We start from the raw sequence: 72,089 nt of genomic DNA, 5'->3' as shown, positions 1-72,089 counted from the left end.
TCATTAATTCGACTTTCATATTTGAGTCATGAGCATTAATTATTATTGATAGTTATTGTAATTTTAAAGCTATGATTGTTTATCTATTTTTATTATACATGACAAAGGTTAATAACAAACGAATTGACTTGGATGGTGGCATTATGTAGTGATTAAGGCAATTAAATTGTACACTTAACATATCATACCTGGAGTGCCGAAAAAGTCCGAACATATACTTTACCTGCACTGCCGGAAGAGCCCGAAAAGATCTTACTTGCACTGCCGGAATCACCCGAACATATCATACCTGCAGTGCCGGAATAGCTCGAAATATTGAGTTCATAATTTGATTCCTCATTGCCGACGTAAAAATTTGAATATTCAGCATAAGCTTGGTCACCAGAAACATCTACTAGGACAAATCTTACTTTAAATTTCCTCTTTTCTGATAAAATGGCATATAAATTGTCATTTCCTATAAACAAAAAGGAGATAACAACTTATCATTTTTTCAGGAAGAGAGAGCTATATGATATCAAATTCAACATCGATACCAGAAAATGTTTCTCGTTACTATCTAATTGCAGTATATTACAATAAGTCAAGAGAGAAAATTGCTTTCATCAATTACTACTATATTTGAAAAAAAGAAAATAATGCTAAGGCCGTACGGTGACCTATAGTTGTTAATTTATGTGTGATCTTGGTCTCCAATGGAGAGTTGTCTCATTGGCAGTCATACCACATCTTCTTTTTTATAACACAGCAAAAAGTAAGAAAAGTCATATTGTTTTTTTAACATATGAACAGTTTATGAAATAGTCATGTATATCGACTAATTAAAAGGAATGTTATAGAGGGAAAAAGAATTGAAAAAGTTTTGGACAATGAAATAAAAGAATCTTTTTGATAATGAATGACTTTGTTCAGTGGCAATTATTTTCTGTATATTTAACATAAGGACATATCATGTATACAGTACATACATTAAAGATAGATTCTGAAATTAAAGCGGACCATGATTATATTTTCAGAAAAGTATCTACCTTTTGCAAACGAGCAGAATATAGATAATAGTAATACAAGTATCTAAATGGGTTATTCATTGTTTGATAAGGTCAAGATACAGTTAATGGAATATGTCACAAATTGTTTTGTATATGTCTGTGGTATGTTAAACTGCCAATCGAAAAAAAAGGATTGGTATTTTTTTTTATTTTTTATTTTTGAAAGATTACTGAAAAACTCTTTTACAATTGATACTCTTGTTTATTAAGACCACACAAGATCTTTTAACTGTCTGAAAATTGTCAAATCTTTAAAAATCAAAGCATAGAAGTTTCTTAATTTGTTGATAATTTGGTTGATATAAATGACAGTATGGTCATTTTTGGATGCATTTTCTAAATAAATATCCGAATGAAGGTGAAAATCGTCGAAGAATAATGTTTTACGATTTTTCAACACAACAATATTATATTTATTTCGACGTTTGTAGTCTTAAATCACAAAGGACACCACTTTGACTTATGTAGACAAAAAAAAGAAAGTTGAAGATTTTGTTCATTTAAACGGAAATTCGTCAAAAACAACATATCGATTCATAAAAAAACAAATGTCTTTGATCTAAAGGAGGGAAATTTCAAGAATGACTCTACCTGATAGATACCTGATACGTGAATTGAATATGAACGTCAAACATGTCTAGGGATTTGCATTCTAAAATGTTATTTTTTAACTTATGAATAGAAAATATTTGGAGACTCTATCAAAAAAGGGGCAGAATTCAGATTATTAAGAAGGGAAATGTAACTGGTGCTATACATATTTTATTCTACTAAACCTCAGTCCTACTTTCATAATCGTAAATTTTCTGGTGTATTTTCCTATTCGCTAAACCAGCTTTCATTTCTGATTGTAAAACATTTTTGTTTGCAACCAAGACCACTTAGCATATAATACATTTGTTTACATAACTGCATAGTTTATATCACGACTATTGCCTTATAGAAAGCATGATATGCTTATCCGTTTAAAGCATATGCTATCGTCTTGGGTGTGGTTGGCTCATGTTGGTTTTTTTTTTTAATTTTTCTACATCGTGTTTTGTAAACTGTTTGTCTTTTAATGGTTTTACTTTTTTTAACATTGCATTTTCAGTTTGTTTTCAGCTTAGTATATTATTCAATGTTGACAACGTGCCAATCAAATGTTCACCAGAAGGTTTACCAAATCCTCTTTTGTATGTATTCCAATCGCTGTCAAATGTTTCCCTGCCATCAAATCTTCTTTGGACTATCTTAACAATTAAAATAACATTATCCTAAATTTAGGGTAACTCAAACATTTATTAAAATACTACCTCATTCGTTTGTCTTCTTTATAAATATTCGTGGCATTGCCACTGCATCTCAAATATCCTAGTTAACTTGGCATTAAGAATGCTCCCAGAACAAGACGGTCTGGGTCATATCTTAATAAACTAACTACGTTAACAGGGAAGAGTTTCAAACCCTAAACAAGATCATGAGGAAAACAAATATAATCTGCACTACATGCGCATACGGTCACCATATCTACCAGATTGAGCAGTGAGTTGGGGTTTTTTTTGTGTAAAAATTTAAAAAAATCATTTTTTGCGGTCTTATTGATTTAACTGGAGTCAAGATTTGTATGGCAGTTGATCCATGCAGAGCAGAAGTCGCTAGTAATAACAAGTCTCGCTTTATTTAAAATTCGTATTTAGTTCCTTCAATTTGTTTTTCTTGGAATATATATTCAAATGGATTAACGAGATTTTATCATGGGTAAATTACTGTTACCTCTTTTAGATCATATAAACAATGAAATTTGCACGTTAATCATGTCATTTGTCATAGCTACAACCCTACCCTCGAACTGCTTAAAACCCACCTTATTCGATATAATTTCTAGTACTATTACTTGTCTTCTTCCATTTGCTATTGTGTTGTCTACGACATATGTGTTTGATTGTAGCCCTCAGTATCGGTTTCCATTTTGAACATCGAATTATACCCAATAAAAACCGTTAGATTCAAAGGAAGACTTCGTGTTTCTTTTGCAACCGGCAAATACATCAGAATCGAAGGAATTGTTATCAACCTTTGGTCGATACGTCTGCTGGTGGACTGTCAGTTCCTGAGGGTATCATCAGCTCTTTAAATATTAACTTTTTAAACTTGATATTTCACATGGGTTTATTCGAACTTGTATGTCTTGGTTATGAGGTGTCATGGTAATCGCAGACTAGCTGATGAAGCAATATATATGAAAACAAACCTTTTTAGAATTGTCCATTTATGAATTTTGATATTATAAAGAAACTAAGGGTTCAACTCCCTCAGCCAAAGTTGACCTTAGATGAATTTGGCTATTGTTAAGTTTTTTGTTTGTCAGATAGCATTTCAACTGCTTCAATTTATATGCATCCGCGTCCTATAAATATTCTGCTTTGAGCGTTCCTGTGGAAATTAAATCTAAAAAAGTGCTTTCCAAACATTAAATTATTTAACGTGTTGTTTTCATTTTTGGGGAAAAAGTTCTCACCGTCCATCTTCCCTCTTGATAGTCCATGTCACAGAAAACTATTAAACTATTGTTTAGTTTTGGGAAAATAGTATAGACACCACTCTTCTTCCCAACTTGATCGCTGCAATCCTTCGGTATCGGCCCATCTACATACCAAGTAAAATGCTATTATGAATTTGTGGTGCATATTGGTATATTTGCCGACGAATCCAAATTGAAAGTAAACATTTTCAATATTATTGAAAATAAAATCTGTTTTTTTTATATTTTACATTGGTGTATTCCAATTGTATGTCTTGATTCTAATTAGTCGTAGTAATCTCAGTTTGGCAGATAAAGCAATATGATTGTCCATAGTAAACCGCATTTAAAAACCACGTGAAACGTCTTATCATGTTAATAACGAATAGTCACGCTAAGGTGGTATCTACTGGGATGCAATTACACAATCTTTTACAATTTTGTCTCGGTCAGCATTTGAACTCTTAATGTGTTTTATGAAAGTATAAGATGGTTCTGGAAATTTTAAAGAAGAAATCATATTAATGTTATGACGGTGTTCATTTTTATTTTAAGGTTGACATTTTGTGTATTTGCTTTTGGCTCTTTTTGACAAAAGTATATTCCCTTGCCATTCAATCATTATTACTTGTATGCTGTTCCACATTTCTGCATTTCTCCGTCATACACACATTTCTCGCCGTCGTTACATGGGTGGTCTTTACATCTGCCGGCAATACTCTGCAATAATTCTACATGTTCATCAAATTTAATAGTATCGCAGCCTCACATTTTTAGGTGGAATAAATTTGTATGTATTGTTACTTGTTTTATAGCTTAATTTTAATTAATTGGCTCAATATTCAATGTAAAATATTTTTGGCTACTGCTTTTATGTAGTGTTCGTGTGCATTTCATTAACGGCCTTATAAAGGAATGTAAAGTGCTTGTTGCCTTATATATTTATCCGTCTTTTTCGCTAAATAGACTTCGGAACAAATGTTACGTTCATTACTGCTTAGTTCAACGGTTGCATTTGTTTACTTTTTCTATTTATATCCATTCGTAGTTTCATGTTATGAATTATAATCGAAATAAAGTCGTACTCCGTTGCGTTAAATTCTCAGTTTTGTTTTAAGCATTGCAGCTAATAAAATCGTTACAAATATCAGTATAGCAGCTTCACATGCGTCATTTTAGGTGAATTAATTTTGTAGGTAGTGTAACTGGTTCTATATAGCTTATTATAATTGACTCAAAATTCAATGTAAAAGATATTGGCTACTTCTTTTACATGGTATTTATGTGCTTTTTTGTCGCTGTGTTGAATAACCATTGCTGGCCTTTAATTGTAGTATAATTGAAAACGCGCAGAACATAATAGAAAAGAGTATGTGCATATATGTTCAATTGAAATTTAAGCTAGGGGTTTCTTTTCAGCTATACTGTGAGTAATTTTGGGTGTGAATTAAATGGGATCTGATGTGAACATTCGCTCTTTCCAAAACGATAACCAAGTGTTGGTGTTCCAGACCATATACGTATATTTGTACGGTCGGACCGTATGAGTATACGCGTATGGTCCAGTACGAGCTAACCATACATGTAATGGGATCATATGCCATTGGGTTGAATTTAAAAAAACATTTATCACAATCTTTATTTTTAGTTTTACAAATTGTTATTATTACAATTATTAGAAGATGAAAAAAATGAACAAACGAACAATTGAAATTAAATATTTGTTTAATTGTACATCTGAATCCTATTTTGGTACTCTCGCCCAAGGTCACACTTGCTACCACAAGTAACGTAATATTTTGCTACGTTTACATGTTTGCAGTTCATGCATGTTCCTTTGCATTTGCCTTTTTTTGTAAAGTTGCTAAATATTCTAAAACAATTGTCCTCCCACATTATCTTTAATTACGTTATCTTCGATTTCAGTGATCATAATTCAATTAAGGTATTACTGATCGGCATGCTAGATACAAGAGATTAACATATTTAATTAGCGTAAATTTTTGAAATAGTTAAGATATAAAGTTTTTATTTCAATTACCATTAAACTTTTTTCATATTAATTGGAGAGTTAAGTTATGTTTATCTGTTATATACATTTGTATCTAATAAACTTAACCAACTTCCTAATATTAGTGCGACCGAATGAGTATTTTGAAAAAAGTACGCATACGGTCCAGACCGTACACGTACGATCCAAAAACTCATACGGTCTGAAACATCTATACAATATGACAAGCTCATAACTGTCCCTGTTCTAACTAAAATTGTGGCCAATAAAGAAAACCGATATGATCATCTATTTTATCAGGTCCAATGCTTAGAACAAAACTGTGACAATGTCGACGCAAAACATTACCACTACATTTCAGTTATAATTTATTATATAAATAACGAATGCACGTTAATAGAAAATATATACATATGGAACGGTTGAACTAAGCAGCTGTGAGTTTACCATTTCTCCAAAAGTCTATTAAACCAAAACGACGGATAGATATATAGGCAGCAAGTACTTCAAATACCTCTAGACATAATGTATTGTCAAAAGGAAAAAGGTTAGGCACCATTTGAATTTTATATTATTTTTATGTCCAATCTCAAAAATCATTCATAAGGAAGTCATTATAACATAGCTTCGTTTTGAAACATTTAAAAGGCAGGGATGTCAAAACTCATAGTCATGTTAAGAGTTATATGATCAAACAGAAAACTGAACGAAATACTAGTTACCAAATTCACTAAAAATATATCTTGCCAAGGTATAAGAACCTTATTTTATAAATAACGTCATCAACAAGAATTTTTGAAAAGTGTGTAATAAATCATGTCAAAGTCTATCGATTATTGCACTTTTGAGAAAGCGTCCGAAGATTTCGAATATCTTCTCTAGTTTGCATCTCAACTTGATGTTCATCTGTTTAACATTGAACAAAATACAAGTAAACATACTATGAATTTAATTTATAAAAATAGACTCACTAATTGATGTAAAACAACGAATTTAATTTTCATTTCACGTACATGTAGCAAGTCTAACAACATTCTTAGTTATTTTGTTATATTCCTATAGGTTACGTTCACTTCTGAAGACAAAATAAGTGAACCAAAGAAAGGGCAAGTTGTCCAACTCTTTTGATTAATTCATTTCTGTATATTGATTCATACCGTTACATTTGTTCATACCTTTAAATTAATTCATACCTTTGACCATTTAGAGACATCAGTATATACACAGTCAGTCTCTGGTGTAAAATCTTCAGACAACCCAACGATATCACACAAAGGCCAGTGATTTCTATAGTTGACACCCTTACATATAGATATCACACAAAGGCCAGTGACTTCTATAGTTGATACCCATACATAGTGACGTCACCATGCATACTTTGAGGCAATCTAAAAAACTGATGCCGTATTTTTTGTGGAAAATATTTGTCGTTCGGCAACGTCCAAACTGAAGATGTCCATGCTGATTTAGATTTGGATGTTGACATTCAAAGTCATCTTTGTGACATACGTCCATCATACTGAAAGCCATTGAGAAAGGAAGCAGTACGAGTATTGCAAAAATTCCCATGGCTTCAAATACAAACATTGCAAAAATACTTGATCCACAGAAAGAAAAGCATGCGGACAGTTCTAATGATTGGTGTATATAAACAATATTGATATTTTCTTTTGTCAGCTTCCTCTGATTAAAACTTAGTAATCCAACCGTGTACGTATTTAAAATAATTTAAACAATATGTCAATAAAAAATTGAAAAAAAAGAAAACAACGAGTCAGTAGAAATCAAAAACATTGTAATGTATCGATATATAGTTTTCAAATATTATTAGGAATTGGCGGAAACGCAACAATACGAAAATTGTATCATTAGCAATCATACCACATCTTTTTTTATGTCTATAAACCAATAAATGATATGGGGGATTGTTATATACCCTTCTAAGTGTTTTTGTTTGATTTCCAATGAGAGAACTTTATAAGTGATTTGTTTCCCTCAGTTTTGATGACCCAGGTTTGTTTCAGTTTAATCGATATATGACTATTGAATACAGCCATACTACTATTGTTTTAATTTATGGTGTGCTTTAACACCGATCTTAGTTTAGGGGAGGATTGAGCGCTTGCAAGCATGTTTCATCCTGCAACGTCATATACGTGTCTTTACCACGTCAGGAGCACGTATCAATAAGGTTGTTGTCTTTTGTTGCTGATTACTTAATTAAATCAATAAGACTAACATCTGATTTGTTTTACAAAAGCTACACGGCGGGTGCCGAGTTTGGGGCCGAATCTGCGTAAACTTCCGAAGTATCTGAGAACACCCCCAGTTTTGAAACGGTTCATATTGCCTAGTATTTAGTTTCTCTGTTGTATGTTGTTCGACTTTTAGTCATTTTATTATTTTGACATGTCGTTGTCAGTTTATTTTGGACCTGAGTATGAGTGTTCGGTTGGTATCTTTTGCCTCATCTTTGTTGTACGTTGAAATATCTTCGATTGGTTTTATTCTTTTTTCCATATCAAATTTTATAATTTTAAGATAAAGAACGATAACTCTGCCTTTCTGGACTATACATTTGTAATTTCATGTTATGTGTACAATTTACAATGTTGACTAGCTAAATTGCAAAAATGACTTAAAAAGAACATATAAAAAGTGTATTAGGGTCGATTTGTAGATAAATAGCTGAACACTAAATAATGTATCTTTTGCATCTTCTATGAATAGTTTCCAAATGATAACAATGTTGATAAGAATGTTTCGTAATCAAGACCAATCCTGACATATACTCTCATGACGTATTTTATAGATCTCTATTGTCAGATTTATTTTTCATTCCAAGCTACTGATTCATATAACCTCTGAAAATATGAATTATATTCGTTGTTTATTAATACAATACTGTTTGCCCAGGTGTATCATACTTTCTTGACAATTTGATTTAGTAATATGCAACAACGTCTGAAATAGGCACTACATAATTTTACAGTTTATCGAATGGGTTGACCCGATACGATGTTTCCACGCCCCTATCCTCTAGAAATATGTTTCGTAGTCACATTTTGAGCTAGTGTGGATTCGCATGTAGTTTTCCCTGCATAGCCGGTGGCGCTTACCCTATCGACATACCATGTCTTGGAACTTTTCATGCAATTTTGTATGTCCTTAAACTTTTTTTTGGATTTGAATACAGATCATTTACATTTACTGCTTGCAATATTTATTTATGTGTTGTTTTTGTGCTTTATGTTGAATATGTTTTTTCAGTCTTTTTGTAACCGAAACATTAATAATATAACTTGAACAGCTCATTTTAAAGATTTAAGGCGTCTTTTGCAGTTCTTGAATACGGATAAACGAAATTTGGGGTAAACTCCAATTAGACTGCAACCAAGACACATCTAAAACTCATACAGTAACATACAGGGATCAAGAGAGAGCCATATCTCTTGCACGTTAAAGACACCCTTGTAGATTTCAAAAAAGAGCAGGCTAATGCCGCTACAAGGCAGCACTCGCACCCGCAAAGTGGAAAGGGATTAATATAAGTTGCAAAACTTGTTTCCCAATCCACTATAAATAAATATGTTTAAACTAACAATAGACAATTGGCTATACAATATGCCAGGTTGCAAACTGTCACAAATTTATATGTTGTGGTTGAATTAAACCAAAAATATAAATTGTTACAATCAACTTATCAAACATTTATCGCTATCTTCTATTAATAATTGTTTTTGTTAAAACATTTAAAGATAATTGGTCTTGTCTCTTTTTGATTTATTGTCAGGGATCATATCATGGTATGAGTGTTATGATTGTGGTTTGTTTATGTTTAACTTATCTGAATAGGTTTACATTTTTTTAGATGAAATATTCTTGCAAACCACACAAAAAATAAATTTATCCTTGAATCTGTCTATATGACAAAAACAAAACAAACTAATGAATTTAAATACTAACCATATTATTTATGGTATTTTGTGTTATGCAAGCTACTTCTCGTCTTTCTTAAAATTAGAAATACACATATTATTAAATTGAGCTTTGAATTTTGGACATTTGTGTACACTGTTGACATTATTGTTATAATTGAAATATAAAATTGTATGAATAGGTTAATCGTTTTGCAGATTTGTTTAAGATGTAATTTGGAATGCATTGCAAGACAATAATCAAATCTATAATATATTGAACTGTTAATGGCATAATAAGTTACATGAAAACATGATCTATTCAATTAGTTTCTGTTATATTATGTTCTTTGTACTTATTATCATTTTCAGGGAGCCGATGTTTGACTCTTCGTAAATGGTATAACTTTATCAACTATTTGAAAATCATACATACTCTTCTTTACGAACAATACATTCAGAATGTTGTCAACAATGCGGTACTCTGTTATCTTAAGAAATCAACAGTTTAAAGTCAAAATATTTCATATAATGCATGCCAACAGTAAAATCAAAACAATAAGTTACATGCCTGTGCATCAAAATTATTCCCATTAAATTAATTTAAAAAAAACGTAAAAAAAGTAAATACATTTTTTATGAAATAAATCATATTATAATTGATATTTATCTTTCTAATTTTTTTAACTTCACAGAACAAACAAAACTAAATTGCCGACATCAAAATATCTATAACAGACAGCAAAAAGATGAAGCACTGCTATGAAACAAGCACTATGATTTTATGAACTATATAAAACCATGCTGTTATAAGCTGAATATATTTATAAAGCTGTATATAAAGCTCTAAATTATTGAATATGCACACAGTATATACAAATATCTATTAAATACATATAATATATATATAAACTTTACAAATATCGAACATGATTATCTACTTCATGCATCTTGAAAATTTGAGATAGATCATTTTAATTGATTTGTATAGCATTGAATTATATTGAAAAGTACGAATTCAGTATAATAACAGGAACGTATTGACCAAGTAAGGAATTAAACATTATTACAATAAATAGTTTAATAGTAAATAACAATTAGTTCAATCTTTAACATTAACTTATGCACAAAAATCTGAAAATCATTTTAAACGATGTGAAACATATATAATGAACTATACATAGATAATATAACAAACTTAATCTTTTTTGTATATTTTAAACTGCATTAAAAAAATGTCAAAGTTTTAAAAATATATTAAAACCAATTTTATCTACAATGATTAAATAACATTAGTAAAGAATCTTACCACATTCCGACTTTTGTTGTCTCAAAATATCAATGACAAGTTTCACTGCCTGTGTCCATTTTAACTGCATTCTATCTAAATTCGTGTGCTGCAGGATACCCATTAACACCATTGTAACATTTTGTTCTGCAAAAGTGGACACTGTCGCGTTTTGTTCTCTTCCATATGCTTCTAAACCAAGTGCTAGTTCGTCTATGATTTCTGTTGTGATACTTTGGAAGGAGGAACTTTTCCACACATTCCCTGTCATCAGACGAAGAAATTTGAAAATATCGTTAGTCATTGAAACTGCTACTCCCATCGATCTGACGAACATTTGCACCATATTTTTGAACTTTAAGAAGGCGTTGTAGCCTAATTTAAAACTTTCCATCACAATGCTTTTCACAGTTTCGAAAGAAGGATCTCTATATATCTTAGGTACCACCTCAATTAGGTAGTTCAGGATGGCAATATATGCTATTGAATCATTTCTCAGAAAATATTCGATCACTGGTTCGCCAATTTCAATAATGCTTTGTAAAAGTTCCAAGGAATCAATATTTTTTAAAACATTAAAGACGGCATCGTTTGTTAACTTCCCATTCTCGTTTACATAGGCTGTAAAATTTGAACCTACGTTGGACTTAAAGAAGGCTACTGACAACTCGTCAAAAACAGCTTGTGTCAGATTTTGGAACACTTCATTTGTAAACAATTCTGGTAAACTGTCCAGTAAATAGTTATAAATTATGTTTTTGGTCTGCTGATTCATATCACTAAAGGAGTTGTTAGTATCTACACTGCTTGTCAATGCCACGGCAGATTCTCCAATTTTCCACACCTGTCTTGTGAGATTTATATTATTCTCCAATAATTGAGCAATATAAAACGGCTTGTCTGTGTCTAGAACCTCTGAATTACCATGTACACTGGCAAACGTGAATGAACAATACAAGATGAAAAGTATGCACAGTAAATAGACTTTCAATTTTGCCATTTCTCTATTTTAGATTTTTGCTATTAAACTGTCGCTCGAATGGAAACAGATTTAAAGTATGTGTACATCTACAATACTTTATTCTCTAATTATAACTTCAAACAAAAATCGATATTTAAAAAGGCGCCTTCTTTCGATACACAGCAACACTTTCCTATCGGAGATATGTAAATAATATAAAGTAACAGTTTTAAATTGTGCATGCTAGAAACAATACAGTCAATTCCAACCTACTACTTTGAATGTATTTTTCTTTAAGCGTGTTCTGTGACAAACATTGTCGCATTATTAAAATGAATGCAAAATTGTTAATGATATAAATGTTTCCTTTCTTTAAATCAATGTTCTATATACCTTTTAGGGGACCACTTACAAAGAAGTCTAAATATTTTACGTTGACATGAAATACAGATTATTGATTAAATACGAAATAACTAGGTTTTTCCACAAAAAAACAGTTTGTTTTATCCGTACTCTGCTCAAATTTTCTGCATTTTGGGTATATAATGCTTTTCATCTGCGTATTTGATTTTGCAAATATTTGGATGCAAGCGGCACTGGTAAGTCTTATGTAGACGAGACGGGTGTATCAAATTATATCGAACATGAAAATGTGGATATTTACTATTATTATAGATATGTATGTTTGCCGATTTTCTGCAATATAGATATTACAGTTTAATACCATATTGCTGTAACAACCCATACATCATTTATTATTTCTATTTATACTGCAACTAGTTGTGTTTATTTCCGAAATATAGTAACACAGCTACATTTTGTACAATGTCAATTTCACCATAGACGACTTTTCCACAAACAGGAGTCGGTTTCACACAAAAACTTTTATTGTAAGTGTTCTGAATTGTTTATGACTTAAGATTAATCTTAATCGTAAGTTTTTTTGTGAAACTGACTCCACGAGTTCATTTAAGGATAAAAATAAGTTTGACATTTGTGTTACAATCTAAAAAGATATCAATATATCAATTAAGTTGCAGTATAAAAAGAAATTTAGGTCAATATCAGAAAAATATAAACTTTTTTTGTATGCCGCACAAATCTAGAAAAGGGCTCGGTAAAACCTCGCTCTTCTCCAGTTTCTCAGCCTCATACAAAAAAGTATATATTTTTTTCGGGCATTGACCTTATATTGTATATTTATAAGTTGAAATAGAGTGCACGAAATATTTGCAGTGGTATCAATTGGGTCTCGAATCAAAGAAACGAAAATCTAGAATCTGCTTAAATTTTGGTAAATGACCCTTAATGAACTATTAAGTCTTATATGCAAAAGATAAATTTGTGTTATGGCGCAAAATAGTTTTCCATGTATCGTAGGGATAACACTAAGGAGTTCGAACATCTGTCACGTAAAACCTCAACTTAGTAAATCCTTGAGTAAAACAAATTACACTGACAACTGCGACCGTTGGTATTTAAGCATTGTATGATTTCATGAATTTAACACATTACAATTAGACAATGTTCAGATTTAGAAAGACGATGAAAATAAAAAAAAGATATAAGATTTGTAGAGAAATAATATGGTATGATTGTAGAAATATGTCAACCTAACAATCCTCTAGTTCTAACAAATGGCACACATTGTGTTTACATTGTTGATTTTATACAGGCATGTTCCATAAGCATGGGTACATTAATTTAATTTAATATGGGCGTACTGTGTTTGAGGAAAACTTCACGTTTTGTACGTTTAACTTCTATACTCACTTGTGTCTTGATGAGGTAACTAATTTGTATTTATCCTCTTTTCGCGTGTATTTTTGTTCGATTTATTGAGCACAGACCAAATAGATATGGGGTCATTCTTTCTACTTTGTATGATGTATACTTATGCCTCGTTCACACGAACATTTAATTCGAATTATCCAATTCGCATTAGAAATACGCTTTTGTTAATACGAACTAAAAGTTAACGTCGTTTGGATAGTCAGCGAATTAAACGCTCATTGTAATTCGAATTAGAATTGACGTTAGGACGTACAACGTTTCGAATGCGAATTAAACTAATTCGAATTAGTTAATGCGAATCGAATTCGAATTACGTGTGAATGCAGCATTATAATGCTTCATCAAATTTGAATTTGGACTTTAATTCCGAAGCCGTTCGAGTGAACAGGCACTCCGAACATGTAGGAAGTCTTTCGAGGCCAGACATATTTTAACTCGTATCTAATATTAGCCTTCCAACTTTTCTATTTTGATTCGAACAATACCGATGAGTCTTATATAGACGAAAAATGCGTCTGGCGTACCAAATTATAATCTGGTATCTTAGATGAATTTATACTAGAATGAATTTCTTCCATTGACAATTTAAATTAAAAGCCCATAGCTCAGTTGGAATCTCTATTTGATTTATCGTTAATTCTTAACATAAAAGAAGTATTTGCTACTGAACATTAAGCAACCAACATTCATTCAACAATCTTTTTGAAATCCGTCAGTTTTCAGATATATGGATTTACTGATTAAACAATACGTTATTAGTTAGGTGTTTGAATTGGAATAAATACATCTTTGTAAATACAAATGTCAAGCATTATCATGTGATGTTATTATTAGTCCAGGTATATATTTATCAAACTTTTATTATTAGGAAATGCATGATTATTTGGTATTAGAAAACCTTCCCGAATAACACCTAATGAAATTAATACATCCTTAGTGTCAAATATCTATAGATACAGACAAAGCGTAGTGATAAGTACAGTAAGCATGTTAAAGATATATTGGACAAAATATATCATTTATTTATTGAATGATATAAAAAGGAGGATTAAGGCACTATTTGGCCTAGAATTTGAATTCCTTCGTTTTCATGGCACAAAGCATTTGAAGTTTGTGATTTTTTGTATCAATCTTTTTGTATTAAGCGTTAACATTAACACCAAAAATATGTAATGAATATTGATGTTTCGTAAAAGTTCTGGTTTTTTAATCACATTTAGAGTGAGGAGCAAAAAGTACAATGACATTTTCTTGTACTAATCAAATTCTATTTTCGTTTTTGATAAATGAACTCAAATGAATTAGTTAACGCATAGAGGTGAAGACATTTATTTTGAATTCCTAACGGAAAATGTAAAAGCTCTAATGAACTACATGTATCAGAAACAGTTGGACGATATATCATAGATGAGAATAAAGAGCAAAGACTGTACAGAATTTAATCATTAAATGTAAATAAAAAAACACATATATTAACATTGTTTCTTGTTTCTCTAACTTTTTTCAAATGCAATAGTTGAACAGCGGATATGGATTCAACAGTTGTGTTTGGCTATGTTTTATACTCTCTCCTAAGGAGATTGTATAAAATTAAATTGAGAATGGAAATCAGGGATGTGTAAAAGAGACAACAACTCGACCACAGAGCAGAAATAACCAAGGGCCACCAATGGGTCCCAAACAACGCGATAAAATCCCAGACCCCGACCAGAAGCATGCTTCAACGGGCCCCTAAACAAACACGTAATTAGTTCAGTGATAATAGAAGTCATACTAAACTCCGAAATATAAATGAAACAAAATTAAAAATACTAAAATACTAACAAAGGCCAGAAGCTCCTGACTTGGGACAGGCGCTAAAATGCAGCGGGGTTGAACATGTTTTGTAAGATCTCAACCTTCCCCATATACCTTTGGTTCTTTTTATTCGCCATTCCATATTGTCGTTGTTTGTAAACAGCCTAGTCTTGAATGTTAGCTAGCGAAAGCGAGTATTATGCTACCTTTAACATTTTGGTATCAGTAACAATTCACTGTTACGTGCATAAAAATGCATGTGAATATGACATATTCAAGCCTTTATAGCTCTCTTTGTTGCCCCTTAGGTAGACAAACGCGTCCGTTTTAAAATGCCCATGACACAAATTAGCTGTCTTGGTGTTTAAAACAAAGAATGGTGCAAATGAAACTGGCATGAGTTTATTTTTAACGACAGATTGGTTTTGTCTTTCCAAATTTCTGTTTGGAAATAGTTTTATCGTATTGGTTTGTATCCCACTAAATATCCGTATAAAAAAGGTTTAATTATAATAGCATTTGAATTACCTTTCTTTGTACACTATGACTCACAATACGAAACCATTAAGCAAAGAATTTTTCAGTTGATACCATATTCAAGAGCTTGCTTTTTCTATAATGATTTCCTTGATAGAGGGTTGATGCTGACAATAATGCGATTTAAACAAAGAGTTCCTAGTTGTTGCCTTAATTTATGTTCTAATTGTCTAACAACAACCCGTCCTCTTTTCCCTTAAATATGACCTACTGAATAAGAATTATCAGCGGGTTTGTACCAAAACTCCTGTCATTTGGTCTGTGATTGAAAATTATCATTGGTAATCACACTACATTGTCTTGTTTTATATTGTATGTATAAATAAAACAATTATAACTGTATTTGGTTTATTGAAACATATCACAGACATACAATGTTATATATACAAGTTGTAAATGTAAAATATGAAGAAATATTTGAACAGAATAACAGAAGCAGGATGTACATTGCTTCAAATACTAGACAAAAACGATTTATGTGTTTTCTGCATATGTTTGGAAACATAATACATGGATGAGAAAAGAGTCTATCATGCGAACGAACATTTTAAACGTTGTAACGCTCGTACTAAGGTCTAGGTCCGGTAAGGGCCGATTTTGGCCTCAAATTTCAGGTTCGTCTGATGAAAGATTTTTGACACTTTTTAAACACATAAGTGTCTACAACAGTTGATTCCATTAGTTTTTATGCAATAATTGAACCGATTTAGTCATTAAAACGCTCGAATTCAAGCTAAAATATGAAAAATCTATCAAATATGCCAATAATATGTCACTTTTTAGATGGTTTTTGTCAAAAATAAAAGTGTCCGCATCCGTTTTCACTCTCGACCTTTATATATAGCATGTATTACTATCAAATACAACTTACTTTTAAATAATAAGAATGAACACAAATGAGGCCACTTCCGTTTAAGACAATAACCGTCTAAAAGTTAATTCAAATGATAAAATTGTGAAGATTTCAGTACTACTTTCCAATAAATAGCTAAAAGTTGACATTTGAACAATTTTCTAAAACTGCCATATTTTGGGGCCAAAAAGAGGTGTAACTGTACCTACTCTTTTGACATAAGATTAGCTCGCGACCACAATTTTGAAAATTCATCACATGCTATGTCAAATCAAGACAATTAAGGCTGCGTACGATGAAAATGTACGTCTGAAAAAATATAAAAAGAGGTATAGTCATTGCCCCTTGAGAAGAAATATTAAAAAGTCAGGATGACGAACTCAAATGCTGATCATTAAAACTTTACTGAATTGTGTAACAAATCTAAACTAAGGATTTATTGTTGGAGCTTAGTTCTTCCTGCATGCATTGAAACATAAATGAGTTATAACTTGAAATAGCAATATCACAAATGATCCTTGGGGTTTTGCTTCATATCAGAAATGAACGTTCAGTGGTAAATACTGCAAAATATTCCTTAGATAATATACGTGTATCCAACACCACATCATGTCCTGGCGAGTACACATATAGCTTCTACTGTTAGTACAATGATTATTTTTCGTAATGAGACGACACTTTGTCACGTCAATCCGAAATAATATACCTCAAAACAATATATCAAAATATGTGTACACCTCGATAAATACGCTTACACCTCGATAACAAGATACGTCCATATGCGTGACTTGGTTTCTTGTTTAATTTAACAAGGCGTAATGATTGGTGAACAACATCTTTACAATGTAAGATCATGCAAGGGTAATACTATAATACATTTGTACATGTAGATCAGTATGTATGAGCATAGTTAAAATAATGTCGATAAACTGAAAAAAAATCATTCAGTTTTATGTGCATGTTAACTCCGTTTATCCGAACATAAAATAATGAATTCACAACAAAACTAAATAAATTATTATATGATTTTTGTCATAAATTTTGAGACAGTCATTTGCCTGTTTCATTTTTTATATATGAAAACTTCCTACAAAAATAGTTTTTATACGACGTAAATAACAATCTTTGGAAACTTTAAAACAAAATCATTTACAGTTACAAACCAATTCGTTTGATTGGACTTTAAAATTTAATACTAAAGACCTATTTACAAATTATTTTTTAGATGCGCCTTCCTTCTAATATACACCTCTGAGTAGCTTAAAAGTATGCAATATGTAAAAGCTTTCCGAATCAACTTTGTTTAAAGGAGAGAGGTGTTTAAAACAGTAAAACTGTTCAATAACTTGAAAACCTTCCAATTTCTGCAATTTGATCAAGAGTTTTTCAATAAAATTTAACAAACTAGTACCATGACATATTTAGCAGGTATATCAATTCAAGTTGGGTTTTTTCTACAACCACAGTAATTAGACTATTTAGCTATAAGGTTACAATAATGTCACAATTTATAATTTGAACATATGCCCATCAGTTGATATCGTTGATAACAATTCTGATCGAGGCAACGTTTTATATTTTGAAAAAAAATTGAACGAAGATATACGACAAAAGCAAAAGTATTAAATATATTCAAATATATAATTAACAATGTCGTACGTCGGAAAGATAAATGAATTGTGATTGTATAAAAGATGTTAATTGACCTAACTTTATGGTCTTATCATACATTTCCGTTGTGCTTTTTTCATGGTTCACAGTTTAGTTAAACTAGTGTGTTATAAACTTTATAAAGAACCTAAAAACAGTAACATGGAAATGCGAAAATGTACATTTTCAATAAATACATCTTTTACACACTCATATATCTCTCTTTCGTTATTTAGCATTCAGATGTATTCATATTCTCACACACAGACTACATGCTTTTTATAAACTCCTGTTTTTTCATAATCCGACCAATATCCCACTAAAGTCTGATGTGGTTTGAACAATAATATTCACTCTAGAGGCATTGTCTACATACACTGAAGCATATTGTCCAGCCTACAACAAAGAGGTTCTACGATCAATATTGTTAAAATAAAATATATAGCATAAAGTTGAAAAGTTTCATTTATATTTATATAATTACTGAGTGATTTTAATATTTAAAAAAATATTTTATGCATTTTCAGGAGGTAATTCTAACCATTGATTTGATATCTTCCAAACGTTTAAACAATATCATTTAATTAATGCATTATTATTATAATTATTCATTTTATTGGAAATTGCACATGGTATTTTTCTGTATTATCCAAGTTTTCATAAAAACAAGCATTAAAATCATTATGAAAACAATATTTTTAGAAGATGTTTACCGTCAGCTCCAAGAAGCCCATAAAACTGACTGTGAAAAATTTGCTGTTACTTTCTAAACCTGATATATGCTGCAATGATCTGAAATCATGATACATATTTAACATTATTCATGTGCATATACAAAAGATTTATTATTTTATATACATTAATGCAATGCTTTATTGGTCAATCGCATCTTTAAATTCGTTTTGCTTATCTCAATTCAATAACCTGTGTCAGTTGCTGTCATAGTGTCAGTTGCTGTCATAATATTTCTGCATTGCTCTTTGATTTTATGTTGTGGTCATCTTTTTATATGGGAAGGCGATAATCGTGTTCTTTTGACCTTATAACGTGGGGTTTTTCAGATGCAGTTAGGTGGTTTGGTTGGTGACGATATGGAATCCAATGGCTATTTTTTTGTATTTTATAGTGTAAATTATAGATTAAAACGGAAGACTAAAATGAATCGTTTCTTAATCAGAATACCGGAAAGATGATGAACGTATGTGTCTTAAAGACCCTTTAAGTCGCCACACTGTAGAACTTATATTTTATCAAGCAGTTGACCAGATATGAAGTCACTCGGTTCAGTAATACTTCAAATAAATGTGACAAAATATTTGTTCTACGAACTAGAGAACTGTGATACAGATCCCACTCTAAAGCGTATTACTATCATAATGATTATCATATCTATGTCGTTTTTATATTGTATTCAATTGTTCTTTGAATCCATACACCATTTGTTCAAAATCTCTTAAGGGGAAGTCTACTGTCATAAAATGTATATGGAGTCCAACTTTCAATAATGCAAACAAACTGTGCATGGATCATTAACTAAAATAATGTTTGCCCTTTTCTGTAATACTCACGCGTATTTTTGACACAATGAATCTATACAAATCTGTGCTCTAATATTATCTTGTTTCCTGAGTTTCAATCTTCTGCCATTACGTTTTATTCTCATGTGAAGATTTACTGAAAACTGATATATTCCGCTTTTCGGTGCACCAAAGCGTCCATTTTTAATATTAAAATTTTCACCTCTATTAAATGATCCTGCAGCAAAAGGCTGAAAAAAAGTGGTCAAAATCAAATGAATTGAACGGCATTAGTTTGTTAAATGATGGTATATGTTTTCCTTAAGACAGTTTTTGTCTACTTTAGATATTGTTCGTGAATGCGCCTTTTCATTTCTCCGCTGCATATTTCTTACAGATCTATTGGAGGAACACAAATCAAAAATCAAACGGATAAAATATTCTTTCGGGTCCTATATCCATTGACCATTGTCAAGGAAAGGCAATTACATAATTTTCACTATTTTGTGCATTTTTCCTTTGATCTTTTTTTGTGATAATTTTTCATATTATTCTACTCGCTTGAGATGGAAAATTATCGCTAGAAACTAAGCAGGCACGTGGTGTTGCTTACGAAATTGACATGAAATTGACAACGTCGTCATATATAAAATAGCGATAAACAGATTATCATTGATCATCTCATCTCAACTCGATTTCCTTTCTCGCTTTCGCCGTCCGGGCTCAAGCGAGAAAATCAATCTCGTTGAGGTGATCAACGATAATCTATAAATATAGCAGTATTTCAAATTGGATTATATCGATTAGTATACAGAACAGAACATATTTTATTTCCAATTAAGGGCCCACAAGGGGCATACAGAGCATACATGAATAAGGCAAAAGAATATTGATTTTCATAGATACATAGATATAAATATTTTGTTACATACAGTTACAATACAATTACTAACTCATATTCACTTTAATAAATTTACCAACAGTATTAAGGACTTGATTGTCTTCACAGTTTAATAAATAAATAAATTTATGCTGATTATCAAGTATAGAAAAATTTGGAATTTGGCAAACAAAGTCAAAGAGAGCATCTCTATCTGATTTAAAATTTTCACAGTTAGTTAAAAAATGGATTTCATCTTCAACACAGCCAGAGGAGCATTTTTTGCAAATTCTTTCATTTCGTGGAATATTTGAAAAACGACCAACTTCAATTTGAAGCTTATGAGCAGAAATAAGTAATTTGCATATAGATCTTCTAAAATCGAAGTTCTTAATTAAAGAAAGATAATTTTCATAACCAAAATTCTGCTTAAATTTCACATATTTAAACAGTTTTCCATCAGAAGCTTTATTTTGGCTAGCATACCAATTGCTAATATATTTAGTGTGGATTAATTTACTAGATATGTTCAAAAATTTATATCGTCCGAAATGTTTTACTTCTTGTTTAATTTCTTTAACTTCTAATACTTTTTTAACAAATGAGAACCAAGAAGTTATGTTAGATTTGTGAAGCTCTTGGCTGCATTTATAAGCATCTTTCAATAGACTGAATTCAGTTGTAAGATTTTCAAATCTATACCAGTATTTTACAATTGACTTTACAATATCATAATGTAAGGGGAAACGTCCCAGTTCTGATAATACAACAAAATTGACACTCCTTTTGTGTACACCAAGTATAAATTTAGAAAATTTAAGACGGAGATTCTCACACTTAATATTTTTAAAAATATTTTCAACATTAAATAAGGAAGACTGTATATTCATTTATATATGTATTATATATCTAACGTTATATACCTGATGGAATGCACCAAGCTCCATAAATGTTCTTCCTGAAATGGCTACATTTCTGCGCAATCGCATATTGAAGCCTACTGCTATTCTTGCTACAGAATCAAACACATTGTTCTTTGTGGAAACTGGTATGCTACTACTTGTAATATTTAGATTGTCAGTGCAACTGGGACACTGAAAAATTTAAGCACATATACAGTTTAGTTATTTGGTTATACATTTAAGATCATTTAATATCAAATTTTATTACATAAAGGCTACATTCTTTTCATTTTTGTTTTTCGTTTGTTGTGTTAAGCATAAAACAATTTTTTATTTGTTTTCATTAATTCCTCATTATCATACAAACGCTATGTATAGATTTCTGTATGCTCTTGATAATTTTGTGCACCATTTCTTTTCTACTTTATTCGTATAAGTCAGGCTCAGTACATGGCCTCTAAAGTTGAATGAACGAAAATCGAAATATTCGTTCAATATCAATCCGCTTTATACATAAAATTGAGAATGGAAATGGGGAATGTGTCAAAGAGACAACAACCCGACCAAATAAAAAACAACAGCTGAGGGTCACCAACAGGTCTTCAATGTAGCGAGAAATTCCCGCACCCGGAGGCGTCCCTCAGCCGGCCCCTAAACAAATATATACTAGTCCAGTGATAATACTAATTTCCAAATTGTACACAAGAAACTAAAATTAAAATAATACAAGACTAACAAAGGCCAGAGGCTCCTGACTTGGGACAGGCGCAAAAATGCGGTGGGGTTAAACATGTTTATGAGATCTCAACCCTCCCCCTATACCTCTAGCCAATGTAGAAAATACATATCACATATACAACTAAGTCGCCTAATATCTTAACTTACACAAATAAAATGCATGTGAAGGTAAATTGAAAATTTAACTTAATTACATGTGTGATGATTTCAATTTTCACTGTGATCTTCCCCTTTGAAGCAACATCTAAGCGGCACAATCATTTGGGCTCAGAGAAGAAAAAAGAATATGTCTCGCAGGGGATATTTCCGCATATCTTGTTCTATGTGTGGTATCAGTTTATTTTCGAATTATGAGTTTTGAATGCCTCTCTAGTATCTTTAGCCTCTCCTTTATAACTTGTTATTGAATGCAACTTATTCCAATTTGTTATACTTAAAATGAGCCTCGTTTGAAGTAGTACAGGACCTGTTTACATTTGAAGAGTATTCAAACTATGACAATGTCTCTTACCTTTTCTGCAAGTAATTCAAGCGCTCTACGTTCTGCTGCCTCTGCAAAACAATAAAATTAAATTAAACCCAGTTATAGCTATGTGTGTCATTATACCCGTTCACTTACAAGACGTTGTTGTCCAGGTGAGTTCTGGGCATTTCACAAGTTGTAGTCTTTGTATACTGTTTATCATTCTATATGAAGAGATGGCATCGATTACTTCATTCTTTATTGCAGTTACTGCCAGTACGGCATAATTTAGTATTATTTTCAATATTTCAGAGATTTCTATATATACTGATTTTTTTCTCATTAACTGATGTTATTTTAGCGATTGGAAAAAAACAAATCAATGAAAAAAATAGAGGGTTCAGTAGTCTTTACGTTTATAATAATGCTTTTGTCCTTTCGGGAATTTCATTTTGACGTTTGTAGTACACTATTCAAAAAAGTTGTAGGTATGAAGCGATTTAGGGCTAACGTTTCTACGTGTTTAACCTTTTTTATATAAAAGAAAAAATCGAACTGATAGTTCGCTTAAATAGTCAGTTTTTTTACTACAGGGAAAGCGGTGCATTCATTGAAAATATTCCTTCATTATATAGTAGTTATAACTTTTATTAACCTTCATCTCTCAAATGCTATAGAGAATGTGTAAATAGTTTAGGCATAATAAAATTCCTGCTGTATTAAATGTAATCAAAGAAGATATATACAAGTACGTTTAGATCGTTTACTTCATTAAAGTATATCTTATCAGTTCTGTTATTACCAGACGACATATGTAAAAACATCAACGCGCGGTAGAGATACAGTACTAGCAAAGTGAAACGACCCGTGTATCACCACCGCTCATCATTTTTCTGTTGTCTCTAATAACTAACACAGTAATCATCTTGATTTTTTGGTTTTTGGTTCAACCTCAGCATGTGTGTTTCAGAAAATTTGTAAAATACTTAAGAAATCTGATACCTACCAATAAAATTGAGAATTGAAATGGGAATGTGTCAAAGAGACAACAACCTAACCAAAGTGCAGAAAAAACAGCCGAAGGCCACCTATGGGTCTTCAATGCAACCAGAAAACCCCGCACCCGCATAGGCGTGCTTCAGCTGGCCACTAACAAAAACCTTGTTACCATGTATTCCAACTAATATCATGAGTCCCTTACCTCAGACAAAAATTAAGAAGGTGCATAATGTCACCAAATACCGAGGTTCTATGAGTATGTACTACAAATATTAAGTATTAAAGATGAAACAATGGGCCATTCAAAAAGAAGAAGTTAAAGGATAAACAACGTCATGCCATAAATAAAATAAATGGCAGGCCATCAATCATTTCCCAGAAAACTAAAATCTGAGCAAATTAGACCCCAGGAATAATTCGAAAAAAAATAAGTCATCAATTTCAAAATGTAGATAAATTGCTAGGAGGCAATGCATGAAAAAGTGTTTCTAATGGAACCTAGGTAAAATACCATAGCAATCTACTAATTTTCGAGTAATCGCTTTGCGGAACTACATTCGATCTTTCTATCTTTAATACTTGCTTGCTACTTTTCTTTTTCGTTTCATTTTTTAATCATTTACAGATATTATTATCATAGTTGTCGCAATTACATTTGCACTTTGGAGACAAAAAATCAGTTTTAGGAAAGCAAGAATAAAATATAATTGAATTGATATTTTTTAAATCTGTATTGGAATTACCTGCTTATCAAGTACGGTAATTAATTGATTACATTCTAAAAGTTCAAAGAAAAGCTTACGTTTTTGACGCGGTTTTTTTCAAAGTTGTCAGAAAAGGAATGTGCGTTCTCGTTAAATCTAAACAAAATACATGAAGATTGACTTTTAATATTGGCACAAATAGCATAACAAGATTTTTTTTGATTTTTTTCTAGTTAATAAATTATAGAGAAAAAAAACCGTAAAGATATTTTTGAATTTTGTATTTTTGGCCTTTATATATTGTTTCTGAGGATATTAATCATACTTCAAAAGTCACCCAAACCATCCAGTTCTTCGGACAAATCAATTAGGAATGTTCAACTCTACTATCTATCAAATGATGGAGGTGCGTATAGAGAAAGAAGTTTTTGTATAAAAATATCTATTTTGAGAGACTTTAACGGAAATATTAGACAATGTTATTAGACGTGTAATCATCAAAACTGACAGGGAAGCAATGTAAGCATGCAAAACAAATAAAAATTGGAAATATATCCGATCTTGTTAGTAAATTATTGACACCGAGAAATCCCTTTGAAAGACTGATGAAATATTTACATCTGCTATAATGATATAAGTCGTGATGGGTAAACCATTTACTACATGTGTAAAAATGATTTAAGAAAGGTTCGAATTCTTCGTGGTCATTATTAATAATATTGAACTTGATAATTTCATCAATGGCTTTTAAACAGTTTTATCAGTTTTAGTCATCTCTAACATGGTAAACAACGATCTTCAAATGACACTACTGCGTAAATTACAAAAATGGAAAAGGAGGTGTGAGGTATGTGTCAATTAGACACAAACCCATCAATTTAATAAAGCTAAAAAGACTTCACGAGGTCAACAATAGTCTTCAACATTCCAGTATCATCTGTCAAGCTTTAATTAACCGCAAGCATCAATAAAGTGTTGAAAGTTCTTAATAAAGATGTTATATAGATGTCAAACTCTTCTTAAGGGCTCAAATTGGAGATACCGATATATTGCCCGACTTAAGGATAGCTAATGTACGTACCGCAAGTTTATCTTTTATTTTATGCAATACCAAAAGTCTTATGTTTTAGTAGTTAAGTGTATACAGACTGAATTTTTTTTATAATGAACGCTTATTTCAAACTTTAACAATGAACCATTGAAGGACAAATGACATAACTTAAGACAATGTAGCCAACATCTCTTCACAATTTGACAAACACTCGTGTTAAACAAACATTAATTCTTTTAAAATAATACAGATTGGTCAACACTGGCCTCTAACCTCATCACAGGTGTTCCAAAACGGTGATCTGGTTTTCTTTAAGTAGGCAAACGATCCAAAAGGAGTAGGTCCAGTAAGACCCCTTTTTGGCCCCAAAATATAGCAGTTTTACAAATTTATTAAAATGTAAACTTTTAGTTATTCATTGGACAGTAGATTGCTTCTGCTATATATACATAAATTTGGGCTGATTTTGACAATACAATGCACATATATCGGGTACTAGCACCATTAAGTCATGCTAAATTACTGAAATCTTCACAATTCTAGCATTTTTGTTAAATTTTAGACGGTTTTCGTGTAAAACGAAAGTGGCCGCATTCGTGTTCATCCTTAATATTGAAATGTAAGTTGTATTTTATGATAATACATACCATATATAAAGGTTGAGGATGAACACGGATGCGGCCACTTTCATTTTTGACAAAAACCATCTGAAAAATGACATTTTTCGGCATATTTGGTAGATTTTTCGTATTTTAGCTTCAATCGGTGCGTTTTTATGACTTAATCAGTTAAAATCTTTCACATAAACTAATTGATTCAAATAAAATAGACACGTAAGTGTTTAAAAAGTGGTCAAAATCTTTCGTCAGATGAACATGAAATTTGAGGCCAAAATCGGTCCTAACCGGACCTTCTCCTTTGTCATATGTGTCTGGCGGTGTGAGATAAAAATGTTTTCCGTATACTATTTTGAATTTACCAAGGAACAAGAAAACTCAAATGATGTCCAATAGAAAAATAAAACCGGCCATAAAACATACTTGTCAAAGAACAGTCAACTCATTGGTCAATAGATAAAAGACAAAAAACTGTAACGACGAGGCTGGTTTTTTACGACCTTTACTACCTTGACTACCCATGTGGGCCTTGGCCGGTCTATTGGCGGATCCAGAACTTTTCATAAGGGGGGCCCGCTGACTGACGTAAAAGGGGGCACTCCAGGCGTGCTTCAGTGAATCCCTATAATATAAACAACCAAATTTTCCCTCCCATCCCCCCCCCGGATCCGCCTATACGGTCAGTCACAATTGTAACAGTTACAGTCCACATTTTTACACTAAACAGAAATGAGGACGTATCAGTGGGTACAACTCCTGGCAAAACTCCTGGCAAAACTCCTGGCAAATATGCATGGTCATCTTGTAAAACAGATATTGTATGGCACATTACACGTCTAAAACATTTACTATTGGTATCTTAAGTTTCAATTTACTTCATATTCATCAACATATACTAAAGATGTCAAAATATTGAGTGTTACAATTAAGATTGAAAAACAGTGTCATTTCCGGAAACCACGTACACTGATACCGAAATTACGAATCACGTACAGCGATACTAAGATAAAAAGTAAATATTTTACCTGACCTACCTGATAGCTTTTAAGTACTTTAACTATTCTTGTGGGTACATTATCAGATAGGGAGGCGGGTGTTGGACAGATAAAAGATCTTTTTGAAACCTATAGGTCAATTTAAATTTAAGTGTTTCAAAAATAAACCACAGAAAAAGAACCATAGTTTTTGGTACTTATTTCACGCAGCGTATACAACAAATAAAATAGATTTTGAAATGTTCTGACGGTAAATCTTAAATTCAAATATAATAGTTGAGTATTGTTATAAACAAATTTGGTATGTGATGTTTTCAAATTTAAATAATAACCTCTGTGAAAAAGGGGTAGTAAAAAGTGCTTTAGATTATCTGTTTAGATACCACGTTGGACTGCATTTTTAAATGGACACAAAAAAGATATTCTAAACTTGAATTGCTCGTTAATTGAGATTATTCGGGTTGTTGTCTCTTTGGCGCATGTTGTTGTATTGTGTTTTCATATTTTCTCCTTTTTCATGAAAATTCCACTTTCCAATAATTAAAACAATCATCTCTCGTAATCACTTTTATGTATTACCTCTAACTAGTTCTTTAAATTCTTGCATCAAAATCTCTTTAGTAATTACAGCGCCAGCAGGTCCGGGTGGCCCAGGTGGACCTCTTGGTCCGGCAGGTCCTGGGACACAACCCTGAAACAAAAATTTAAAATACATTTCTTGCCATAAGTTCTCGGTATGGATTTACAGTATTAACATATATTTTTTAATTGATTATTTTTCATTTTCTGTGCATGTTTATGTTTTTACAATATATTTTCATTTTTTGTTTTCAATTTTTACAATTTATAAGTCTTCTTTTCGCTTATAATCAAACAAAATAAAGGGAGTATATTTACGTGTGCACATGCCAATCTTTTGCTCTTCTTTTCTTTGCGTTTCCTTGGCTGTTTATTATTCTGTGGTCTCTTGGAATGTCTTACGAAGGTAAACCAGCTATCCTGAGCGTTTACATTCTTCCGCCGCACGGTGTCCAGTTCCTGTAATTGAAGGAATCTTGTATATAGAGAGAACAGATAATATGCAGAAGTCTTATTTTGCCAGTCACTTCCTCAATCTTTAGATAGTTCAAACCACTATGTACTATGATAAGCGAAATCCGCATGTTTGTTAATTAATATATTTTTTTTTAAAACTATATGCTTTATTTAAAATTACTCTCTCACATTCACATGTGAAACAAGAAGTAACATATACAAAATATAATCACATACGAGCAAAGAAGAAAAAACAAGATGAAAATGGAATAAATACTCCATAATATTTTCATAACTTTGAAACAAATAAAGATACATTAGTTTAGTATTGTATGATAGTACCCGTTTGATCAAGCATTTAAAATATTGACAAAAGATCATTTAGATTGCTTCCACGACAGTCATTCTATTTTTATAAAATGAACACTTAATTGTGCATGACAACTCGCAATGACCTCAACTGTGTAATGTTTCAATCATTGTGTGTTGCATGATGGGTAGAAATGTTAATATGTCCATTAAGGGCGTTCATGGTGGCTATATCATAGAGTTAAAAAATGTGGAGAAGTACACAGTAGCAAACAATTGAACTCATAAGTACGTTTTGATGGTGTCTTTGAGTACCCAGTTTGCACGATTTAAAGTTCCGTAACAAAAGATACTTGAAAGATTAAAAGCTTACAAAGTTTCAGTGAACTCTGTTGATTATATTCACCCGTACGATTACAATCTAATTAAACACTAACAAGAAATTGACATTTTGAACTCGAATGGTTATGTTTTCTTACAAGTATATCAATCTGCATATTTCACATTTTTAAAACTCTATAAGAATTTTCAATTACCGACAGATTTATAAAACTGAGTCAATGTGGTTTTGTTCGTCCCTGACAAATCTTCATTCAAACAGCGTTAATATGGCTAAATGGTCTAAACTTGTCAATCTATATATCATATATAGGCGCCTTTATATGATTTATTTGATTTTTCTCCGCGACGACTCCAAAATAAATCAAACTTTTCCAATTATCAAAGAAAATTACAATTTATTTTTAATTTTACAAGATATTTTAGTTATATCCGGTAGTAAATTTACAGATTTTCTTGGCAATCCAAAATGTTGCTTACAATTCAGTATACGAAACCAGTTAGGTTTATTGCCACATATCGTTTAAGCACTGTAATTTATTAATAAAAACCAAACGAATCAGATCCAATACGATATAAAACTAATACCTTTATTAATCATTACATATGCAAGGCCGTGACAGTTAATTCTTTGGAATTTAAACGATCTTGTAAATGAATTTTCAGCATAGTTTATCAAAAAAGAAATTTGTTCCTTGAACAAAATATCTGTAAAGATATAAAATAGGAAAATGTGATTCGATTTTGTAAAAATAATAGTAAGGGAAAACAGATATTCCGAACATCCCTCATGTGTTAAACAGATATTCCGAACATCCATCTTGTGTTAAACAGATATTCCGAACATCCCTCATGTGTTAAACAGATATTCTGAACATCCCTCATGTGTTAAACAGATATTCCGAACATCCATCATGTGTAAAGCGACCCTTTTTATAGTTGGAGAGCAAATTTGAGGAAGGGACAAATTCCCTGATATAAGTTTTACTCACAGGGTCAGAATTTAAATTTTCTACATATTCCGATTTCAATTTCAGGTTTTAGTGGTGTTCGAGTGACTCAATACTATGTGTAGTGTTCTGGGGACTGCAGGTCTGTTCGTCTTTTTACCTTTTGCCATGCAGTAGTCTGGCTTCATCGATAGTAAGGATGATAGTATTCCCACTTTTATAAAAGTCACATATATGAACTTATAAATCCGTTCTAAAAAGTGAATAAGAAACCATTACCATGAATTCTAAGCCATAACGACAACAGACTCAAATACACGTACAGTTAAAAGCACAGGCAGCTCCAGTGGAGTTAAATCGTAGAAAGGGTTATATAAATCCTGCATGTGTATGTAGATCACTGGAGAAAAATCGAGAGAAAAACTAATAACATGGTTAGTTATGGAAAATGGATATTATTTTTCATAGCATATTGCTGAGACAGCACTTTAATTTAAGTAAAGCTTTTGTAAAATATTCTATAAAAATATAAATGTTGAATCAATAATTGCCATTTGAGTGTTTCCAAGTAACAAAATTTTATGAAACACTTTTCTTATAAAAAAGAAACAGATTTTGTTTTGTAATCCTAGATAGTTTTTAGAATAATTATGTCATCCAAAACAATTAAAGTTTCGATGACATAAATAACCTATTGCACATACATGTAATTATTGTCACAATGGCTTCACTGTTGTATTTTTTCTAAAATAATCTTCAGTGTAAATAACAATTAAAGCACACTTCAAATAACATAATCAAACACTGCTTTACCCACCGCCGTTTTAAGAAAAAATTAAAGATTCACGTTTTTTTACTACCTCTAATTACTGTCAGCGGTATTGTGTTAATAATTTAATGGAATTATTCCACGTTTTAGCGTCTCCTACCAAATTAAATTTTATTTGCTTTTCTGTATGTCATAGTATTATTTCAAGCTCCATATAGACTACAATGAAATACCTACCGTCTGGGACGGTATGTGGAAACCCGCCTTTTAATTTAAATGAACAATTTTATTTTTCCCAAATTAAAAGGTATATTTACATTTATTTTGGCACGACAGTTTATATAAACATTATTACTTTATTTTAGTGAATTAAGTGTTAACTGTCACAATATAATACATACAATATTATGAATATAACGCTGCGTGAGTTCATTAAAAATTTTGCCTTACGTGAGCGATATATACCGCATGCGAATACTCAAGCGTAACAGCTAAATGTAAGAGGGAATTGGTGGTGTTGGCAGATCTGAAATTTGTCATTTTCTTTAAAAGACTCATAGTTACATGTAATTGATGTCTAATCTTATTTATTTATATCCCAAAACGGTTAAATAGTGTACAGAAATACGTACGGTCGTAAGGGGGACGTTTAATCCGACTCGTCGCATAGGCAGAATACCCAACCACATCACGTCAACTAGCTCTGCAAAAAACTATTTAAGCGGGTCTGTGCATACTAGTCGGTCGCTGCTTGGCACAAACATAAATATAAGGTTTATTGTTCATTCATTTTCTTCTTGATTGTGCATGGACTTTTTCCTCTAGAAACAACGACCAATCAATCAATCAATCAATTAATTAATCAATAAATCAACCAATAGATAGTACTGTCCAAATATTGTATTACAGAGTCATGATCCAGTGGAAAACATACCGATCGGCCCAACGTCTTATCTTTTGTAAACTTAAGAATTAAAAGTATATTTAAATGGAAATCACAGAACATAATGCTGACATGTCGATCTGAATATTGTACGTTGCATTGAAGTTAGATTTTTAAACTATTATGATTTTGTGCAGGCACATTATTATATACCACTATGCAATTAACAGATGGTATAAAATGTGTAAAAAAGAACTTAGTTAACATATGTTACAGTTTAATTTGCTATTAGCTTTTTAATGTAATTTTCATTCTGTGTTGTTAAGTACAATTAATATTTCGTCAGGTCATTATACACTACAGCTGTTAGATAGAAGAACCGATTACTACCTGGACAATAGGAAATCCTTTCTTTTCGAGTGAGCCAAAAAATGACGGAAGCTTTAAGTACATGCATTTAAAAATTAAAACGCATTATTTTGAGATGTAAAATGTTCCTATTCGTCTGCGGTTTTGTATCTATTGTGTGATTGTTTTTGTTATGCCAGAAGAAGCTTTGTCTAATAGAGACAAAAACGCATTAAAAAATAAAAATAACCAGAACGAACATAATTTATCTATGTATCAAAGACATTTGAAACTTTGTAGATACTATAATTGACCTCTTGGCTGTTTAGTTTTAAGACATTGTTGCTTTTGAGTATTTTGCTAGCTTTCTATCGATGCTACCAATTAGTCAGAAGCTTTTGGTTCGGTACTGGCATAATTTTAGTCACAAGCTATTGGTTAAATTCTGGCACATTTTTGTGTGTGTAAATTTTGAATAGATTAAGAGAAAAAAAATAGTTTTTCTTGGTGTGTTAAGAGTACCATTTTTTGTGTGTGTGTGGTTTTTTTTTAACAAAATGACAACACATTTACCGCATTAATAGATATAAATAGTATGTTGTTTGAAAGGAATATTAGGGCATTTCGATGCATCATATATTACACAATTGTAAATTTGATGAAAAGTCATGGAGAATCTAAAGAGTTGACAATTTTCAACCGTAAATTCGTAAGAGTTTGCAGTATTTTGTTCTTATTTAATTTAATTTTATAGTATTTTTTCGATGACCTAAATTCTGCAATCATTGTTTACCAAGATCATCAATGGATAAATTCAGTCAAAATTATCTATTTTCAAATCATGATATGCCTAACAATACTGAGTGGGCGTTTCGGTTAATATGAAAGATATCTTTGTAAGCGAATTGTTTCTTAAATTGAAACTAATCATACATTACGTCCTTTACATTTTTTTGTCCATTTAAATATATTTGATGGAAGAACAGTAACAAAAACTGACTAAAAATTATATTTCAATTGGATCAAAAGGGTCCATTGTTCCTTAAACGACGTTTAAGATCGAACCAATGATAACAAGCGTTACTGATAACTATTTAAAGTGTTAAATTGTATCTGATTGGTAAGCGATAACAACTTCCGTTCATACTATCATAATTTTTTGATACACGCGATTTACATTTTTGTTTTTTTTTACTACACGCGATTTACACTTTAAGGCTTATTTCATGAATTCAATACATGAATTTTAACTGTTTCAATTTAAAAAAAGTACATAAACGAGAGATGAATCTGCATACAGCAGAGTTTAAAGGCTACTGGAGAATCGTCAAGAACCGAGGCAATCATGATATATTTTCATCAAGTTTTATTATTTGCCTAAATAATGATTTAATCAAGGCTAGACATAATGCGTCGGTTTTCTTTCTTTTCTGTCATTTACACGTCTGGTACCAATTTTTGAGGTATTTGGTGCAAACAAGGTTCAATGAATTATTTGTTAGACCGTAGACCTATTGGTCCCAAATTAGTCTCAGAAGTCCATATTTTGTGGAGATTAAAATAGTCTTTCAAACCTATGATATTTTGTTGAAATTTGTTAATATTTATAAGTAATTATTTATTCTACGAGGACATCTCACTTAGAATTTTGAGGAGATTTATGACATGCATGATGGTGCTTAAACGCTGATCTAGCATATCTTATGATATCTCTCAGTAAAGATAGAATAAAAAAGGCAGAAGATGTAGATGAAAATTTTTGAAAGAAGATGTGAACCCAAATATCTTTTCAAATCGGTATCTCAAACATCGTGTTTTCTCGCTGTGTTAAAGACCCATTGGTGATCTTGTTGTGTTTTCTGCTCTATGGTCGGGTTGTTGTTGTCTCTTTGACACATTCCCCATTTCCATTCTCCATTTCGTTTAAACCTGTATCAGTACATGTATTGACATTTGTTTGTTACAGAGATTTACAACAGAGGGAAAACGTCATTGAGACAGTAATCTTTCAACAGCAACAACAACAAAAAAAAACCGTTCAGGCCTACATGTTCGCCAATAATAAACAGGTATCTATTGATAAAAGCCTCATATTTTAGCAATTGCTCTTATATAAATACTTTGTTTTACCCCGGCTCCTGTTGAGGTCGTTGTTGTGTTGCTCATGAGTCTTTCGTTAACTATATATAGGTTTTGTAGACTCTTGTCTTTTATAGCATTGTCAATTTGTTTTCAACTTGTGTGTTTGAATTAATGTCATTATGGTATTTTCCATCCCTTATTACACATTGCGCTTAAAATTCTTGTGAACTCATTTACGTTAATATGATTTAACGCATTCGAGTCTTTTAAATAAACCTTGTGTTGCTGTCGTCTCCAAAAAATATAAGCAGAAATTTGAAAGTTCGTCTCTTAGTATAGGAAACTCAAAATATTATACAAATTTAGATTGAAGTGGCAGGTGTGCAACGTTGTTCTCTAAGAATCTGTACAAGGTTGGTTGAACTCACCTGGTTGAACTATGTTCAGCCGTTTTAAGGTATTGACAAAACATGACGCAGACAACGCAGAAGAATCGAACTACGTCGATGAAACAAAATGAATGATTATTTTAAATGAAAAGGTGCATCGTTTACTTAATGATAATGTTGGCTTAACAATGATATTTCACAAAGTTGGCAGCACTTTTACGCTCAAGACTTGAATCGTGGGTAGATATAGTATATATAGAGATGAATTACACACGAACAGCTGAAAGGAAGCCATTTCATGAAGTCAATTTGTTCGAGGACTTTATGGAAAGATTGTTTCCACACAGGTAACACAATAATACTCCTACCCAAGTATCTACTCATGCTGGATACAATATTACAACGACTAAGTGCTATAAAAATATTAATCTTTTGAAGATAAGGGTACTGTCTAGTGAGGAATGACTCTCTTTTCAACATAGATGAAAATAATTTGAAGTAATTGGTCAATAAACGTGGTAGACAATGCTATACTTATGTAATAAGTTTCTCAAAATAACGGTTAAATGGGTTTTGTACAACTTTGTCGTCTCGTTATATACGATCATTATATTATTTTCACACCAGAGGATCTTATTATTCAAATCCCATTTTATAATAATAGTTTATGCAAAGATTAATGGAAAGCAAGGGTAAATATGAAAATACAATTACGTGAGTTTCCATTCAGTAATACGAGTATGCAAACTTATAGAGGCGCCATTTGACTTAAATATATATTTGCTGGGTTAGAAAAGACGCTTCAGTCACATAATAAGTCAATTATAAAACTACTAAATAAAGATTAAGAAATGATCTAACGATTTAACTGTTAACAATGAACATTAAGATGCTTTATGCAGAGTTTATGTCCTTAAATTTGATATAATATACAATAAATAAAATGTAGAATAAACGACTATAAGGCGAATTATACTCTTTTCATTATATTTTAAAGTTAGCAGACAACATTTTATGTAAAATATGTTTATAAACTGTACGAAAGCACTTGTTTAAACCTTGAAATAGAATATTTGAAGTTGCACTATTTAAAAAAGAATAATGAAATTGAACTATATACACACAAAAACAAATACTAAAGAAACGACAACTTATGATTTAGAATTTTCAAAACTAAGAGATGTGGTATGATTGGCAACAAGATTATAACCCATCACATGACAAGGATTGAAACGTGTATAGAGCACTATATGACCCCAACAAAGAGCATACTCAATACTGTAAAACACCAAGCTATTATAAAGGGTCCCAGTATGACAAGTTGTGAGACAGTTAAATATAGAAAATTAACAGTCTTATGTATGCTGATTTGATAAGTATTCCGTTGCGTCTTCCAGTAGGTACAATGCTGACTTACTATGCCAGTTATCTCGATTCAATCTTCAACTAATTTTGGAGGGGAAACTCCATTTTTATCACTAAAAGGTGATATGCAGTTTTTTGTCAATTAGGTTACAACCAGTCACTTGTATATACAAGTTATATCGATAAACTGAAAACCTTATATCTGTTTAATGTTAATATGGTTATCTATATAAGAACGGCTACTTGTCACTTTACTAATGTCATAACTTCGAGTTTATCGTCGATTTTATCGAGAATTTATAATGGATGACTTCATTCATTTTCCTAAAACTTTTCTCTCTTGTTTAAATTGTTTTAGAATTTGTTATGTTGGCGCCTTTCATGGTTTCCTTTACGGTATGAGTTTTGCTTATTATCGAAGGCCGCATGTTAGCCAATAGGTTATCTAACTTCTACGTCATTTGACCTCTGGTGGAGAGTTGTCTCATTGACAATCATACCAAACATTTGTAAGTATATTTTGTTGTTAATTTGTATAAGTAACGCTCTGCGGAAAATATTACAAGCATATACATGATTTATTGTACTTCCTTAACGTACAGTGGCAAGTATTTGATGCATATACAGGATGAGAGACTTTTACCAATTAATACAATACATGTACGATAGGGATGAAAGGTTTTGATTTCAACTTCCTCATTAGAACTAGACGTGTCTGTGTATTTATACATCCCGCATAGCCAAACGGACGTCATACTTTTCAAGGAGTTTACTGCTATTCGGAAGAAGACCAATGTAACACTATATCATTACTCATTAGCCCTCGAGATACAAACATATAATAAAGGTACAGTCAATATGCACCGTATGACAAGTCTAACTTGGTTCATCGAAAGACTATGTAACTTTGAACAACTGCAATTTCAAATTATATGCTTTTTACCGTGAACGCCACATCTATTGTACAAGGAGGTTCACTCCTAGATTTTTCCATTGGAACCGACATATTACAATAAAAGAGTCAAAGATAGTTAATTAATGGTCACAATCAGCACCTTCTATAAATGTCAGCACGGTCAAACCATCCCTTTAACTCTTTCCAAACTAACTAATGGTCAATATCATGGGAATTAAAAGGTAATACAGTATTTGTAAATATTATTCAATGGCTTATAAAGCTAACCGTTTGATTTGGTCATCGACGAGTGTGTACATTATTCAATGTGTTCATTGTCAATAAAATTACTACCTATCCAACCTCCAATTTAAATCTTTTGTCAAAATGTCGCCAAACATGTTTATGACCAGCAGAATCGACGGGTATAGATTTTGTAAACTGCTGAAAATTTTACAAAGCAACAAAGGGTCGTAACAGTTCTGACGTTAGAAGCTGAGCTTAATAATAAATCGGAAAGGATTCGTAAACCATTATCACAAATGTGACATGTGCAATAAAATGTTTTTTTTTCTCGATAATGAAAATTTACAGTTATGAACACAAATCTACGAATTTCTACAAAAATTTGCTTTTGACGTCGTTCGGGAAATAAATCGTCGTAATTTAACAGTACAGTAAATAGTACGTGTAAGGTCCAATTCATATAGTCTTTTCAGGTATTACATCTATGGTCACACCTAACCAAAAGTATTGTTCTATTCATATCATAGTAGAAACGTCAACATAACGCCAATTACCGCTCTTGCATGTACAGTAGCGTATAAAGTTTCCAATCGGAAAATAAACCGATTTCATTACCCCACAGCTTAACATTATTTCGTAATGGTAAAAAGATGTGAACTCTGACAATTTTCTCTTCAGACATTTTTTGCCCGGATTAAAAAAAAAAGCACTATAATTCATTTATACGACCGTGCAAAATAAATTCTACATGTGCTCCGTATGTCATTTGCTTTCTTGGCGATGAAAACTTTCAAACCTTCACAATCAAGAAGTATAACAAAATTCTCGAACTGCAAGGTAATTGTGAAAACGGAAGTTCCTAAAAACTGACAAAAACAAACGTTGTCAGCGGACGGAACGAATGGAAACCACGGTGATAGTCCTGACTTGGAACATATCAGCGGACGGAACGAATGGAAACAACGGTGATAGTCCTGACTTGGAACATATCAGCGGACGGAACGAATGAAAACAACGGTGATAGTCCTGACTTGGAACATATCAGCGGACGGAACGAATGGAAACAACGATGATAGTCCTGACTTGGAACATATCAGCGGACGGAATGGAAACAACGGTGATAGTCCTGACTTGGAACATATCAGCGGACGGAACGAATGGAAACAACTGTGATAGTCCTGACTTGGAACATATCAGCGGACGGAACGAATGGAAACAACGGTGATAGTCCTGACTTGGAACATATCAGCGGACGGGACGAATGGAAACAACTGTGATAGTCCTGACTTGGTTCAGGCAGAAAAGCTTTGAACCGTTGTCGTTGTTCGATATATATATCTACTACGTTGTAAATGTGAATTTGATATACGACACAATCAATCATGATAATGCAGAAAGTACATAAAATTTGCAGAAAGGTATAGCTCCTTGGCTTAAACGTTCAATAGAATAAACTACAATGGTTTCCCATTGTTTATATTTACCAAGTATCTAATAGTGAAAGTTTGTAATAGAACTACAGTGTATATGTACAAACTAATAGAAAGCTGACATAAAATACTTTATTTCGCTTATAATTCATAAGTTGTACGAGTTATTGAACCAAGGTTTCTTTTTTATTGTGTATAATTCAATAACAGTAATTACACGCGTTAAACTTCGAGGTAGACAAACTCTAATTAAACGGTTCATCTGATAAAACACTAACCCTCTTTATATGAACGTGTTCAACTAAAGAATAGCAACTGTATCTAATTGTACAATATAATATCAACAAGTCATTCTATTCAACACACTAGGTTTTTCATGGTCTTTGAAATACAATTAAAGTTATATTCTTACTCATACATGTGACAATTTATGACTTTCGCATTAGCATAAATCATGCCATATTAATTTTTATTATTGAATTTACTACATTTTCAAGTGCTTTTATAGAGATATAGTTTGAGAAGTTCATAAACTTGTCTAATTATAATCGGTGCATGACATGTATTTTACTATTTTTCTTTTCAAAACTTGTCCTTGCATATGATTAATTGTTACGGTACCTTGGTCTAATGAGGGGCTGAAATAAAAATGATTGTTACCTAAAAAAATACATTTCAATTTAATGCCGAAGACCGCCCACGCTTTATTTTGAAGAGCTCGTTTATTCCATAGAATTTCATTTGAATGGTTGAAATAACACTTGAAAATTACAAAATTTGTGAAATTTCGTGAAAATATTGTCTTTTATTGTTACTTGGGTGTGTTTCGTCAATTAACGTTGTACTTTAGACAACACTCAGTAACAAATTAAATGTTAAACTGCTTACCACGTTAATAGTAACTACTTACTACGAGACATAAATGTTACTAATAAACTACGATGTGTCGATTTAATACTTTCTTATATATGAATTACGACAGACTCCTTCCCTTAATAGCTAAATTTCTCTAACTACAGGAGTCTGTATAATTCATTTTTTTTAATCGTACCACTCTTGAAAAGGGAACAATTCTAGTAGCAATGCATAAAATTGACAGCAACCCAACTCAATAAATGAATAAGAAAAAAACATCTAGAATTGTCTTTATTACACATGAATGATGAAAACATATAAACCCGGTACTAACTACTCGCTTTATCTGTAAGTTGTTTAAGTTTAGCAAATTACATTCCTGTATTATTCTGTTGCATATTATTAGTTTTAATTCAACATTAGATATCACTGTGCCTCGATATTGTCCAATCAAATACGTAAGATTGAGACGTAAGACGTGACTTGTGTCCCCATTTCTGTTAACTCATGTAGGTTTAGAAATATTGGATTTCATGAAAGACTTGGTACGTGGTGTCAGACCACCAGCTTAAAATCCAAATCTATTTAACCAAATCTGGCAATTTTCACAGCTTTCTAAATACAAAATGTATGTTATATTAAGTTTAACTTCATAGAAAGTAGGTATATTTTAAATTGTACAAGTAGATATAAAAAAAGATGTGGTATGGTTGCCAATGAGACAACTTTCCACAAGAGACCAAAATGACACAGAAGTGTACAACAATAGGTCAGCGTACGGCCTATTATACTAATTATGATTTACATTATTTTAAATTGTTCAGTTATATAACTGTATGCAACAAATTGGGTATCAATTTTAAAATAATAATCAAGTAGGCCTACTGTTATATACGTTTTAAACTGTAGGGAGTGAATTGGTGATCTGACACCTATAATCGTTCATAAATTGAATGGATGGTAATGTTACTCCTGTTATATGCTCTACATCGTTTACCCTGTTTCCACTTTGATATCTGAGTGACCAGAAAAAGACGGAACTTTTCCCGGAGTTGAAGATTTCCATTTCTCAATAACGCATATATATATAAACCGTCTTCATTTACTCTTACTGTAACTTTCGACCAACTGTGTATTCCTTAGTAGTTATATAAGTCGAATGTAAAGTACATGGTTCTCGAGACATGGTTGGCATCCTTGTCGAGGAAACCATACCACAGTGATGGAGATCTTTAGTAAGCAACAAGTTGTTTGATAATTTTTGTTGTTTGTGATGTAAGAGTTATCACAAGAATGTAAGTAACGATAAACATGCATCATTCATTAGCATCACAGAGATTTGATAGCATTATAATACTATAGTGACATTTTTATTGATGTTTCCTTTCTTCAGAGTATTCAAAATGTCGGTAAGATACAATAGAATGATAATGATAAATCATATCTTGATACAACAATCCAATGAGAACGAGTCTTTATAAATGAATGTCTTTTCGGATGCCAGAACGAAGAGCAACAGATCAAGAAATGGCGGCAAAATCTACGCGCCAACAGAGAAGATGGCGACAGGCAGCCGGAAAGAATCTTTGCAATCTCAAATCGTATATCCATTGACAAACACACTGATCCAGAGATTGATTGTGTATTTGTAGTAAGTTGTATTTAGTAAATTAAGCAGATAAGATGAGATAACAGCTCGTTAGTTTTTACAAATTTTATCACGTGAACATAAAATACTGTCATATTGCGCGTGGGGTAGTGATATACGAGATATCATTTCCGATATGGAGCATTAATTCGTGTGTTGAAAAAAGATAGCAAGTTTTTCTTCGTATTCAGGACTTTTTTATTTATTACTACAAACGAAATAATTACTGTGTAAGTTAAATTGTCCGAGTGAAAAGATAAAATGGTAAAAAGTAATCTTTGTTAATTAGATAACTAAACTCGCTGCACGAAGAACCGGTATTCCAAAAAGTTCGTGCACTGTTGCGAAAAGTTTCAATATGAATATCCCAGTTGTTGAAATAGGGATGATTATAAATACAACTGATAGACAACCTTATATTTTTTTCTTTTGTAATGTTAAGTAAGAAGAAAATTTAATTATCCTTTGAAAAAGGTTAACCGATTTAAAATTGTCAGTGAAAGGATGAATTATGTCCATTTTGCCGGCTATTATCGACCAAAATAATAAAAGTTATCATTATTTTAAATTATTCAGACATTTCTTCTTTCAATTTCTTAAAATAATTTACGTTCCTCACTAATGTTATATAACTGTAACATGCAACAAAATGGGTATCAATTTTAAAATGAAACAATAATCAAGTATGATGAATTATTATGATGATGAAAGAATACTGGTTAATGTATATGTGTGTGAGTATGCCAATTTAGTCTACTTTTATTTTACTTTAAACATTAACATCAACTTAAAATACAGATGCCACTATCGACATTTTAATTTCCCGTTGTGGACAAGGTGCGATTAATTATGGGCCTTATTTTGGCCTAATGATTTTACTTGAATTTGAACTTTTTGATTCAGATTCCCATTGATGTCTGTTATAAGTTAAACTTATTCAAAATTGAATCAGGTAGATTTAGATCGTGGAAGTAACAATAATTGCAGTTGTAACAGACAGAAAATACCATTCTATGCGATTTTGCCAAAAACACGACGCTTTTGGTCAGTTTTAAAATGAAACAATATAATCAAGCATGACGGATGGTAATGATGATGAAAGCGGTATACTGCTGTTGCCTTTATTTAACCTCAAATATAGAGAACATGACTGTATACTGAAAAAAAAATATGACCAACACTATATATGTTTTGGTGGTTGTATGTGCTCAGTATTTCCACTCTCAATTACGGCTACTTTGAAAATATGCAGGTTTTGTAAATTTTTGTAAAATGATTTGAATTATGCTATCTTTCTACAGTAAAATTCATACTATGTCAGAAATGTTACTTCCAATACTTAATTATTTTTACACCAGAATTACTTAATTTTGTAATTATATATGCGCTAATTTTCTAGATTGAATAGGGATCTAGCATACCTCGTCCATTCTGGTTAATATCATCACATTGGGTATCAAGATCCGAAATCTGAGGCGATATACTAACCCTTCGAAGCAAAAACACGAAAATACAAATAGTGTAGGTTAAATCTGAATCGGATTTCTATACGTAGGAATATGCTCCATGGGAATTTAATCCAGATTTTACCTGTGTTATTGAATTATTTAATTTGATGTCTGATTTAGAAAAAATAACCAAAACAATATTGCATCATTTTGCAACCTTTCTTGTTTGTATTGTTTGGTTTCTGATCATGTTATCATCAGTACCAAAGATTTATAATCCTCGACGGTACCAATGGTAAACAAGTTTGTGATAAGAAGATGTGGTTTGAACGCCAATAAGACAACTATCTTTCCATCAGATACTAAATGATATCGGAGTTAGAAATTTTATGTCACCGTCCGACTTGACAAATGTAAATGAATTCAAACAAGTAAACGAAATTCATTAATTGTCTCATTGGCACTCACACCACATCTTCCTATATCTAAGTAAACGAATTTATGTTAAAGAAAATAATAAACGAAAAACAAATATGATATAAGTAACATACGATAACCAAAGAATTGCGGCGTCTTACTGTCAAATACCAAGGCAATGCATTTTTAATAATAAATGCATAAAAATAAAGAATATTGACATTAACAAAAATGTCATTCACATCACGTCATAAACATCACGTCGTTTCATTTCTTCAGGATTATTGTAAGAAAAATGCAAAAGACTAAATCACGAACAGAAAACTTAAAACAGTGAAAACAATTTAAAACACCAAATTAAAAAAACAAAGCAAACTTACAATATTGTTATAAATACAGAATGAATTCTAAAACACCTAATATATAACACTACTGATCGAGATTATAGTGCTGGGAAAGAGAATAAATTGTAGTTAACACAACCAAACGTTATTGAGCTTTTGAGTTTTCAATTTGATTAGGGACTTTCCGTTTTGAATTTTCCTTGGAGTTGGGTATTTTTGTGATTTTACTTTTTATAGGTTCTGTCTTTAAACTTACAAGTTCTTCAAAGAATAAGTGTTGATAGAAGACCCAACAGGAGTTCAGTCGATGTATCTATAGGGGTGGTTCTAGCCATTTTCAAAAAGGGAGGTCCCAACCAAGGATAAAGAGGTGTTCCCTCTAAATGTCCCCATTCAAATGCATTGATCAGCAAAAAAAGGGGGTTCCAACTATATATCTCCATTCAAATGCATTGATCAGCAAAAAAGGGGGGTTCAAACTATATATCTCCATTCAAATGCATTGATAAGCGATAAGGTGAGTTCCAACCCCCGGAACCCTCCACTGAATCCATCACTGATCTGCAAGACCGTTTGCATGATATATAAGCTTACTAACCTAGTTGCACTAAGATTCAGTGCCATATGAAAGATATACACCACTTGTTACAATATGAATTAAATACTTATATAATTCTTGATTGGAAAGGTAAACGATGTTAATATAACATGAGCCTTCGTACCAGCGATTTAACTATGTGATCTGTTTCATTAACAGACAAGACATTATGAATGAAATATAGTATTTAAATCTTGACGTAGATGTAGAACTTTCATTGCAAGAGGTTTCAATTAAGAAGTGAGAAACTTAGGATGCAATAGAATTCGAATACAAATATTCGGTTCAACATTACAGAAATAATAAATGTGTAACTATGTAATTAATTATAATACCACACAAACTTCAAACAAGATGTAAGTATCATTTAGCATATAAATCAACAGTTGAGAAATGGTACATACTAGACAAATAAGAATCTATCTTTAATTTCATTATAAACAAAAAAAAGTCTACTATTATAATAGAAAACAATATTAAAGACTATTAGTTTTTTTTCCAAAAGCTCAAATTTTAAATTCGCAAGAATGAAAAAAAGGTCGATTATGTCTTGAGTTAGATATTTATTATCGCCAATTTAAGTATAGACAATCTTACCTCATCATTGGCGCTTAAATTAGAGAAACTATCTGCCGCCTGCTCCTGGTAATCGTTGTTTTTATTTTTTGCAATACATCCAATTGTCAAAAATGTCACAAAAATCACAAAAGTAACATTACTTATCGACACCATAACTACAGAATAAAAATCAACTTTATAATAAATTAATTGGTATTTTTTCTGTGTTTTATTATCATCCAAAATCAATTGTTTGTATTGGTAATTTATAATTATCCATTTTGTCCAATTTTGTTTCTATTTCAGAATCTTCACACAACGTATTTAACTGAAATCATCCCGAATTAAATATTTAAATCGCAATAATTGATACTTGACTATATAGTAGTAGCACAGCGACACACTTTAAAAATAACTAGAGTGATTATTCTGTTAAGACGTATACGTTCAATGCACATGAATCTCTTGAAATCTCTGTTTTCAATCGTCAATTCGCCAATCAGAAAAATCGCACCTCTCTTGCCCTTGTCCAATTATAACAACGGCCTTTCTTTGTAGTCAATCAACTCTTTATTCTGCTCGCCTGTTTACATAGGAGTTGTATTGTTGTGTACCTATAAGATTAACGAATGATGCAAATAAACGTTTTTGAGACAGAATGAAATACAATTACAAAAGGAATCAATTTCACATACAAACAAAAAGTCATTTACGCCTTTTTCACATTTAAAGTAAACTAACCCATACAAACAGTATCTATTTAGAGAAATTTGAGTTTTATTTATTGAGCAGTTGATGTTAAAGAAAAATTCTTCAAAGCCTTGATCACTCATCAATATTAATAGTAGGTATTTAATCAAAAATTGGTGAAAATTGTTTGTCAAAATATTTCAATATAAACTTTCAGATTGTGTTATTTATCGGAGTTTTATATACGGTTGCAATTGATTTGTAAAGGTGGATTATAATAGGAGAAAATTCAAAAGAAATGATATTTTCTAGTTGTTTGTATGTTAGTATTTGAAGATTAGCGAAGACTAAGTGGGGGCCGATATGACAGTTAAGAATAAACAATATTCTTATTAACTCAATCAATTCACACTGGAATGTATTGTACCTTTATACGTTTATTAAAATGAACACAATCTTATTTAATCACATGAGAATTATGATAAAGAGATATTACTCTCTCATCCCTTCCAATTTTATTTAAGATTCTTTACATGTATTGCTATTATTTCAGAGAAATATACATCAAAACAAGTGACAACTGTATGACAGACGATCTCCATATTAAGTAATTCTTCGGCTTTACATGGCTAACACTATGAACACACATAATTCGTCACAAATTAAACACAACAAACCCAACACATGAATGATTTTTCAAGTTACATTTGCAAATTTGCAGTGGCATTTTTTTTTTTTGCATCCCTCAGTTGGATTTGAACGCATGCTTCTACATAAATAAGGCCGTTAGTTTTCTCGTTTGAATTGTTTTCCATTGTCATTTCGGGGCCTTTTATAGCTGACTGTGGTATGTCCTTTTCTCATTGTTGAAGGCCGTACGGTGACCTATAGTTGTTAATTTCTGTGTCATTTTGGTCTCTTGTGGACAGTTGTCTCATTGCCTGACAATCATACCGCATCTTCTTTTTTATATATTCTGTGACATCATGGCAACACCCTTTCTGTGTCAAGAGCTGTAGACCACTCGGCCAAATAGGGTTTCTTAAGTCGAGTAATGCCTTTAAAGCCTCGTCAGCTTCATCTAGTAGGGTAGTAACACATTACATGATGTATTCAGGCATTGTATAATTAAAAGATTCGATATTTTGTTTGTCGCAAAGGATAATAATCATAGCACTATCATTTTATTATAATTATATTAGATGCATGTTTCATAATAATACGTTATTCTGATTGGCTACACTGCAATCTCGCGTTATTCCTTAATCAACTTCATTCCACAATCAAATGTATCATTAACGAGGACACGAGGTCCTACAATAAAGTGCAAAATAAAAACTTGATAAAAATCGTGTTTTCATGACCCTAGCAAAAAAATGTAATTATAAGTATTGAATGCTTCTTTTTGTAACTTCATAGGGTTGTAAAAGCGTTGACCGTGCACACATTCAGTTTAGAATGAAGCGCTTCCAAGCTTCATACAAAATGTACTTCAGTCAACGTTTTAAACCCCAATGAAGTTACAAAATGAAGCATTAAATTCTTAAATATAGGTCTACATATGTACAATTTTACACCACAGAGGTTTTCTTTCGGATAAACTAGGAATACAAAGCCTCCGGGCAACTACAACACATTAAATACTAACTTATATTACGTCACAAATTTAGCCCAACAATGTTGAATCTGTATATGCATTCCATTTGTGAAATAATTGCAAGTTTAATGATAAAAAAAACCTTGTTTATACCGTCTCATATATATTCGTGTTCATGGCATACTTGCCATAGCTTTTTGATAAATTTATTCACAATAACATGAACGATACCAATTTTCCTGCACCAGATGCGCATTTCGGCCAACATATTTGAAATCCAAAGCTTATATAAAAGACACTTTGAGGACTGCGGAAGATTGAGACCTTTTCTTATTTTGTAGACATCTATCAGGTGTGAACCAGAATAGAATGGAGAACAGACTGTTTTTAGATCCTTAAAAACAAAAAGTGGACACATCGTTAGCCAATTAACAAAATCTCCTCCTTTTTAACCATATGGCCATAATCATCCTGCAGTGAGTGCAACAAAGAAATGGGAAGTTGACTCTACTTCTTAATTTGGTCAGAAACTTTTAGAATGAAAAATTAGATTGCTTCTAACTCGCATCTTTTAATTTTGATCTATATGAATTGGTTTTTCTAAGATATTTGACCTTGTCTTTTAGTTAATACCCAAATTGTCTAGTCAATTGGCTATTTTGAGACTGAAGCATTCAGTTAAAATCATCTTTATATTTAAAGCTCATTCGTTGACCTCTAAATGCCTTTTGATATTGTATGTCATTGAGTTGATATTTCAATTACGTATTTCCGATATCTGAGATTATTTAATCAACATTATTACGCTCGTTTAAAAAACATTTATAATACAAGTGATTAAAACCGAATCCTGTATATACCTCAATATTCGTTAAAACCCTTTGAGGATGGCATTGCTTAGAGTTATGTCATTTATCATAATGAATCACATATCCTGATTAAGTGTTGAGTTTTTTGTGAATGAGTCTTCCTAACGTTCTTCACCTCTCAAATGTATACAAGCGTCAAGGATTAAAATGGATGTAGGAATTTCTCTAGTGTCTACACGCAGGAAAACCCTTGCTAGATTGAAGCGTCGGGGGCCGTTTGGCTGTGCGGTATGTATCAATATACGCATTCACGGTCGGTTAGAATGAGACGTTCACTGAATCTGATGTCGCATGCTGTGAAAACGAGTGCGTATCATCTGTATTTTAAGGAAACATTGTATCAACTCATCTTTCGGGATTGTAGAACAGTGGCCGGTTGCAAGCAAACAATCATCTCTGTCCCTTTCCAACATATCTTCATTCTCCGGACAATGACCGTTCAAATTTGACACTTTTTATCCCGTTCGACTCCGAATCTTGCATGAAATACCGATTATATTGGTTTTTTTCTTGTTCTGAACATGCATGAAACATTTGCAACTGGACGTAACAAAAAAATCAATTAACCAATACATCAATCAATTAGATATTCCCACATATTTGGAATGTAAAATATTTCCAAGAAAGGATTTATTTCTTTTTTATTACGTTATTGTTGTGAATTATAAACGCCTAAAACATATGTGGTAAAAATAGAACAATTCAATGTTTGTCCATCCCAACATTCATTTAAGGAGGAAGAACAAACAGGAAGTATTGGACAAAAAATCGGCGCAATAAATCTAAATTCTCGTTGATAGTCAACTTTATTTGAGTTGGCACAACCATTTTATCTGGGGAATAGTGTGTAGATAATTATGCCAATTAAAGGCAATTTGATGCTGACTAGACGGAAACAAAACATGTATATTGCGTATTGTTTGACATTTAATAATTCCAAATTGAGACTGTCATTTCTATTTCTAAACAAATACCTCATTAATTAAAGGTATAGTAACATATTTTGCAATTAATGCTTAAGTTTTATATTTAAATCTGCTAATTTTAAAAGGATTTCGCCCGTTAACGTACAATTATTGTTCAACTTATATTGGATACACTTAAATGCGATCTATAAATATGTCTGCATTTACGACAAGCAAACAAAATACAAGAATAAAGTAACACATTTTGAAAGTAAAAATAGCAAAACATATGAAAAGACTATAAATTATTGACCAATCATGGCATATTTCTTGAGATTTGTTTGTTTCTGACGATTTCTCGGTTTGCTGTTTGATTTCTTGTTTTCGACTGAGTCGGAAGTGCAAATAACGTCATCAACATCCGGTCAAAATGGGAGGACATTAAATCTGATATCCCGGTGAGGGAAAACGGTATTTTTTTTCTTCCATAATACAATCATTTAACAAATTAGCAACATATTGAAAATCTGGAAAAAACAATTTTATGCTTGATATTAATACGTTATTATTCTGTTTTGGAAACTGAAGACAAATGGAGGCATGACCATCCTCCAAGTGAGCTTGTGTATTCTACCAATATCAACTGTCATTTAGTAATATCTTAAAGCCTTTTTTAATATTTTTTTGGAAAACTTCCATATGTCGTCCATATGAAGATTTAAATTCTATAAATACATAATGCAATTCTTCATTAATAAACTTTAAACCGCATTATATCAAACATCAAATCACGACGCTGCATTGTGATCACAAAATGCAAAAATTATTCTAGAAAAAGGCCAATATATTATGTTGCAAAATATGGTTTTCATTGAATTTTTATTTAAAATTTTAAGCTGTCATGTGCTGTCTTAATTGTTCATGTCCCTCTTTTGTGGTTTGCGGAAGACGAATATTGAATAATCTATTGCTTTTTTTATAACTAGGAATAAATACTTTCAAAAACGAAAGTTAATACAAGGAGAATCAGAAAAAAAATCCACTGTTATCTAAAGAAAATATCTCAACAGCCGTTTTTAATGATTGTAAACATGAAAAGTTTGATAAGAGATCACAGAGGCAAGCAAGAACCACGATTCAAATAAAGACAAACCCTTCCATGGCCAAAATAGAATTAAAAAGACGAACATGACAACAAGTGTCTACAACACAACATAACAAACCAAAGTCTCAACAACATGAACCCCACGAAAACTTTGAAAGTAATGCAGGAGACAATGTTTTTACAATGACTAACAGAGCAGACAATTTCCAAACTTCCTTTCCTTATAATTCATGAATCAATATCAGAATAAGCCAAATAAAGGAAACAACACTCAATCAGAAAATAGCCATCATCGCAAAAGATCCTAGTAAGCTATAGATATGGCAATATAAACTGCGCTTTGCTCATAAAAACGGACATAATAAAGGTATAAAGGTGTCAGACCACAATTACTCCCTCCAATTTAGAACGTATTTGAAGTAGCCCTACTCTGACACAAAATAGTGCTTTTGATTTCATTTTTTACTTAATATTATAATAAACTAACCATCAAATTTGCGAAAATGAAACTTTTGGTTAAAGAGAAATATATTTAGACCATTTTGAGCCAAAATTCACTTGTCTATGCGTTTGCATTAAAAATTCAGGATTAATGAGCTACATAGTGTATACTAATTTAAGATTTCCGGAAAACCAGATGTTATTTTTGGAGTAGTAATTTTCCCAAAGGAAATTCTTTCTTAGAAGATTTTTAACATGGGTTGAAAATTGGCATGTAGAAAAATGATACATGATGTACAATTCAGGATATGCCTGGTTTTTATATTTGAAGTTAAACTTGAAGTAAAATGTTAAGAAAGCTGTGAAAATTGCAAAATTTGGTTGAACAGATAGGGATTTTTAATTGGTGGTCTGACACCTAAAGGACATATACTAAATTGTAACGTGATGCTAAACATGCTAAACAAATTCCTGCTAGTAGCTTATAGTGATTTTTTTTCATTAAAATTTGAAAATAATTTACATTGGTTATCATATTTTTTTGTTTTCTCTGTGTCGTTTGTTTTTAAACATCAAGTAGAAATTAAATATAGCCTTGACTAAGAACAGCGTTGCATTTATAGTTAATTATATATATATAACTAGTATGCATACGTCATTAGTATATATATTTTTGTAATGATAACTGAAAAGAAAAATATAAAAGCACATTCGAACCATATGACACCTAATGAAAATGATTTCACATTTCTCAAAATTTTTCATATTTATCAGATATGAAAAATTATTACATTCTCAATCTGTTAAATTTCAGAATTTGACACCTGCCTCATCTAAATTCTTGTAAACGATGCATACTATCTAGTATGATACAGATCTCATATTATTTTACTTTTTCCTAAATTAATTGGATATTTTCAACATCAAAATGAGGTCAGAGGGTTCATTAATGAGGGGTAATAATTTGATATCAAAAGATATATCGTTTATTGATTTTATTCTACTTTCATGTTGGTTTTCTTCAGACTTCAATCGTCCAATTGATGGCTACAAACATTGATTTTGTGTATTGTCCGCGCAACAAAATATGAGCGTACCATTTGTACAAGAATATCGCATATCAATTGTGAGAAATGCATGTTGCGCGAACTCAACACGTGAAGTATAAAGCTGACACGTTGAAACGTTTTAAAGATAATGTCTTAGATTAAGCTCAACACAATATGGAAATGATAGACATAGTTCTTTTTAAGATTATTGTGAATAAGCATAGAAGTTCAACATTCCTTCTTTACCTCTAAAAAAATTCTAAGCAGGGGGCACTTTGACTAGTTTTGGAATTACTGGTTGGGTTTTATAATACGATGCTCTTGTCTTTGATATTAATATGGTACAACCAACAAGTAGTTCCCGAAAACATATTATTTCTGATAGATTCTGTTTATAGTTTGCGTTCGCAGATTTATCAAAATTAGAATGGATGTATAGTTAAATATTTTGTCATAAAATCTTCATAACTGTTTCATAATGATATAAACTTTTTCTTGAGGTCAATAACAAGATGTAACTTTTGACAAGCATGTTTCCTCCTTTCCTCAAGTTCCTGTTACAAAAAATGACGAGACTTGACAATGGTATAAAGCCATGCCACGATGGCAATGGTATAAAGCCATTCCACGATGACAATGGTATAAAGCCATGTCACGATAACAATGGTATAAAGCCATGCCACGATGACAATGGTGCAAAGCCATGACACGATGACAATGATATAAAGCCATACTACGATGACAATGATATAAAGCCATACTACGATGACAATGGTATAAAGCCATGCCACGATGACAATGGTATAAAACCATGCCACGATGACAATGGTATAAAGCCATGCCACGATTACAATGGTATAAAGCCATGCCACGATGACAATGGTATAAAGCCATGCCACGATGACAATGGTATAAAGCCATGCCACGATGACAATGGTGTAAAGCCATGCCACGATGACAATGGTATAAAGCCATGCCACGATGACAATGGTATAAAGCCATGCCACGATGACAATGGTATAAAGCCATGCCACGATGACAATGGTATAAAGCAATCCACGATGACAATGGTATAAAGCCCTGCCACGATGACAATGGTATACAATTGCCACGATGTCAATGGTATAAAGCCATGCCACGATGACAATTGTATAAAGCCATGCCACGATGACAATTGTATAAAGCCATACCACGATGACAATGGTATAAAGCCATGCCACGATGACAATGGTATAAAATGGCCACGATGACAATGGCATAAAGCCATGCCACGATGACAATGGTATAAAGCCATGTCACGGCTAGGTTCTGTGTTTTGGTATTCATGTTGCCCAGTCTTTAGTTCTTTATGGAGTGTTTCATTGGTTTGTTTGTCTTTTCGTTATGTTTCGTTTTTGCCCTGATTTTGATGTCCCTCTTTGCCAAATGAGTTTTGATTCCTTCTCTTTGGTATTATTCCTCTTTTTGTATGAAGTATGTATACACTGTTTAGTCTCTATAGTTTAAATGGTGTATTTTAACCTTTTTAGTTGTTTAAGTATGAGTTCATTGGAATTAATGTATCGCCCTTTCCGTGTGTGAAAGTTACACTTTAGCATGTAAATCAATTGTAGATTAATTACATAGTATATGGATATTATATTCCTAATAGTAATTACATTACTATAATTCATTCTTGATGTTCAATATTCATATTTTACTAATATACCCCTATTCTCGTACGTGCATTTCTCTCCGTCTTTGAAGTTATAACGCATATTTCATACCCAAGAAGAACGACCATTTTAAGTGTGTGTGTATCTTTTGGTGTCATCTGTTGATGTTGCTGACATCTTGTATCTTGAATGCTCGTGTCTTGTAATATATCCATTCAATATTGTAACCATTTGGCTTATTTATACAGAAGACCTATACTTTACGAGGATGTCAGATTACGTATGGATAGATATCGATATCTATGTAACATATAAAGACAAGACTACTTGTCTCCTTCATTGGAAACATTGAAACATCCTAATAAAGAGATCCATGGTATTTGAAAATCCTAATAAAGAGGTCCACGGTATTTGACAATCCTAATAAAGAGGTCCACGGTATTTACAATCCTAATAAAGAGGTCCACGGTATTTACAATCCCAATAAAGAGGTCCACGGTATTTACAATCCTAATATGGAGGTCCACGGTATTTGACAATCCTAATAAAGAGGTCCACGGTATTTGACAATCCTAATATGGAGGTCCACGGTATTTGACAATCCTAATATGGAGGTCCACGGTATTTGACAATCCTAATAAAGAGGTCCACGGTATTTGACAGTCGTGATGTTGCTCAGTCATTTCTTCTTTGTGAAGTGTTTAGTATACGGTCTTTTTTTTATCATTTTTCCCTTTTTTGACATGATTTCGACAAACAAGTCTTTATTTGATTCAAATAATACTGTAAAGCTTTCACAAACATTTACTGAATAAACTGTTAGTTCTCTTGTAACGTAAACAGATGCCTAAAGATAGTAAATGACAAACACTGTTATCTTTCGTTTGTGTTTTCCAACCCGTCCACAGTTATATTTATTGATATTTTCTTTATAAATTTATCTACTCAATATGACTCATTTTTTACATTTGAAAGAACAATTTACTAGATATGTTTGCATTTACCATCAACGATTAACACAGATAGCATACTGTGCATCCTTTACAAGTGTCGAGTCTTTTTCTATTCATATTGCATCAGCAGCATTTTAAATTATTCTGAGTATGAGTCGTTTTCAAGTATTGTGCCTCTTGCTGTATAACTCATCTGTGAATTTTATACTTTTTACTATAGCAAATAAGTAAATTCTAGATTTATTATATAGTATTTGGATTTTATTTTCTTTCGGAATTACTCTGATTCATTCTGAATTTTTTTATTAATATTCATATTTTACTAATATACCCCGTCCTCGCACGTGCATATCTCCCCGTCTCGCAAGACATATTGCATATTTCACACGAAAGAAGGATGACCCTTTCTAAGGGTGATGTTGCTGATATATTTTATCTTGATCATGACTTTCCGTGTCTTGTAATATAACTATTCAATATTTTAACCATTTGTCTTATTTATACAGAATACATATATATATATTACGAGGATGTAAATTTAATTATGGAAAGCTGTCGATATCAAGAAAAGACTGCTATTCATGTACTATACATTATGTACGGATTGGCTTGCTCATCTTGATTTTCCTGATCTAGGAAACTGTCAATTCACCTTAACATAGAGGTCTCTGGTTATTGGCAGTCTTGATGTTGGTCAGTCTTTAGTTCTTTATGAAGTGTTTATTATACTGTCTTTTGATCGCTTTCCTTTCTTTTGTCATGATTTCGACAAATAAGTCTGTATTCCATTCAAATAAGACTGTAAAATACTCACAATCATTGACAAAATAAAAAGTTGATTCCCCTGTAGTGGAGAGAGTAACTGAAAGAAAATAAATAAATAAAGCACAAAGGTGTCAGTATTCACCTCAGAAACTTACAAAACCTTTGAATAGACTTATTAAGAAGGGATATAATTACGATACTGTTGTCAAGTCATTAAAGATTGCATATTTTGGCGTTAATATTGAGTCACTGATAAGGTCTTTGCATCGGAACTAAACACATTTATTCTAAAAACAGTTGTTGGCATGACACGGGTTATGTTCTTCTCATATATGTTATGATGGTATGATACTAAACCCCTAACGGGAAGGATTGTGCCTGATGTTCATATGATGAAATCATAATCTTTCAGTCAGTTTAGTTGAAGTCTGGAGCTGGCATGTCAGTTAACTGCTAGTAGTCTGTTGTTATTTATGTATTATTTTCATTTTGTTTATTTTCTTTGGTTACATCTTCTGACATCAGACTCGGATTTCTCTTGAACTGAATTTTAATGTGCGTATTGTTATGCGTTTACTTTACTACATTGGTTAGAGGTATAGGGGGAGGGTTGAGATCTCACAAACATGTTTAACCCCGCCGCATTTTTGCGCCTGTCCCAAGTCAGGAGCCTCTGGCCTTTGTTAGTCTTGTATTATTTTAATTTTAGTTTCTTGTGTACAATTTGGAAATTAGTATGGCGTTCATTATCACTGGACTAGTATATATTTGTTTAGGGGCAAGCTGAAGGACGCCTCCGGGTGCGGGAATTTTTCGCTACATTGAAGACCTGTTGGTGACCCTCTGATGTTGTTTTTTATTTGGGCGGGTTGTTGTCTCTTTGACACATTCCCCATTTCCATTCTCAATTTTATGTTCACTTTTACTTATTGTCCACTGTCACATTTATCATATAGATTTACAAAAAGAGCATACTGTGCACACTTTACAAAAGTGACGAGTCTTTTCTATACATATTGTAACGGGAATTTTAAATTATTAAAATGAGTTATGAGTTGTTTGGAATTAAGATGTCCTTGCTTTTTAACCTCCCTTTATCTGTGATTTTTTTTACTATAATTGATTGCTATAGATATTCTAGATTACATAGTATTTTGATTTTATATTCTTCAGAAAGTACTTTTATTTATTTTAAATTTAATAAGTTGCATTTAACTAATTTACCTCTTTCCTCCTACGTGCATTTCCCCCCGTATTGTGAGTAATTAATCATATTTCACACGAAAAAAGGATGACCCTTTATAAATACATGTATGCGTATCTTTTTGTATCAGTGGGTGATGCTGATGATATATTTTATCTTGAATTATCATGTCCTGTAATATTTCCATTCAATATTGTAACCATTTGGCGTATACTTTACGAGAATGTCACTTATTTTGTAAGATTAATTATGGAAAGATATCGATATAATATATCAAGAAAAGACTGCTTGTCCCATTCATGTACTATTCATTAATCTAGAGATTGGCATAATCATCTTGCACTAAATGAACTCTTTTCTGAACTAGGAAACATTTATATCACCTTAACATAGTGGTGTCGGTCATCGTGCAAATCCGTCCGACATTTCCAGTGTTAATTAGTACCGCCGCGCCGCCTGAATGGTGCCGATTTGGCAGTTAAGAAAATATAACGTGATCACCTAGGATCAGTTCAATGTGAATTCTAACAGATCACATGGTAAACAAGTTGCCAATGTTTCTAAATCAAATTTGTCAGAGGCGCAGACGCGTCAATTGATTACACCATAGACAAACAAACTGTCTGTTTATTTGACTGGCTTTAACCATTTGATTTAATGATGAGTCTAGATGCTTTGAAATCGATATTTTTTTGGTGCGAGGAAATAAATTAAAAGTTTTCCATGATTAATATACCTAATTAAAAGCAGAAAAAAAGTCAATCCTATATACTTTACCTACAATGTGTTGTTATTAGTATGATGAATGATAGCTTTCTTATATTAGTAAATTATACGTTCTGTCTAACTAATGAATAAGAGGTAGATATAATGTCACTGCACACATTTATGTAAAAACTTCAACTATTTGAAGAAATTGGTTTTATTGGCGAAAATTGGATTTCTATAAAGAAATCAGCATTATTGACTTATAAAAAGTTAACAATGAAAATAATTGTGTACTGCACATGAACAAAAGGTACACATACGCGAATCCTTATTCTTCATGATCTGTAGGCACCACATCTGCATGGCTGACCATTTCAGTTGGTAATTAAACTTTTGAAATGTTTCAAACTGATAGCTGACAGATAACTCATTCCAGATCGTTACATTTTCATACCTGAAGGAACGAAAGCCAAGGCAGTATGTTCTTACCTGAGGTACCTGGAGTGCTTTCCCTAAAAAAAAAAAGGATTATGTCATAAAAAATATTTCAATACTTAAAAGGAATGTATATGAAGAGGAATCTTATCATTAATAGTTTTAAAAAATAATACTGCCAAAGCCCAACGTCTTAAAATTTTAGATAATAGCAAATAGGGTATTTACTAGTAAGTAGTTTATATCAAAAATAAATCAGTGATCATCAGATATAAATCTCAGTGTTCGATCTACTTTTTCAATTTTCTTTGCGTTGTTATCAATTAATCAAATTTAATATTTCTGTTTCTCTAATTTTTGTGCTATTTTCACATTTCCTGACCGGTGTGAGAAAAATATTTCTCCTCACTAGTGAAAAATGTATTCTCGGCAAATAATTAGTCGAAATTTATTGTGACGTCAAAATGTTTTGTTTTCTTCTGAATTTTTCTATTGTGACGTCATGAAAAAAGGTGACCTTGCCTGATGACGTGGCAACCCTTTAAGGAATTTTTGGTCCTCAATGCTCTTCAACTCATACTTTTATTTGGCCTTTTAAACATTTTTTTTAATTCGAGCGAAGACGAAACGCCCGTCTGACGTAAATATAAAATTTTAATCCTGGTATCTATGATGAGTTTATCTGTACCAATAATTTGAAGCTCCATACATTTTTTTCTAATTATGTGTGCATGTTGTTATTTCATGTTCTATACATCATAACACGCAGGCTCTGGAACACAAGCTTGAAAAGCACACACGACAAAAATAAAATTAATCCATGATCACGGATTAATAACCCGTTATTTCGGTTTCCTGATCCGTGATATTTCAATCCATTATCGGTTTGTTAATTTGTTAATTCTCGAAATACCAATCCGTTAGCTGCAAAATGATTTCAGTAACTCCTTCAATTAAAATTAAAAAATATATATATATCTCCTTCCTTTTACCTTCTGTATGCAATGTAAATAATATTTTATGTTGTGCATTTATTTCTGTTATAAAATGCATCAAAGGCTAGACAAATATATATTATAACAGTTTAAGATACCAAGTAAACACACATATGTTTACTTGACCTTATGGCATAGTTATGATAATGTTCGAATAAAATTAATCTATTGTGCCTGACTTGATGACTATGTTTTTTGCTAATACAAACTCTGGAATAGATGATTTCAGCTTCCCTATTGTGAACTTTCCATTTCTGTATAGTTGCATTCAAACAGCGCCTGCATACGAATTATATTTCTCACACTTAACGATATAACAGGGTTTATATTTTCTATAATGTTTTCTTTCATAAAGAGTTGCTGCCTATAAGGAAATTTTTAAACCAAGAGTTCTAACTGTTGAAATTGAAATCGTTCTTTCGTAAATTTTACGGGCGCCTTCACGAGTTTGTTAACCGTTATTTAATGTCCCTTTCACAGATGTCAACAGATAAATCCCAAATAGCCTTTACTACACTTCCGTTCCATTTTCGTCGAAAGTGACCTGCCAAATAAGACTTATCACTAGGTTTGTACTAAAATGGGCACCTGTGAAGCAAGTTTTCGATGAGGTTCGAGTTGCTCAGTCTAGTGTTTTATGTGGTGTTGGGGGTCTGCTGGTCTTTTCTTCTATTTTGTTTTTGCAATGGGGTTGTCAGTTAATTTTCGACTTTAGTATTTTAAATTTCTCTTTCATGAAAGAGATGTGAAAGATACCAAAGGGACATTTGGATTCGAGCGTGTCACTGATGAGTTTTTACTCGACGAAACGCGCGTCTGGCGTAAATACAAATTTAAATCCTGGTACCTATCATGAGTTTATTTACTACCAATGGGTCCATGCAACTGCTGGTGGAGTTATAATTCTCCGAGGGTATCTCCAGCTCAGTAGTCAGCTTTTCTGTGCTGATATGAATTATCATTGATATGGTAATATTTATAAATTAACTGTTTAAAAAAAGTTTGAGATTTGAAATACTAAGGTGTTTTTACCTCATGAATATATTACCTTAGCTGTACTTGGCAAAATCTTTGGGAAATTTAGTCATCAATGCTCTTCAACTTTATTTGTCATTTTTAACTTTATGGATTCGAGCATCACTGATGGACGAAACACGCGCCTGAGGTAAATACAAAATTAAATCCTGGAATCTATGATGAGTTTATTTAGACGCATAAATCGACAATAAATTAACAACACCATGACTAAAAAAGAAAAAAAACACCAACAGACAAACAATAAATCATAAAGCACAACATAGAAAACTAAAAACTGAGCAACACGAACCTTACAAAATCTGGGGGTGATCTCAAATGCTCTAGAAGGGTATCCTGCTCCAAATTTGGCACCCGTCGAGTATCTTATGGTATTTTTCGCCTCTCTTCTAAACCAATATGAACAGTATAAATATTATCGTTAAAAGGTATCAATTCTTTACATCAGCTGCCCTTTTAGAAATTATGTTATTTAAGGTAAATAAAACATTCGAAAATCAACACCTGATAAACATTAAGGAACTTGTATAGCTGCCAAAGATCCAACCGTTAACCAAACCCGACAAGGAATCATAGAGGTATAACCGTATTCATAAACATCAAATGATATCCAATGTTGATTTATTGAAATCCTATAAAACAATATCAGTATTTCCATGCAAATGCCAAAGTACTGAAGAGATACATTCGGTAATCGGATATGTTGTTGTTTCATTTGTGTGTTGTGTTTGAGATTGATGACAGTCCCGATTTTTAGCTCACCTGGCCTAAAAGTCCATGTGAGCTTTTCTCATCACTTGGCGTCCGTCGTCGTCGTCGTCGTCGTCGTCTGTCGTCGTTAACAATTTTTCAAACATCTTCTCCTCTGAAACTACTGAATGGATTTGAATGAAACTTAGCATGATTGTTCCTTAGATTATCCTGCACAAAGTGTGTGCTTCGATTTTTGATCCGTCAAAAAACATGGCCGCCGTTACTTAAAATAGAACATAGGGGTCAAATGCAGTTTTTGGCTTATATCTCAAAAACGAAAGCATTTAGAGCAAATCTGACATCGGGGTAAAAATGTTCATTAGGTCAAGATCTATCAGCCCTGAAATTTTCAGATGAATCAAACAAACCATTGTTGGGTTGCTGCCACTTAATTGGTAATTTTAAGGAAATTTTGCAGTTTTTGGTCATTATCTTGAATATTATTATAGATAAAGATAAACTGTAAACAGCAAAAATGATCAGCAAAGTAAGATCTACAAATACGTTAATATGACCAAAATTGTCAATTGACTCCTTAAGGGGTTATTGTCCTTTAATGACAATTTTTCACAATTTGTTCATCATATTTGCTAACTTTAAAAAATCTTCTCCTCTGAAACTACTGAATGGATTTGAATGAAACTTAGCATGATTGTTCCTTAGATTATCCTGCACAAAGTGTGTGCTTCGATTTTTGATCCGTCAAAAAACATGGCCGCCGTTACTTAAAATAGAACATAGGGGTCAAATGCAGTTTTTGGCTTATATCTCAAAAACGAAAGCATTTAGAGCAAATCTGACATCGGGGTAAAAATGTTCATTAGGTCAAGATCTATCAGCCCTGAAATTTTCAGATGAATCAAACAAACCATTGTTGGGTTGCTGCCACTTAATTGGTAATTTTAAGGAAATTTTGCAGTTTTTGGTCATTATCTTGAATATTATTATAGATAAAGATAAACTGTAAACAGCAAAAATGATCAGCAAAGTAAGATCTACAAATACGTTAATATGACCAAAATTGTCAATTGACTCCTTAAGGGGTTATTGTCCTTTAATGACAATTTTTCACAATTTGTTCATCATATTTGCTAACTTTAAAAAATCTTCTCCTCTGAAACTACTGAATGGATTTGAATGAAACTTAGCATGATTGTTCCTTAGATTATCCTGCACAAAGTGTGTGCTTCGAATTTTGATTCGTCAAAAAACATGGCCGCCGTTACTTAAAATAGAACATAGGGGTCAAATGCAGTTTTTGGCTTATATCTCAAAAACGAAAGCATTTAGAGCAAATCTGACATCGGGGTAAAAATGTTCATTAGGTCAAGATCTATCAGCCCTGAAATTTTCAGATGAATCAAACAAACCATTGTTGGGTTGCTGCCACTTAATTGGTAATTTTAAGGAAATTTTGCAGTTTTTGGTCATTATCTTGAATATTATTATAGATAAAGATAAACTGTAAACAGCAAAAATGATCAGCAAAGTAAGATCTACAAATAAGTTAATATGACCAAAATTGTCAATTGACCCCTTAAGGGGTTATTGTCCTTTAATGACAATTTTTCACAATTTGTTCATCATATTTGCTAACTTTAAAAAATCTTCTCCTCTAAAACTACTAAACCAAATTAAACCAAACTTCAACTGAATGATCAGTAGGGTGTATAAAATAAAGTTTGTGCTTTATTTTTTATTTCGTCAAAAAACATGGCCGTCATGGCTAAAAATAGAACACAGGGTAAAATGCAGTTTTTGGCTTGTATCTCAAAAACTCCAGCATTTAGAGCAAATAAGACAAGAAGTTAAAGTATTTATTAGGTCAAGGTCTACCTGTCCTGAAATTTTCAGCCGAATTGGGTAACTGGTTTTTCAGGTATAATGCCCCTGAATTGATGATTTTAAAGAAATTTTGCAGTTTTTGGTTATTATCTTGAATATTATTATAGATACAGATAAACTGTTATAGCAAAAATGTTAAGCAAAGTAAGATCAACAAATAAGTCAATTTGACCAAAATTGTCAATTGACCCCTTAAGGAGTTATTGCCCTTTAAAGACTTTTTTCACAATTTGTTCATCATGTTGACTTACTTTAAAAAAAATCTTCTCCTTTGAAACTGCTGTATCAATTTCAGCCAAACTTAGGCTAAATGAGTTTCAGAGTATCTAGTATAAATTTTATATTTCATTTCCTTGTATGTCAGAAACATAGCTCCTATGGCTAAAATAGAACATATGAGAAAATGATTTTTTTTTTTGCTTTTGAAGAAAATAGGACGATTCAAAGAACATTTAAATAAATTGAAAAGCCAAAATAATCATTGATGAGAGATTTAACCAAAAAAATTAAGGTGAGCGATTCAGGCTCTTGAGAGCCTCTTGTTTTAAGTAGTTGCCGATCAAAAAATAATTTTATATGATATATGATATACGCAGTACTCTGTATACCTCCTTTTAACATATTTGTAATAATAAAAAATACATCCTCTACAATATATTTTTACAAAAAAAACCACTTTTATAGCTACATTTCTTGGAAAGTTCGTATCGTTTTTGTAGTGACCTGAATCATTTACGCCTTGTCAGAGAGAAAAAAACGACAAATCACAATTTATAAACGCCGGTCGTAATTATATTATTACTGATCAGTAACAAATTTTAGGTTAATATTATATAATAACCAAAGATAAATACATTACCAAGGCTCTTTTATGAAAATTTTGTTCTGAATAGAGTAACTTAGCTGTAAAAAAAACGTGTAAGTTCTCAATGCTCTTAAGCCTCGTACTTTATTCGTGAGTCACTAATGAGTACTTTGTAGACGAAACGCACGTCTGGTGAACAAAATTATATACCTAATCCTTTTGAATTTTTGAAATGTACAATGTATCTACTATTTATCTTTTTTTTAAAAAGAACTTATTACGACCAACAAAATAGATCAAAATACGCCAGTCAAAGTGGGGGTGTTGGTATTATGTCATAAATAAACATAATTTGTCATATCTATAACTTCAAGAGGACACTGCAGGACCAACACGTTGATCCTACAAAAATAACCGCGAAATAACAATACATTAGCAGACGACAAGTTCTCACGGTTGGACTCCTGCAAAGAATCTTCACGGTACTTCAACAAACCCGTCCAATACATGGATGTAAATACTCTACATTGTAATAAGCCAGCATTATCCATTTTTGTGCAATGTCATATTAAGATTTCAATAGAAATTAGTATGTAACACTGTTGAATATGAAAAGACAAACTTTTGATAAGTATGCGAGAAGTTATTTTAACTACGTAAAGAATAACAAGTTAACAAATCTTTAAAGTTAAGAAAGTATTTATTATTTACTTGTGATTGTTTTTCACAATAACATTCCACAGTAATCTAAATAGATAAAAATATCAATTGGTCAGGTAAAATATTTAACAATTTCGTTGAATGTTCATCTTTCATGACTTTTACAAGAAAATCAATTTTAGTGTCTCGTTAATTTTGAAAAAAGCGAGAAAATGATATTTTCTTGACGCTGTAGATAATTGTAATGCACATCTCTCTTCGAGATAGATTTTTCTTGTTCGTTAAACAGAAAGGAGATACTATTTTGTTTTAAATCATGAACAGCTTCCTTTTGCATAATGAAAGATGGATGAGGTTAATGAATGTTTATAACACTAATTTGTTTTACTACAGTAATAATTTGACTAACCTATTTATTACATTAGAGGCAATTGTAATTTTCCAATGTTCAAACCTCGTGAATCCATTTAGGATATTTCAAATTAAGATAAAAAAAAAACAAAAACAACAGAAACTGACGGAATCACAGCCTCCAACCGCGCGCGGACAATGACGGGGTGCATTAGTGATATCTTCGACTTCACGGAAATACAATTTTCTAGCTTTTTTCTGAATTGTATTTTGGTTCAATGATATATAAGATTACTGTGTTTTGTGGATTCATTAATATATTCGTTGGATACTAATTTTCGTGGATTTTGTGGAAACAGGGGGATCTAGAATATAAATGTTACAATAAATTACAATATTCCTAAAGAAATATATGCAGACTTTGCCAAAACCTCGAAATTAAATATCAACGAAAATGCAAGGTTTCCTCAATCAACCAAAATTGGTAGTTTTCTTCACAAGACTTACATTTCGACAATTATATCTCTTTGGTGTTGCTCAAGTCCCAAATATTTGAAAATCCAAAGCCTAATTCAAGTGTTGCAGAGCGGAAATTGACCCCAAATCATCAAAAACAATATACCCAAATATGCACAAGTAATAAGAGCTATGCATGGCAAAGATACATTCATTATTAAAAGATCAATTCCTATATCTTATTATAGCAAATTTTAACTAAACAATACCCACATGTTCTTTCTATGTTCAAAGATATTGGGCGTGTTATACCCTCGGAGGTCGACACAGCGTTCGTAATAACAGAGACATATAATATGGTAATAACATTAACGTTATCAATTTTACTACACCAATCAATGTCTCTTCAGTGAATTCAGAAGCGGGTTTAGCCCCCCCCCTTTTTTGGGAATAAATTTGGTTGCTTATATAGGGAATCATTGAAGCGTGACTGGAGCGGGCCCCAACTTATGAAAAATTCTGGATCCGCCACTGGTGATACCCAAGCCAAAATATTTGAAATCCAATGCCTGATATTAACGTAGCAGAGCGTACATTAGCAGAACACTGAGACTTCTATTACAGTCTCAATCGACAGGTGTGTAAGAGCCGAAACCAGTATAGAAACTATGCATTATTGAGTTACATTCCCTAATTTAAATCATTTCCGCTATTTTATAACAGCAAATTTCATTTAAAAACTCATATTCTTGTTATTCATTTTTGCTAATGTACTTTGTCTATATGCCTTTTGGTGTTACTTCGAAAACTTGTTTGTTGCTTGTCTTTCATTTTTGCTATGGGCTTTTTCTATAAGCCTTTTTATGTTTCTTTGTTACATATATGACGTGTCTCTGTTATTATACATCCCGTTGTTGTGTTATTGTACTTTGGTAAATTTGTGTATTCTTGTCTTTAATATTTGCTATTATGCTTGGTCTGTATGCCATTTTGTGCTTCTTTGTTACAATTTTGTAAGGTTTTTTTAGTGATTAAGATTATAACACAATGTTGACTGCTGTTGACATTTTAACCTATCATGTCTCTTTGTTTTGTTCACGCATCGTTGTCAATATAATGGAATTTGATGCGACTGTCATACAAGTACGAGGTTGAGCTAGCTATACAACCAGGCTCAATCCACCATGTTCTTCAAAAGTAAATGCCTCTACCAAGTCTGGAGTATAGAAGTTATTATCCATCCGTTTGATGTGTTTGTGCGTTTGATTTTGCCATTTGATTAGGGACTTTCCGTTTTGATTTTTTCTCGGAGTTCAGTATTTTTTTTATTTTGCTTTTTTATAAATATATATCTTTGAATTTTCTTTTCTAAACTATAATTTTATACGGAGTTATGATAAATATTATACAACTAAGTGGATGGATATTGTTTAAAACCAGATGTTGACTTTTGGCAGTGGATATTTTGCCGGCACCAGACTGCTCCGATTAAGATAACCTAATTCAAGCCGGTAAAACAGCCTATTTCTACAGAAATGGTTATTTTACTAGCACCAGCAATATAGTGAATTTGTTATTTTGCCGGTTCTTTCTAAAAAGTGACATGTAATATTTACTTCTGAAAAGTACTTTAAAAAATGTGCACTGTCAACATTAAAAAAACAACTAATTACCGACTCACCAGTAGTTAAATAAGAAAATAGCTAATACTTTTTAAGACACACATAATCGTTTAAAAACATTTATCAGTCAAAGTGTAGGTTATTATCAAGAATTTATAAAAAAAAAAATATTGGTCATCTGTTTTAAATTTCCTGATTACAAAACTTTGAATTTTCGAAAAACTAAGGATTTTCTTATCCCAAGCAAAGATTACCTTAGCCGTATTTGGCACAGCTTTTTTGGAATTTCGGATCATAAAAACTCTTCTACTTTGTACTTGTTTGGCTTTACAACTTTTTTTATATGAGCGTCACTGATGAGTTTTATGTAGACGAAACGCGTCTGGCGTACTAAATTATAATCCTGGTATCTTTGATAACTTTTGAGCAGTCATTGAGCAAAGAAATCTAATGCAACATGTAAGCCTTAATATACAAAATTGTATATTGAAGAATTAATTTTGCAAGGTTTATAATTATTCATGCAATACAAAGCACGGTAAACATGATTATTGAAAAAGTCTTATCATTACTACCTCCTGTAAGTTCATTAGTTTCACAGAAACATTATCCATATGTTCAGTGTTCATGGAACTCTAATAAACTTGCTGTCAGTCAGTGGTAAATGTAATAATACTATGTAAGCTACCTGTGTGTATGGTATAGGTATAGACATGTGTACGTATGTTCAGTTTTCATACGAACTGCGACGATCAGACATTTAGAAGAAAACCCCATGGTTTTGACGGTTAGTTGTCAGTATAATCGACGTATCTGTTCATATTCAGTTTCATGTTAATAATTATCAGGATTATAATTAAGTACGCCGGACTCGCGTTTCGTCTACATAAGACTCATCAGTGACGCTCAAATCCAAATATGTATAAAGCCAAACAAGTACAAAGTTGAAGAGCATTGAGGATCCAAAATTCCAAAAAGTTGTGCCAAATACAGCTAATCTATGCCTGAGATAAGAAAATCCTTAGTTTTTCGAAAAATTCATAGTTTTGTGAACAGGAAATTTATAAAAATGACCACATTATTGATATTCATGTCAACACCGAAGTGTTGACTACTGGGCTGGTGATACCCTCGGGGACGAAACGTCCACCCATACAATCTGTAGGGTAGATGGGAATAACATTTTCAGTAACATAGTGTATGGACAAAAATCACCGCCTTAGTACAGTTTACTTGCGAATCCTTGTGTTTTATTTTAATCTTTGTGTATGGTATGTGTATGGTGCATATGTGAAGGGTAAATTTCTATCATACACAGGTAACCTGAAAAGTTCTTCATTAACTACTGGCTTACATATATCAGATCTAGAATGGAAATTGAACGCAGGAAGAGATTTTTACAATGTAAACACAGGAAACTGGTATAGCCCTTGTATTTATTACTGACTGACAGATTGTCATGGTTCGCCTGAAAGCTGAAAATATGATATCAAGAAATTTCACCAACTATATCCATATTTAACTGCAATTGTCCCTACATTCACTACTGCCGAACAGAAAGTATTTACCCGAATAGAGTAAACGACGCATCTCTTGGATTTACTACTGACCGACAGGTTGTCAGGGGTCGCATGAAAACTAAACATAGGACCTCTCACATAAGAAACGTCCACACGCCTTGCATTTACTACTTACAAAATAGTGAAATCACAAAAATACTGAACTCCGAGAAAAAATCAAAATGAAAAGTCCCTAATCAAATAGATGGTCAAATGTTCATATGAAGGAAGAAATGTGGACACATTCCTAGCTTTCATTACTGACTGAAAGGTTGTCATGTTGCACGATTATGGGAAGAAATTGATATTAAACACAGAGGTAACTGACATGACAGGTTTATAATTTTGTAAGCCAAGTGCGCGTTTCTTCTACAACAGACTCATCAATGACCCTCAAATAAAAAATATTAAAGGCCAAATAAAAAACAAAGTTATAGACCATTGAGAAAAGATTTTACCATATACAGCTAATGTAAGCTTCTAGGACAGAACATCCACAGCATTTCTAACAATTTTTAAAAGTTTTGAAGAAAGTTAAATTATAAATATGACTGTATTACGGATATTTCAAAAGAAACCATCACCAGCAGAAGCATCGACCCAGATGTTGTAAAAAACAACTCATCAAAGACAACAGGTTTATAACTTTCCTCACCAGACTCGGCCGGTTTCATCTACAAAAGACTCCTCTGTGGCGCTGGAATATGTTTTCTTTTTAATAACAAGAGGCTCTCAAGAGCCTGAATCGCTCACCTTAATTCTTTTGGTTAAATCTCTCATCAATGATTATTTTGGCTTTTCAATTTATTTAAATGTTTTTTTGATCGTCCTATTTTCTTCAAAAGCCAAAAAAAATAATCATTTTCTCCTATGTTCTATTTTAGCCATAGGAGCTATGTTTCTTGACATACAAGGAAATAAAATATAAAATTTATACTAGATACTCTGAAACTCATTTAGCCTAAGTTTGGCTGAAATTGATACAGCAGTTTCAAATTTTTAAAAGTAAGTCAACATGATGAACAAATTGTGAAAAAAGTCTTTAAAGGGCAATAACTCCTTAAGGGGTCAATTGACAATTTTGGTCAAATTGACTTAATTGTAAATCTTACTTTGCTGAACATTATTGCTGTTTACAGTTTATTTCTATCTATAATCATATTCAAGATAATGAACAAAAACAGCAAACTTTCCTTAAAATTATCAATTCAGGGGCAGCAACCCAACAACAGGTTGTCTGATTCATCTGAAAATTTCAGGGCAGATAGATCTTGACCTGATAAACAATATTACCCACGTCAGATTTGCTCTAAATGCTTTGGTTTTTGAGTTATAAGCCAAAAACTGCATTTGACCCCTATGTTCTATTTTTAGCAATGGCGACCATGTTTGTTGATAGATCATAACTTCGGATACAATTTACAAACAAGATACCCTAAGGAACATTCAGTTAAAGTTTGGAAGTATTTGGCCCAGTAGTTTCAGAGGAGAAGATTTTTGTAATAGATTACTAAGATTTACGAAAAATGGTTAAAAATTGACTATAAAGGGCAATAACTCCTAAAGGGGTCAACTGACCATTTCCGTCATGTTGACTTATTTGTAAATCTTACTTTGCTGAACATTATTGCTGTTTACAGTTTATCTCTATCTATAATAATATTCAAGATAATAACCAAAAACAGCAAAATTTCTTTAAAATTACCAATTCAGGGGCAGTAACCCAACAACAGGTTGTCTGATTCATCTGAAAATTTCAGGGCAGATAGATCTTGACCTGATAAACATTATTACTCCAGTCAGATTTGCTCTAAATGCTTTGGTTTTTGAGTTATAAGCCAACAACTGCATTTGACCCCTATGTTCTATTTTTAGCAATGGCGACCATGTTTGTTGATAGATCACAACTTCGGATACAATTTACAAACTAGATACCCTAAGGAACATTCAGTTAAAGTTTGGAAGTATTTGGCCAAGTAGTTTCAGAGGAGAAGATTTTTGTAAAAGATTACTAAGATTTACGAAAAATGGTTAAAAATTGACTATAAAGGGCAATAACTCCTAAAGGGGTCAACTGATCATTTCCGTCATGTTGACTTATTTGTAAATCTTACTTTGCTGAACATTATTCCTGTTTACAGTTTATCTCTATCTATAATAATATTCAAGATAATAACCAAAAACAGCAAAATTTCCTTAAAATTACCAATTCAGGGGCAGCAACCCAACAACAGGTTGTCTGATTCATCTGAAAATTTCAGGGCAGATAGATCTTGACCTGATAAACAATATTACCCCCCGTCAGATTTGCTCTAAATGCTTTGATTTTTGAGTTATAAGCCAAAAACTGCATTTGACCCCTATGTTCTATTTTTAGCAATGGCGACCATGTTTGTTGATAGATCATAACTTCGGATACAATTTACAAACTAGATACCCTAAGGAACATTCAATTAAAGTTTGGAAGTATTTGGCCCAGTAGTTTCAGAGGAGAAGATTTTTGTAAAAGATTACTAAGATTTACGAAAAATTGTTAAAAATTGACTATAAAGGGCAATAACTCCTAAAGGGGTCAACTGACCATTTCTGTCATGTTGACTTATTTGTAAATCTTACTTTGCTGAACATTATTCCTGTTTACAGTTTATCTCTATCTATAATAATTTTCAAGATAATAACCAAAAACAGCAAAATTTCCTTAAAATTACCAATTCAGGGGCAGCAACCCAACAACGGGTTGTCTGATTCATCTGAAAATTTCAGGGCAGATAGATCTTGACCTGATAAACAATATTACCCCCAGTCAGATTTGCTCTAAATGCTTTGGTTTTTGAGTTATAAGCCAAAAACTGCATTTGACCCCTATGTTCTATTTTTAGCAATGGCGACCATGTTTGTTGATAGATCAAAACTTCGGATACAATTTATAAATTAGATACCCTAAGGAACATTCAGTTAAAGTTTGAAAGTATTTGGCCTAGTAGTTTCAGAGGAGAAGATTCTTGAAATAGTTTACGACGACAGACGACAGACGACGGACGACAGACGACGGACGACGACGGACGCCAAGTGATGGCATAAGCTCACTTGTCCCTTCGGGACAGGTGAGCTAAAAACTCAATATAAAACGAAGTTGAAAAGCATTGATGATTCATGAAAGCTTGGCCAAATACAGCTAAGGTTATCATTATCATGTGTATAAAATCCTTAAATCTGTGACAATAATCCCAAGATTATGATTTAAACAGGTTGTGAGGTTTCCCTTAGACGCTAAAGCAAGAAAGTGTAACATAGGTCTTTAATTTATCACTGACTGACATGAGGTGGACTAATCTTATAAGACTTGAAAATGACAATAAGCAGGACAGAAAATGCTACATTTCCCAATTAGTGTGACTGATAAGAACAATACATTTGTATAGGATGATCACATTTTCTTCACATTCAGGGTAAACTTTACACTTATTGCAGTTGTTATTTTACAGACTATCTTCATGAAGTAGGATCACCTTTCTCCTATAATTGTACCATCTCTCTGATTTACTTGGACCTATTCCTACATCTCGAAGTTTTGATGATGAACATATTTTAGTTGGTACCTTCTTTGTTTAGATACTGTTACCTTGACCTACTGACATAAAATGCACTTAGTCTGACCGATATGCATTTTAAAGTCAGGATATGTGAAGGTGATATGGTTCTAAAGATATTATTCAACAAGAATGTGTCCACAGTACACGGATGCCCCACTCGCACTATCATTTTCTATGTTTAAAGGACTGTGAAATTGGAATAAATTCTCTAATTTGGCATTAAAATTAGAATGATCTTATCAAAGGGAACATGTATACTAAGTTTCAAGTTGATTGGACTTCTACTTTATCAAAAACTACCTTGACCAAAAACTTTAACCTGAAATTTGCACTATCATTTTCTATATTCAGTGAACCGTAAAATTGGGGTCAAAACTCTAATTTGGCATTTAAATTAGAAAGATCATATCATAGGGCACATGTATACTAAGTTTCAAGTTGATTGGACTTCAACTTCATCAAAAACTACCTTGACCAAAAACTTTAACCTGAAGCCCAAAACTTTAACCTGAAATTTGCACTATCATTTTCTATGTTCAGTGAACCGTAAAATTGGGGTCAAAACTCTAATTTGGCATTTAAATTAGAAAGATCATATCATAGGGCACATGTATACTAAGTTTCAAGTTGATTGGACTTCAACTTCATCAAAAACTACCTTGACCAAAAACTTTAACCTGAAGCCAAAAACTTTAACCTGAAATTTGCACTATCATTTTCTATGTTCAGTGGACCGTGAAATTGGGGTAAAATCTCTAATTTGGCATTAAAATTAGAAAGATCATATCATAGGGAACATGTGTACCAAGTTTGAAGTCGATTGGACTTCAACTTCATCAAAAACCACCTCGACCAAAAACTTTAACCTGAAGCGGGACAGACGGACGGACGAACGAACAGACGGACGGACGAACAGACGGACGGACGCACAGACCAGAAAACATAATGCCCCTCTACTATCGTAGGTGGGGCATAAAAATCAAGAAGTTTGCAAAATTTTCATTCTTTCAATTGAAGCTATGACCTCAAACTTTGACTTAGTGACCTGAAATTCAACAAGGGACATTATCAAACTAAGTTTGGTAATGATTGGATGCATGGTTTGATTGGCACTTAAAAAAAACTTGTCAATATTTGCTTGTCTATTAATTGTTGATCTTGACCACAGGCACTTGTCTTAGATTTTTTTCTTTGTGATATATTAAGATATAAAGAGAGAAAAATCTGAGACATGTGCCTGTGATCTTGACATATGGCCTAGTTACCTCAACATCAACTGTTTATTTGCACAGTCACCCTTTCCCAACCAAATATTGATAAAGATCTGGTTTACAACTCAAAAGAATTTGCCTGCAAACAAAAAAGTTCCCAAAATTTCACTCTACTTATAGAATTGCAACCTTGACCTTTGATTCAAAAATCGATACAGTCTCATTTTTAACATGTTAAGCGAAGTTGATATGGTTTAAAGTCACACAAGTTTACATCAACTTAATCTGTCTATTGCTGCTGAGACCTTTTCCTTTGACCTAGTGACCTCAAAATCAAAGGAGTTCTTCATCCCCAATGAATCTGGAAAATAAATGTGTGTCTCAACAACATGTTATTCTTTAAATCTCCAAATTATAGAAAATGCTGTGTTTTTTTAAACAGACTATCATAAATCTGCGATAACTACAACCCACCCTCAATGATAAAGCACATTAAAATATAACAAAAGAGGTTCGTAGGAACACATGGTGAAGTTGAACTCATTTTTCAAGGCCACCTTTCACTTTTAAATCTGGCTGAGCAGTAAAACAAATGTACAAAAAAGTCTATTCAATAACAACCAGTTAAAGAAAGCATGATGGCCTCATAAGTATCCTTTGGCTTTTAATGGCTTAGTCCAACAAAATTCAATTC

The 72,089-nt window shown here is 32.1% G+C and overlaps 1 protein-coding gene across 1 annotated transcript; it reads right to left on the bottom strand.

The window, feature by feature from the left end:
* Positions 1-16,191: 16,191 nt before the first annotated feature.
* Positions 16,192-44,817, bottom strand: LOC139499960 (adipolin-like). Its single transcript, XM_071288624.1, has 8 exons — positions 44,174-44,817; positions 28,124-28,264; positions 27,806-27,917; positions 22,909-22,949; positions 21,681-21,851; positions 19,929-20,128; positions 19,074-19,152; positions 16,192-18,756 (listed from the first exon to the last, which is right to left on the bottom strand). The coding sequence occupies exons 1-8, from the start codon at positions 44,306-44,308 to the stop codon at positions 18,658-18,660; spliced, it is 978 nt and encodes a 325-aa protein (XP_071144725.1). The 5' UTR covers positions 44,309-44,817; the 3' UTR covers positions 16,192-18,657.
* Between the last annotated feature and the right edge of the window lie 27,272 nt (positions 44,818-72,089).

Source organism: Mytilus edulis, chromosome 13, assembly GCF_963676685.1.
Source record: "Mytilus edulis chromosome 13, xbMytEdul2.2, whole genome shotgun sequence".
NCBI lineage: Eukaryota > Metazoa > Mollusca > Bivalvia > Mytilida > Mytilidae > Mytilus > Mytilus edulis.
This window is presented reverse-complemented; position numbering and strand designations above follow the sequence as displayed.

What these genes read in the sequence shown, in the direction of transcription:
- LOC139499960 (XM_071288624.1), bottom strand. Translation starts at nt 44,308, where the DNA reads ATGGTGTCGATAAGTAATGTTACTTTTGTGATTTTTGTGACATTTTTG. An exon ending in AAAGATTGGCATGTGCACAC is followed by an intron (nt 27,918 to 28,123) that starts GTAAATATACTC and finishes TTTTTGTTTCAG; the next exon opens with GGTTGTGTCCCAGGACCTGC. An exon ending in TCATTGTGTCAAAAATACGC is followed by an intron (nt 19,153 to 19,928) that starts GTGAGTATTACA and finishes TCATGATTTCAG; the next exon opens with ATCATTGCAGCATATATCAG.